This window comes from Triticum dicoccoides, chromosome 3A (genome assembly GCF_002162155.2).
Source record: "Triticum dicoccoides isolate Atlit2015 ecotype Zavitan chromosome 3A, WEW_v2.0, whole genome shotgun sequence".
Classification (NCBI taxonomy): Eukaryota; Viridiplantae; Streptophyta; class Magnoliopsida; order Poales; family Poaceae; genus Triticum; species Triticum dicoccoides.
In genome coordinates, this window is record NC_041384.1 from 387,871,701 (window position 1) to 387,943,789 (window position 72,089).

The 72,089-nt window shown below is 46.6% G+C and overlaps 2 protein-coding genes across 2 annotated transcripts; one reads left to right on the plus strand and one right to left on the minus strand.

Annotated features, from left to right (window-relative positions):
- Nucleotides 1-28,982: 28,982 nt before the first annotated feature.
- Nucleotides 28,983-32,819, plus strand: LOC119268275 (protein arginine methyltransferase NDUFAF7, mitochondrial-like). Its single transcript, XM_037549868.1, has 10 exons — nucleotides 28,983-29,538; nucleotides 29,645-29,706; nucleotides 29,795-29,938; nucleotides 30,346-30,456; nucleotides 30,536-30,731; nucleotides 31,307-31,365; nucleotides 31,454-31,506; nucleotides 31,576-31,798; nucleotides 32,123-32,231; nucleotides 32,327-32,819. Exons 1-10 carry the CDS (start codon nucleotides 29,040-29,042, stop codon nucleotides 32,587-32,589), a joined length of 1,719 nt encoding a protein of 572 aa, XP_037405765.1. The 5' UTR covers nucleotides 28,983-29,039; the 3' UTR covers nucleotides 32,590-32,819.
- A 1,649-nt stretch (nucleotides 32,820-34,468) lies between these two features.
- Nucleotides 34,469-38,480, minus strand: LOC119268276 (cytokinin riboside 5'-monophosphate phosphoribohydrolase LOG-like). The gene is made up of 7 exons (XM_037549869.1): nucleotides 38,171-38,480; nucleotides 37,500-37,597; nucleotides 36,859-36,889; nucleotides 36,081-36,180; nucleotides 35,892-35,962; nucleotides 34,964-35,107; nucleotides 34,469-34,871 (listed from the first exon to the last, which is right to left on the minus strand). The coding sequence occupies exons 1-7, from the start codon at nucleotides 38,327-38,329 to the stop codon at nucleotides 34,770-34,772; spliced, it is 705 nt and encodes a 234-aa protein (XP_037405766.1). The 5' UTR covers nucleotides 38,330-38,480; the 3' UTR covers nucleotides 34,469-34,769.
- Nucleotides 38,481-72,089: the final 33,609 nt, after the last annotated feature.

The following is a 72,089-nucleotide window of genomic DNA, read 5'->3' on the forward strand; positions in this document are numbered from 1 at the left end:
ATCAGCATGTATTTTGTTAATCGGCGTGAATCCAACCTTTATCTGATCTAAATTTAGTTGTAGCAAAATGTATGATTAAAGGCCACAATGTTGATTTTTGTAAGGAAACCTGCCTGGTTGTTTTGCGTCCTGAGCGGCATGAGTGTACTATCTCATATCAGTGGGTTTGATTACTTTGGTTCTGCAGTGGGTTTTCAGTGTTTTTTACTGTGTTGTCCTGTCGTATCCCTGGCTCTTACGTCATACTCCCTCTGCCCGGATTACATGTCGCAGAAATGGATAAAACTGGATGTATCTAGAACTGAAATACGCCTAGACCCATCCATTTATTTTCGGATGGAGGGAATACATGTCAATATGTCATGCCTTTCTATTCTTCAGTACCTATTCCATCTCTGCTATAGCATGTTTTATAATTGAAGCACCATTCTTCTATATAAGGCATGCAAGGGGAAGACGGCTATGTTAGAATCTGAAGGGTTACAAACCAGGTCTTTGCAAAAGATCCAAACGCCAGGAGATAATAAACCAACTCCATTTTTCATAGATACTGCTCCAGCACAGACAAACCCAACTCCCACTGATAATAAGCAGATTCCAGTGGCCAAAGAACTAGTCCGCTCCAGTCCAGCAAAAGAATGTCAACTCCATTCTAAGAAGCGTGTGCGTATCCTCGCATCATGAAATTTTATAGCATTCTGATCATATTTTCTACATGTTTCTTACCCGTCTCTCTTTTAGAAAATAAGGTTAAACGATACAAGACTTCCTCCATTGGGATCGTATTCGAGGAAAATATCTTGCGGGAATTCTCTGTGCTCCAGTGCTGATGTAAGTACCTGTTGTATATCACTATATTTTTACATCAGCATGTATTTTGTTAATCGGCCTGAATCTAACCTTTATCTGATCTAAAATTAGTTGTAGCAAAATGTTAAAGGCGCCAATGTTGATTTTTGTAAGGAAAACTGCCTAGTAGTTTTGCGTACTGAGCTGCATGAATGTGCTATCTCATATCACGCACATTACTGAATTGTAGTGCTTCTTTGGTTGCCCATTCATTCATTGTGTCAATGTTGCTTTCATATTACCTTACCTGGCTGATGATAGTTGTGCCATATTGTGTTAATTTGGTGTAGGCTAGTTGCCCAAACGTTCGTTGTGTCAATGTTGCTTTCCTATTATCTGACTTGGTCAATGATAGCAATGCTAGTGTGTTAATTTTGTGCAGGCTACTGAAGATAAGAAGACAAACTCTGAAAACAGCAAGGCAACCCCATTGTTTCTCCAGTAAATCTAGGCCAGGTAATATGACAACAACTCATGATTAATCTGTTTGGTTCCCGTCCTAATTTATGTTATGATGCAGTGCTCAAGACACTCTCCACTATCAATAATACAAGCCTGCCAAAATCGCCATCTGAATCTGTTCAGTATCCTCTGTCTCGAATGCGATGGAATAAATGTATGTTTGTGAACCAATTAATGGCTGAAGCAATGATGGAAATGGTGGATGAATCAGAGGTGCAGAGTCGTGCGACACAACAACTGATCAATGTTTTCAGAGACAGTGTGGCAAAGCAGCAAGAACTTGCCCACATGCTTATGGGCGTCATCTGTGCTGAGGTTGCAGATTGTGACGTTGTAGATGGTTAGGTTCTGCTCATTTATTTGCACTGGCATCAATCTTTGATTGCCCAGTGGATGTAATTTCCTGTAATATATTCTGGATGTGCAACCGTTATTCCCTATATGTCGTACCTTTGCTCGTCGTAATGGGCTCAAATTATCTAATTTGGCCTAAAGACATGAACAAACTTTAGTGGGCCCATTAAGTTAATGGGCCATTAATAGGCTGAAAGTTAATGGTCAGCCCTCTTACCTCCCGGGTCGTTAACAGGCCGACATCAAAGCGGGCAACAGGTGGCCCCAATTTATTTCACGGGCCGTTAACAGGCCGTTACTAAGTTTGGGCTACATATGGCCCAACTATACTGTAGGCCTTTAGCAGGCCGAAAGAGACAGCGGGCTTGTATTGGACCATGAAGAGCATGGGCCGCTAAGAGGCCGAAAGTCAGGTCGTATTGTAAATGGCCCAACTGTGTTGTGGGCCTTTAGCAGGCTCGTCAAGTTTAACCTGAGTATTCTGCGTGTGCAAAACTGTCTTACAGCCGTTGTAGATGAACGTTGAGCTTATCACTCCCGATCATCACATGGTGTCTCGGCACGATGAACTTTGGCAACGGGGCATACTCAGGGAGAACACTTTTACCTTGAAATTTAGTGAGAGATCATCTTATAATGCTACCATCAAACAAAGCAGAATAAGATGCATAAAGGATAAACATCACATGCAATCAATATAAGTGATATGATATGGCCATCATCATCTTATGCCTTTGATCTCCATCTCCAAAGCACCGTCATGATCACCATCATTACCGGCGCGACACCTTGATCTCCATAATAGCATCGTTGTCGTTTCGCCATCTATTGCTTCTACGACTATCTCTACCGCTTAGTGATAAAGTAAAGCAATTACAGGGCGATTGCATTGCATACAATAAAGCGACAACCATATGGCTCCTGCCAGTTGCCGATAACTTTGTTACAAAACATGATCATCTCATACAATAAATATAGCATCATGTCTTGACCATATCACATCACAACATGCCCTACAAAAACAAGTTAGACGTTCTCTACTTTGTTGTTGCAAGTTTTACGTGGCTGCTACGGGCTGAGCAAGAACCGTTCTTGCTTACGCATCAAAAACCACAACGATAGTTCGTCAAGTTAGTGTTGTTTTAACCTTCGCATGGACCGGGCATAGCCACACTCGGTTCAACTAAAGTTGGAGAAACTGACACCCGCCAGCCACCTGTGTGCAAAGCACGTCGGTAGAACCAGTCTCGCATAAGCGTACGCGTAATGTCGGTCCGGGCCGCTTCATCCAACAATACCGCCGAACCAAAGTATGACATGCTGGTAAGCAGTATGACTTGTATCGCCCACAACTCACTTGTGTCCTACTCGTGGATATAACATCTCGCAATAACCTGGCTCTGATGCCACTGTTGGGGAACGTAGTAATTTCAAAAAAAATCCTACGCACACGCAAGATCATGGTGATGCATAGCAACGAGAGGGGAGAGTGTTGTCTACGTACCCTCATAGACCGTAAGCGGAAGCGTTATAACAACGCGGTTGATGTAGTCGTACGTCTTCACGATCGACCGATCCTCAACACCGAACATACGATACCTCCGCGTTCAACACACGTTCAGCTCGGTGACGTCCCATGAACTCACGATCCAGTAGAGCTTCCGGGAAGAGCTTCGTCAGCACGACGGCGTGGTGACGGTGATGACGATGCTACCGACGCAGGGCTTCGCTTAAGCGCCACTACGATATGACCGAGGTGGATTATGATGGAGGGGGGCACCACACACGGCTAAGAGATCAAAAGATCAATTATTATGTCTCCAATGGGTGCCCCTCTTCCCATATATAAATGAGTGGAGGAGGGGGAGGGCCGGCCCTCTCTATGGCGCGCCCTAGGGGAGTCCTACTCCCACTGGGAGTAGGATTCCCCCTTTCCTAGTAGAACTAGGAGCCCTTCCAAGTAGTAGGGGTAAGAGAGAAGGAAAGTGAAAAGAAAAGAGAAGGAAGGAGGGGGCGTTGCCCCTCCCCCTAGTACAATTCAGACTAGGCCTTGGGGGGGCGCAGCCTCTCCTCTCTCTTTCCCCTAAAGCCCAATAAGGCCCATATACTCCCCGACGAATTCCCGTAACTCTTCGGTACTCCGAAAAATACCCGAATCACTCGGAACCTTTCCGATGTCCAAATATACTCGTCCAATGTATCGATCTTTACATCTAGACCATTTCGAGACTCCTCGTCATGTCCCCGATCTCATCCGGGACTCCAAACTACCTTCGGGACATCAAAACACATAAACTCATAATATCGATCGTCACAGAACTTTAAGCGTGCGGACACTACGGGTTCGAGAACTATGTAGACATGACCGAGACACGTCTCCGGTCAATAACCAATAGCGGAACCTGGCTGCTCATATTGGTTCCTACATATTCTACGAAGATCTTTATCGGTCAAACCGCATAACAACATATGTTATTCCCTTTGTCATCGGTATGTTACTTTCCCAAGATTCGATCGTCGGTATCTCAATACCTAGCTCAATCTCGTTACCGGCAAGTCTCTTTACTCATTCTGTAATGCATCATCCTGCAACTAACTCATTACTTGCATTGCTTGCAAGGCTTATAGTGATGTGCATTACCGAGAGGGCCCAGAGATACCTCTCCGACAATCGGAGTGACAAATCCTAATCTTGATCTATGTCAACTCAACAAGCACCATCAGAGACACCTGTAGAGCACCTTTATAATCACCCAATTACATTGTGACGTTTGGTAGCACACAAAGTGTTCCTCCGGTACTCGGGAGTTGCATAATCTCATAGTCATAGGAACATGTATAAGTCATGAAGAAAGCAATAGCAACAAACTAAACGATCATCGTGCTAAGCTAATGGATGGGTCAAGTCAATCACATCATTCTCTAATGATGTGATCCCATTAATCAAATGACAACTCATGTCTATGGTTAGGAAACATAACCATCATTGATTCCACAAGCTAGTCAAGCAGAGGCATACTAGTGACACTTTGTTTGTCTATGTATTCACACATGTACTAAGTTTCCGGTTAATACAATTCTAGCATGAATAATAAACATTTATCATGATATAAGGAAATATAAATAACAACTTTATTATTGCCTCTAGGGCATATTTCCTTCACCTTTGAGGGCGGTCACCGAACCCGTACAAATGACAACCCTTGGGGCGATCACCGAACCCGTACACTTTGGAAACACTTGGGGGCGGTCACCGGAACCCGTCAAATTTCTCGGGGCGATCTCCACAACCTAATTGGAGACCCCGATGCTTGCCCGGAGCTTTACACCACAATGATTGAGCTCCGAACACCACCAACCGTCTAGGGCGCCCAAGCACCCAAGAGGAACAAGCTCAAGGGTACCAAGCACCCAAGAGTAATAAGCTTCTCAACTTGTTACTTCCACGTATCAGCGTGGAGAAATCAAACCGATGCACCAAATGCAATGGCAAGGGCACATGGAGTGACCAAGTCCTTCTTTCTCAAATCCCACCGAAGCAACTAATGCTAGGGAGGAAAATGGGAGGAAGAACAAGAAGGAGAACTCCAAGAACTAGATCCAAGGGGTTCCCCTCACATAGAGGAGAAAGTGATTGGTGGAAACGTGGATCTAGATCTCCTCTCTCTTTTCCCTCAAAAACTAGCAAGAATCCATGGAGGGATTGAGAGTTAGCAAGCTCGAAGAAGGTCAACAATGGGGGAAGAACACGAGCTCCAGAGATAAAGTTCATTGGGGAAGAAGACCCCTTTTATAGGTGGGAGAAAATCCAACCGTTATGCTCACAGCCCGCACAGAGCGGTACTACCGCTCGACATCACGGTACTACCGCAAGGGGTAGCGGTACTACTGCTTGCGAGCGGTACTAAACTAATACATCCCTGCCTACCACCGCTGGACTTGGGACGAGTTTTTGGTCCAGAGTGGAAGTAGCCAGGGAAGTAGCCGCGGTAGTACCGCTTCCATGGGCGGTAGTACCGCTGCAGCCTTTTTAAGGACACCAAAACTAACACAACTTCTGCAAACGGACTCCGAATTCAACGAAACCAAGTTTGTTGGAAAGCTAGCGACAAGGGCTAACACAAACTTGATAGAAATAACAATAAAAAGCAAATTAGAAAAGTCCCATAATAAAATGGTGAGAACCCTTCCTCGAATAAGACCGATAAAACCTCCAACACCAAAAACATCATAGAAGATGCATGTGAACTCCGTTTTCGATGAACTTGAGCTTTTCATCAAGATGACCAAAAGCTCCACACTCACAAAGAGAACCAAACAAGAACCAAGAAAGATGATGCAAGGATGCAATGGTTTGAGCTCTCTACGAACGATACGATCAAGCTACTCATCGAGAGCCCCCCTTGATAGTACGACAATCGATCCTATAACCCGGTCTCCCAACTACCACCATGAGACTGAAAAAATATAAAACCTATCAAGGGCAAACCTTTGCCTTGCACATGGTCCACTTGAGCTAGATGATGACGATCTTGACTCCCTCAAGTTGGACCACCTTTCTTGATTGCGTTGGCTTGGTGAAGACTAGTAGATTGCTCCCCCATACTCCACTATGGGTGAGCCACTCTTCCACACACCTTCACAAGTCCATTGTCACCACAATGGACGGCAAGCTTCAAGCACTTGATCTCTTCGTGATGCATCACTTGAACTTGCACACGACAACCTAACCCCACAAAGAACTCTCACGAAGACCATGGGTTAGTACACAAAGCGTAATTGACAATGCTTACCATACCATGGGATCACTTGATCTCTCTCAGTACATCTTATACGCTTTGTGAGTTGATCAACTTGATTCACTCTTGACTTAGTCTTGATCAACCTTGAACCTTTCCAACTCTCTTCATTTGGAAGATGCATGACCCAACTTTGGATAATTCCTTAATATCACCTTGGTCAACTCATAAACTCCTTGAAACCGACACATGGACATCAAGAAATGCCTATGGACAAATCCTTCAAATATAACTCAATGCAACCATTAGTCCATAGAGATTGTCATCAATTACCAAAACCAAACATGGGGGCACCACATGTTCTTTCAGCTATTTAGTTAATTATTTTTGCAGATGATTAATAGATAAATTCCTCACGTCTAGCAATTTATTTTAGAATTTTTGGTGTTCCAAAAGTTTGCGTTAGTTACAGATTACTACAGAGTGTTCTGTTTTTGACAGATTCTGTTTTTCGTGTGTTGTTTGCTTATTTTGATGAATCTATGGCTAGTAATGGAGTTTATAAACCATAGAGAAGTTGGAATATAGTATGTTTAACACCAATATAAATAAATAATGAGTCCATTATAGTACCTTGAAGTGGTGTTTTGTTTTCTTTCGCTAATGAAGCTCACGAGATTTTCTGTTAAGTTTTGTGTTGTGAAGTTTTCAAGTTTTGGGTAAGGATTTGATGGATTATGGAACAAGGAGTGGCAAGAGCCTAAGCTTGGGGATGCCCAAGGCACCCCAAGGTAAAATCCAAGGACACCAAAAACCCTAAGCTTGGGGATGCCCCGGAAGGCATCCCCTGTTTTGTCTTCGTCTATCGGTAAGTTTACTTGGAGCTATATTTTTATTCACCACATGATATGTGTTTTGCTTGGAGCGTCTTGTATGATTTGAGTATTTGCTTTTTAGTTTACCACAATCATCTTTGATGTACACACCTTTTGAGAGAGACACACATGAATCGGAATTTATTAGAATACTCTATGTGCTTCACTTATATCTTTTGACATATATAGTTTTTACTCTAGTGCTTCACTTATATCTTTTAGAGCACGGTGGTGGTTTCATTTTATAGAAATAATTGATCTCTCATGCTTCACTTATATTATTTTGAGAGTCCTTTAGAACAGCATGGTAATTTGCTTTTGATATTATAAAAAAACTTTCATATAAGTGCATTGAATACTAAGAGAAGTTTGATACTTGATGATTGTTTTGAGATATGGAGATAGTGATATTAAAGTTATGCTAGTTGAGTAGTTGTGAATTTGAGAAATACTTGTGTTGAAGTTTGCAAGTCCCGTAGCATGCACGTATGGTAAACATTGTGTAACAAATTTGCAACATGAGGTGTTATTTGATTGTCTTCCTTATGAGTGGCGGTCGGGGACGAGCGATGGTCTTTTCCTACCAATCTATCCCCCTAGGAGCATGCGCGTAATACTTGGTTTTTGATGACTTGTAGATTTTTGCAATAAGTATGTGAGTTCTTTATGACTAATGTTGAGTCCATGGATTATGCGCACTCTCACCCTTCCATCATTGCTAGCCTCTTCGGTACCGTGCATTGCCCTTTCTCACTTTGACAATTGGTGCAAACTTCGCCGGTGCATCGAAACCCCATGATACGATACGCTCTATCACACATAAACCTCCTTATATCTTCCTCAAAACAGCCACCATATGGCATTTCCATAGCCATTCCGAGATATATTGCCATGCAACTTTCCACCGTCCCGTTTATTATGACACGCATCATCATTGTCATATTGCCTTGCATGATCATGTAGTTGACATCGTATTTGTGGCAAAGCCACCATTCATAATTCTTTCATACATGTCACTCATGAGTCATTGCACATCCCGGTACACCGCCGGAGGCATTCATATAGAGTCATATCTTGTTCTAGTATCGAGTTGTAATCATTGAGTTGTAAATAAATAGAAGTGTGATTATCATCATTAATAGAGCATTGTCCCAAAAAAGAGAGAGAAAGGCCAAAAAAGAAGGCCCAAGAAATAATAAAAATAAAAAGGGGCAATGCTACTATCCTTTTTTCCACACTTGTGCTTCAAAGTAGCACCATGATCTTTATGATAGAGAGTCTCTTGTTTTGTCATTTTCATATACTAGTGGGAATTTTTCATTATAGAACTTGGCTTGTATATTCCAACAATGGGCCTCCTCAAGTGCCCTAGGTCTTCGTGAGCAAGCAAGTTGGATGCACACCCACTTAGTTTCTTTTGTTGAGCTTTCATACATTTATAGCTCTAGTGCATATGTTGCATGGCAATCCCTACTCCTTGCATTGACATCAATTGATGGGCATCTCCCTAGCCCATTGATTAGTCGCGTCAATGTGAGACTTTCTCCTTTTTGTCTTCTCCATATAACCCCCTTCATTATATTTTATTCCACCCATAGTGCTATATCCATGGCTCACGCTCATGTATTGCGTGAAAGTTGAAAAAAGTTTGAGATTACTAAAGTATGTAACAATTGCTTGGCTTGTCATCGGGGTTGTGCATGATGAGAGCATTCTTGTGTGACGAAAATGGAGCATGACCAAACTATATGATTTTGTAGGGATGAACTTTCTTTGGCCATGTTATTTTGAGAAGACATGATTGCTTAGTTAGTAAGCTTGAAGTATTATTATTTTTATGTCAATATTAAACTTTTATATTGAATCTTCCGGATCTGAACATTCATGCCACAATAAAGAAAATTACATTGAGAAATATGTTAGGAAGCATTCCACATCAAAAAATTCTGTTTTTATCATTTACCTACTCGAGTACGAGCATGAATTAAGCTTGGGGATGCTTGATACGTCTCCAACGTATCTATAACTTTTGATTGCTCCATGCTATTATATATTCTGTTTTGGATGTTTATTGGGCTTATCTATACACTTTTATATTATTTTTGGGACTAACCTATTAACCGGAGGCCCAACCCAAATTGCTGTTTTTTGCCTATTTCAGTGTTTCGCAGAAAAAGAATATCAAACGGAGTCCAAATGGAATGAAACCTTCGGGAGCATGATTTTTGAAACAAACGTGATCCAGAGGACTTGGAGTGGACGTCAAGCAATCAACGAGGAGGCCACGAGGCAGGGGAGCGCGCCTACCCCCTGGGCGTGCCCTCCACCCTCGTGGGCCCCTCGTGGCTCCACCGACCTACTTCTTCCTCCTATATATACCTATGTACCCTGAAAACATCGGAGAGCACCACGAAAACCTAATTCCACCGCCGCAACCTTCTGTACCCAAGAGATCCCATCTTGGGGCCTTTTCCGGAGCTCCGCCGGAGGGGGCATTGATCACGGAGGGCCTCTACATCAACTCCATGGCCCCTCCGATGATGTGTGAGTAGTTTACTTCAGACCTTCGGGTCCATAGTTATTAGCTAGATGGCTTCTTCTCTCTCTTTGGATCTCAATACAAAGTTCTCCTCGATTCTCTTGGAGATCTATTTGATGTAATCTTCTTTTGCGGTGTGTTTGTCGAGATCCGATGAATTGTGGGTTTATGATCAAGATTATCTATGAACAATATTTGAATCTTCTCTGAATTCTTTTATGTATGATTGGTTATCTTTGCAAGTCTCTTCGAATTTTCAGTTTGGTTTGGCCTACTAGATTGATCTTTCTTGCAATGGGAGAAGTGCTTAGCTTTGGGTTCAATCTTGTGGTGCTCGATCCCAGTGACAGTAGGGGAAATGACACGTATTGTATTGTTGCCATCGAGGATAAAAAGATTGGGCTTATATCATATTGCATGAGTTTATCCCTCTACATCATATCATCTTGCTTAAAGCGTTACTCCATTCTTATGAACTTAATACTCTAGATGCATGCTGGCTAGCGGTCGATGTGTGGAGTAATAGTAGTACATGCAGGCAGGAGTTGGTCTACTTGTCACAGACGTGATGCCTATATACATGATCATACCTAGATATTCTCATAACTATGCTCAATTCTATCAATTGCTCGACAGTAATTTGTTCACCCACTGTAATACTTATGCTATCTTGAGAGAAGCCACTAGTGAAACCTATGGCTCCCGGGTCTATCTTCCATCATATTAATCTCCCGTCAACTAGCTATTTCTTGCACCGTTCATTTTGCAATCTTTACTTTCAATCTACATCATAAAAATACCAAAAATAATTATCTTACTATTATTCTCTCTATCAGATCTCACTCTTGCAAGTGGCCGTGAAGGGATTGACAACCCCTTTATCGCGTTGGTTGCGAGGTTCTTATTTGTTTGTGTAGGTACGAGGTGACTCGCGCGTGGTCTCCTACTGGATTGATATCTTGGTTCTCAAAAACTGAGGGAAATACTTACGCTGCTTTGTTGCATCACCCTTTCCTCTTCAAGTGAAAACCAACACATGCTCAAGAGGTAGCACGATGCTTATGTGAAAAAGCTTCAGCCCGATAAGCTCGAACCCAAATCAGAAAAGTGTGTCTTTATAGGATACCCAAAAGAAACTGTTGGGTACACCTTCTATCACAGATTCGAAGGCAAGATATTTGTTGCTAAAAATGGATCCTTTCTAGAGAAGGAGTTTCTCTCGAAAGAAGTGAGTGGGAGGAAAGTAGACCTTGATGAGGTAATTGTACCTCCTCTCGAATTGGAAAGTAGCTCATCACATAAAACCGTTCCTGTGATGCCTACACCAACTAGTGATGAAGTTAATGACGATGATCATGAAATTTCGGATCAACTTACTACCGAACCTCGTAGGTCAACCAGAGTGCGTTCCGCACCAGAGTGGTACGGTGATCCTGTTCTGGAAGTCATGTTACTAGACCATGATGAATCTACGAACTGTGAGGAAGCGATGATGAGCCCAGATTCCACGAGATGGCTTGAGGCCATGAAATCTGAGATGGGATCTGTCGGTGTCAAAACCGGCGGATCTCGGGTAGGGGGTCCCGAACTGTGCGTCTAAGGCAGATGGTAACAGGAGGCAGGGGACACGATATTTTACCCAGGTTCGGGCCCTCTTGATGGAGGTAAAACCCTACGTCCTGCTTTATTTATTCTTGATGATATGAGTATTACAAGAGTTGATCTACCACGAGATCGGAGAGGCTAAACCCTAGAAGCTAGCCTATGGTATGATTGTATGTTGTCCTATGGACTAAAACCCTCCGGTTTATATATCCGTACTGCCTAGCTTGCCTTCCACGCCAAGTAGAGTCCCATCCGGACACGAGACGAAGTCTTCAATCTTGTATCTTCATAGTCCAATAGTCCGGCCAAAGGATAGAGTCCGGCTGTCCGGAGACCCCCTAATCCCGGACTCCCTCAGTAGCCCCTAAACCAGGCTTCAATGACGATGAGTCCGGCGCGCAGTGTTGTCTTCGACATTGCAAGGCGGGTTCCTCCTCTGGATATACCACAGAAGAGTTCAAATAAAGGATAGTGTCCGACCCTGCAAAATAAGTTCCACATACCACCGTAGAGAGAATAATATTTCCACAAATCTAATCTGCTGACATGTTTAGGCAACATGACATCATGCCATGGCTCGACGATTATTCGAACCGTTTTTCTTTAACTAGCCCCGCACATAATGCGAGGCAGTTTCTTGACACGTCTTGTCAAAGTACAGATCGTGTTCCCCTTATTACAGGATTCTCATCAATACGGGCGTGGGTAACCCAACCGCGCCATCGATTACGGCGCTTGGGGGATAAGCGAGTTTTACCAGGCTAGTGGGGGCGCATAGTTTCGGTCGCCCTTATAAAGGGACAAGGTCTAACCTTTTTCTACCCACGCCTTCTTCCTCCTTGCTCACACCTTCTCGCGCACTCGAGCCCCAACGCCCAAGTCCGCATCTTTCTCCTCAACCTCCTCCAAACATGTCCGGAGCAGGAGGGAAGTGGATGGCTTCCTCTGTTACGGAGGAACACATCAAAAAGCTGCGCGGAGCCGGATACTTAGCCGCGAACATCGCGCATCGGCTGCCTGCTGCGGGGCAGATCATCCCTACCCCGGAACCTCATGAGAGGGTGGTTTTCCTCCACCACTTCCTTCGCGGACTGGGGTTTCCCCTTCATCCATTCGTCTGCGGTCTCATGTTCTACTATGGGGTGGACTTTCATGATCTGACCCCGTACTTCATCCTCAACATTTCGGCATTCATCGTCATTTGTGAGGCCTTTCTCCGCATTCGCCCCACTTTGGTCTATGGCTGAAGACCTTCAATATCAAGTCGAAGGTGGTGGGTGGCCAACAAGCAGAATGCGGCGGAGCCATGGTGGGCAAGATGCCCAATGTTATGTGGCTCGAAGGCTCCTTCGCGGAGACCATAAAGGGGTGGCAATCGGCATGGTTCTACATCATCGAGCCGTGCGACACCAACTGGGCGGCGACCCCCGAGTTTCGATCTGGATTCCCTACACGGATCACTTCCTGGAAAGAGAAGGCTTGTCGTGGGGTTCATCGGTGGAGCTGGACGGACTCCAGAAATGTATCCGGAACATGGCAAGCAAGAAACTCAAGCTTGTCAACATAGTCCAGGTCATGCTCATCCGCCGGATCCTCCCGTGTCAACAACGGGATTTTAACTTGTGGGAGTTCGACCCGGCCCGGCACCAAACTCTGAGCGAGATCTTCGACACGACGCACAAGGACATCTGGAGGGTGCTGCTCAAGGGCACCGAGGTCCCTCCCTCTCTCACCGAGGACCGCGGGCTAAGCGTGAAGCACCGAGCGCATTCGGTGAGTTCTATACATCCGGTAGGATATTTATTTCCCCTTGCTTAACCATGTGGGGGGTCTGAGCTCCATGCCTTTGACAGGACTGGGTGGAGACATCGGGGTAGATTAACTGTCCGGCCCCTCTGCCCGAAGACACTGAGGACGCTCTCCTGACGGAGATGCTGACTCCGGCTCCTTACCAGGTGCCGGAGAAGACCAAGAAGGCCAAGGGAACCCGAAAGAGTTCCCGGTGCCAGGTGTTATCGGACTCATTGTCCGATAACTCCGCTACGCACTCCTCCCCTGAAGACGAGGAGGAAGATGAAGATGCTCCCCCTTCAGTCGGGGGAGACAAGAAAAGGAAAGCCGCCCCCACTGGGGGGCCGGAGGGTCCAAGAAGGGAAGGACTCTCCTTCCGGACTACTCCACCACCGCCGCCGAAGGCGAAGATGAGTGGCTGCTCAGGGCCAAGCCCCTGGCGAAGTCAGTATTCGGATACCAGAGTAACTCATAGCATACTTTTGTCGCACTGCTTCTCCTAACGCCGGATTATGATTATGCAGACCGCCCCGAGCCCGTATCGACGTATCTTCGTCGGACGGCTCCCTGGGCTCGTCGGATATGGATAGCGATCCACTTCCGACCGCCACCTCCCCTTGCCCTACGGACAATGCAGAGGTGTTGTCTCAAGAGACACCAGGTCGAGGGGAGACAGTCCCGGAGGCACCTCAAGGCGACCTTCTGGACTCCGGGAGCAGAAGGAGCAAGGCTCCCGAGGGCTCCGAGTTCGGCCCTCAGCCGAACACCGCGCCGGAACCTCCAGTGGTTCCGGACTCGAGCAGGCGGCCTTCTTCTAAGAGGGGCAAGACGCCTGTGCCGGTGACCTTTGTCCATCCAGAGGCACCAGACAATCTTCTGGGAGTGCTTCGCAGCGCTTCCATCGACGAAGAGCACCGCACTATTATGAGTGCGGTGGTCCAGAAGGTTCAGTCCGCCAAGAGCGGACTGACTGAAGCCTGTGCGAGCCTTCTAACAGGCTTTGAGGTAAATTTTTGAAATATAGGAAAATATTACCGCATATACAGTAGCCCCTGATGCTCTGTTTGGTGTTCACAAAGAAAAGCCGGATAGAGGATCAAACAATATCGCAGGAGTCTAATATAAGTATGTCTATATGTGTATGCAGGCTTCGCTGTTGGCCTCTGCCGCACTGACTGTGGAGGTCGCCGCACTGAAGCAGGACCTCCAAGGGTCCAAGGAAGAGCTCGGCCTTGCCAAGAGGCAGCTCGAGGAGAACAAAGGTAAGTAGTACCTAGTCTATGGATATATATAAAAAGAATGCAATTGCAAAATAATAGGATCATCGTAAATTTGCCAGGGGCCACGACCGAGGTGGCGACCCTGAAGCAAGCGCTATCCGAGGCCGAAAACAAAGCGGCCAAGGAGCGCGCCAAGCGGGAAAGGCAGGAGGCTCGGGTGGGCGAGGTGCAGCAAGAGCTCCACGCTCTCGTGATGAAGCACGAGGCGTTGGAGCTTGACTTGAAGACGCGAGAGTCCGAGCTTGCCGCGGCCCTTGAGAGCGCAAAGAATGCCAAGGCCGAAGCCCAAAAGGCCCTCCAGGAGATTGATGCGATGAACAAGATAGCGGCGGGTAAGGCATTCTATATGCAAAGCAAGCATGTAAAAGTAAATTACTTGTTACTTACCCGAATCCGGAGCTCTCCAGGAGCATTCGCAGATTTGCCCCGCAGCGTGTCGGATGCCGTGAAATTTTACTGGGCCGAGGAGGGATGCTCCACGGAGAAGCTGTTCTGGTCTCACTATACTAGGACCGAACACCCGGTGCCTATGAGCGACCAGCTAAAGCAGCTGGTCGAGCTACACAAGGCGGTCGAACAGGCCATGAAGGGCTTTATAGTCTGGATGTGGCCTGGCGACGCCCTTCCCAAAAGCTACTTTGGCCTGGTGAGGCGGCTTGTGGATGCCTGCCCACGGCTGGAAGTCATCAAGTGGTCCATCCGCATCGAAGGTGCATGCCGGGCTTTCGCCCGTGTGAAGGTGCAATGGGCCAAGCTGGACGCCGTGAAGCTGATCAAGGAAGGGCCGCCGGAGGGCAAGGAGCATCGCCACCCCGAGATGTACTATGAGGATGTCCTGAAGGGTGCCCGTCTCGTAGCGGACGAGTGTACGAAAGATATAATATTTGAGTAAACTTGCTCGTGTAATCCTGTATTCATGAAAACTTGTTCATATGCGCTATGCAATGCTTGTTTGAATTTAAAATATTACCTTCTGTTCGGCTGTTTATCAAATCTGAGAGATGGCTAGTCGTCGGCTTCTGCCCCCATGCCACGAGTGTTGGGGTGTTTGGGATAAACCTGAGCACTCTTGTTCCCATTTTTGGGTCCTTCGAGGGAGGTGCTCAGCACAACGAACAAGGCAATCGGACTATAATGCGTTATCACTCTCACTTAGCCATAGAATTCTATAATTTTAAATTTCGGCGAAGCCCCTAGTGTTCGGAAGGCCGAATTCGGGGCGCGATACACGCCTCAAGCCGACAGGGCCGACTCCTCGCTCTAAGCGGCATAAGTCTTTAGGGACTCGAAAGCTCTCGAACAGCGACCAGTCTCTCGCCTTATCATGACAGTCAGTTTTTAGCTTTCTCTACTGAGGTGCTTAGCCCAGCAGAACCGGGGCACAATCGCAGTAGTTCTCCTAGTGCTACCTTAGCCGATATAGCGGAACGTAAGGTACCAAAACATGGGAGCCGGGCAAACCCAACTATTGACCCAAGACATGATTCAGAGCTGATGCATATAATGCTATAAGTTTGGGGTGCCGCACTGTCGAAAGTGTTCGGACTTCTCACGTCGTATTATGGGGTATGCTTAAGCCCCTAGCGTATTGGCCGTACCAGAGTGTACGGGTGTTGGATGTCAAGAATGAACATATATATATATATAATATATAAGAAGAATGCAATAATAGTCTTAATGATGTGCATTGTTTATTCAGAAAGGTGCGTTAAAGCAGAATGATACAGGTAGTGCGATAAGCAAAAAGTAGGATTATGTCCCCTCCAAGGGCAAGATGAGGAATAGTATTAAAGTAAATATGTCACTTGTTATCGTAATCCACCTGGGAATTCCGTGGTGTGACGTAGCTTTCTGCCTCCTTGGTTGCTGCATCATGTGTTCGGCAGTCATGCTGCCGGACAGGGTTTCCAGAGATTAAAGTCCTGAAAGAGAAAAATAACAAAGCAGGAAGCCCCTAGTGCGGTTTAAGCCACGTCTTGGAGCGTACCGTAATCGTGCCCCCTCCCTACTTGTGCCCATGGTATTTTTAATGCGTAATTATGTACGCGTGGCACGAGTTTCACCGTTTGGCTTGGGCCAGGGTGGGGGCCGCATTGCTATGCGAGCTCGGAACGTGCCAGGCGGTCCTGTTGCCGATTACTCCGGGCGCGCTTGAAGGTGTTCGGGTCCTTAAATGTCGAACTAGTGGATTGCCTTAAGAGGCTGCTTTGCGCTTCCGCTGCGAGGGCCGCAATGTGCTCCTCCGTTCGGAGAGAGTGCTCTATGTTTCCATTAACTGTAATGACCCCCTGAGGTCCTGGCATCTTAAGCTTGAGGTATGCATAATGCGGTACCGCATTGAATCTCGCAAATGCGGTTCGCCCGAGCAGTGCATGATAACCACTGCGGAACGGGACTATATCGAAGATTAACTCTTCACTTCGGAAGTTATCCGAGGATCCGAAGACCACTTCCAGTGTGACTGAGCCTGTGCAATGGGCCTCTACACCTGGTATGACGCCTTTAAAGGTTGTTTTTGTGGGTTTGATCCTTGAGAGGTCTATACCCATTTTGCGCATTGTGTCCTGGTAAAGCAGGTTCAGGCTGCTGCCGCCATCCATAAGGACTCGAGTGAGGTGAAACCTGTCAATGATTGGGTCTAGGACCAGTGCGGAGAATCCGCCATGACGGATACTAGTGGGGTGGTCCCTGCGATTGAAGGTGATCGGATAGGAGGACCATGGGTTGAACTTTGGGGTGACTAGCTCCAACGCATATACGTCCCTGAGCGCACGCTTCCGCTCCCTCTTGGGGATGTGGGTTGCATATATCATGTTCACCGTCCGCACTTGTGGGGGGGGGGGGAACCTCTTCTGTCCTCCAGTGTTCGGCTGCCGGGGCTCTTCCTCGTCATCGCTATGTGGCCCCTTATCTTTGTTTTCGGCATTTAACTTGTCGGACTGCTTGAACACCCAACAATCCCTGTTGGTGTGGTTGGCTGGCTTATCGAGGGTGCCGTGTATTTGATATGAGCGATCGAGTATACGGTCCAAACTGGACGGGCCCGGAGTGCTTCTTTTGAATGGCTTTTTCCGCTGACCGGGTTTAGAGCCTTTGAATCCGGCATTGATTGCCGTATCCTCGGTATTGTTGCTGTTAATGCAGCGCTTATGTTTGTTGCGATGTGACTTGCTATTGCCATCCTTGGTATCCGAAGTATCATGGTTCTTTGATATGTTATTACTGCGAGCCAGCCAGCTGTCTTCTCCCTCACAAAAGCGGGTCATGAGTGTCGTGAGGGCTGCCATAGATTTCGGCTTTTCCTGACCAAGGTGCCGGGCTAGCCACTCGTCGCGGATGTTGTGCTTGAAAGCTGCTAGGGCCTCTGCATCCGGACAGTCGACAATTTGATTTTTCTTTGTTAGGAACCGTGTCCAGAATTGCCTGGCCGATTCCTCTGGCTGCTGAATTATGTGGCTCAAGTCATCGGTATCTGGTGGTCGCACATAAGTGCCCTGAAAATTGTCGAGGAATGCGGCTTCCAGATCTTCCCAATAGCCAATGGACTCTGCTGGCAAGCTATTGAGCCAATGCCGAGCTGATCCTTTGAGTTTGAGTGGGAGGTATTTAATGGCGTGTAGATCATCACCGCGTGCCATGTGGATATGCAGGAGGAAATCCTCGATCCATACCACAGGATCTGTTGTGCCGTCGTATGATTCTATATTTACGGGTTTGAAACCCTCTGGGATTTGATGATCCATTACTTCGTCTGTGAAGCATAAGGGGTGTGCGGTGCCTCTGTACTGGGCTATATCGCGACGCAGCTCCAACGAGTCTTGCCCGCTGTGCTCGGCCCGACCGGATTTACTTTTACTGTATCCGGCGTGACGATTATCGTCTTGCATAGTGGCGCGCCCTCGTGATCCGTAGATTGATCTTGCATGTTTTTCTTTGTCCTCCAATACGTCCCGCAGGTCTGGCGTATTTCCCCATGCCTTTTTATTTGAATGGCGTCGGGGTGCAGGCTGAGCTTTTGGCTGGAATGCCTCTCTGTCGCGGCGACGAGGTGGCCGATCTGCCGCGTCATACGCTTCTTCCTCCAGTCGGGGTAGCAACCTGCATTTTGGGTAACTCTTGGAGGGGCATTAGAGTTTATATTCCTCAGCCGCAAGGACTTCAGTCCATCTGTCAGCTAGCAGATCTTGATTGGCTTGAAGCTGCTGCTGCTTTTTCTTAAGGCTATTTGTCGTGGCTATAAGCCGACGCTTGAAGCGCTCTTGTTCGACGGGATCCTCTGGCACGACGAATTCGTCATCGTCGAGGCTTGCCTCGTCTTCGGAGGGAGGCATGTAATTATCATCCTCCTCCTATTCATCTGCCGCTCTCTCAGGAGGGTTGGCCTCTCCATCCTCCTGCCCTAAATCTTGCTGGAGGGGACTGTTGCCGTCTTCGGCACTATCCGGAGTGCTATTATCTCCTGTGTCGGTATCGCCACTTTTGCTTTGGCGGGACTTAGAGCGGCGCCGCTGACGTCGGTGCTTGAGTTGCTTCTTGGAGGGATCATCCTCCGCTGTCTCGTCACCATTGCCTTCTTTGGGTGTGTCCACCATGTATATATCGTATGATGAGGTGGTTGTCCAGTGCCCTGTGGGCAGTGGTTCCTCTTCGTCTCCCACATCGTCGTCCATACCGTCGATGTCTTCAGAGTCGAAGTCGGGCATGTTGGTTAAGTCGTCGACAGTGGCTACTAAGTGGGTGGTGGGTGGGCAGCAAATTTCTTCGTCATCCACATCCCAATCCTGCCGGACATAGTTCGGCCAGGATCCTCCTGACAAGGAGAGAGACCTTAATGAGTTCAGTATGTCGCCAAAGGGCGAGTGCTGAAAAATATCCGCGGAGGTAAACTCCATGATCGGTGCCCAATCGGATTCGCTAGGAACGGGCACAGGCGGTTCGGAGTCCGTGGCCGGAGAAGGATCCGACAGTTTGACAACACGGCTCTCGTGCAGGGTAAGATCGATGTTTGGTTCGATCGCCACTGAGGATAAGGCCTCTATGGCAGGGTCCATCCACCTGTCCATGGACGGCGCAAATGGCTCCGAATTGAGGATCGGAGCAGCTGCCGGTGCGATCTCCTGGACACTGTCTGATGGTAGAGCTAAATCGTACTCATCGTGACCGTGTGGCGCACAAGGCAGGGGCTCGAATCCGTCGAAGGTCAAGTCTCCACGGATATCGCCCGTGTAGTTTAAGCTTCCAAACCTGACATGGTGGCCGGGGGCGTAACTTTCGATCTGCTCCAGATGGCCAAGCGAGTTGGCCCGCAGTGCGAAGCCGCCGAACACAAAGATTTGTCCGAGGAGAAAAGTCTCACCCTGGACTGCATCACTATTGATGATCGTAGGAGCCATCAAGCCTAACGGTGATGACACAGAGGACCTCTCAATGAAAGCACCAATGTCGGTGTCAAAACCGGCGGATCTCGGGTAGGGGGTCCCGAACTGTGCGTCTAAGGCGGATGGTAACAGGAGGCAGGGGACACGATATTTTACCCAGGTTCGGGCTCTCTTGATGGAGGTAAAACCCTATGTCCTTCTTGATTTATTCTTGATGATATGAGTATTACAAGAGTTGATCTACCACGAGATCGGAGAGGCTAAACCCTAGAAGCTAGCCTATGGTATGATTGTATGTTGTCCTACGGACTAAAACCCTCCGGTTTATATAGACATCGAAGGGGGCTAGGGTTACACAAGGTCGGTTACAAAGGAGGAGATATCCATATCCGTACTGCCTAGCTTGCCTTCCACGCCAAGTAGAGTCCCATCCGGACACGAGACGAAGTCTTCAATCTTGTATCTTCATAGTCCAACAGTCCTGCCAAAGGATAGAGTTCGGTTGTCCGGAGACCCCCTAATCCTGGACTCCCTCAGGATCCACATACGAGAACAAAGTATGAACTTTGGTTGACTTACCCGATGATCGGCAAGCCATAGAGAATAAATGGATCTTCAAGAAGAAGACTTACACTGATGGTAATGTTACTGTCTACAAAGCTTGACTTGTTGCGAAAGCTTTTCGACAACTTCAAGGAGTTGACTACGATGAGACCTTCTCACCCGTAGCGATGCTTAAGTCTGTCTAAATCATGTTAGCAATTGCCGCATTTTATGATTATGAAATCTGGCAAATGGGCGTCAAAACTGCATTCCTTAATGGATTTCTCAAAGAAGAGTTGTATATGATGCAAACAGAAGGTTTTGTCAATCCTAAAGGTGCTAACAAAGTGTGCAAGCTCCAGTGATCCATTTATGGACTGGTGCAAGCATCTCGGAGTTGGAATATACGCTTTGATAGTGTGATCAAAGCATATGGTTTTATATAGACTTTTGAAGAAGCCTGTATTTACAAGGAAGTGAGTGGGAGCTGTGTAGCATTTCTAATATTATATGTGGATAACATATTATTGATTGGAAATGATATAGAATTTCTGGATAGCATAAAAGGATACTTGAATGCAAATTTTTCAGTGAAAGACCTCGCTGAAGCTGCTTATATATTGGGCATCAAGATCTATAGAGATAGATCAAGGCGCTTAATTGGACTTTCACAAAGCACATACCTTGATAAAGTTTTGAAGAAGTTCAAAATGGATCAGTCAAAAAAGGGTTCTTGCCCGTGTTACAAGGTGTGAAGTTCAGTTAGACTCAATGCCCGACCACTGCAGAAGATAGAGAGAAAATGAAAGTCATTCCCTATGCCTCAGCCATAGGTTCTATCATGTATGCAATGTTGTGTACCAGACCTGATGTGTGCCTTGCTATAAGTTTAGCAGGGAGGTACCAAAGTAATTCAGGAGTGGATCACTGGACAACGATCAAGAACATCCTGAAATACCTGAAAAGGACTAAGGATATGTTTCTCGTTTATGGAGGTGACAAAGAGCTCATCGTAAATGGTTACGTCGATGCTAGTTTTGACACTAATCTGGATGACTCTAAGTCACAAACCGGATACATACTTATATTGAATGGTGGAATTGTCAGTTGGTGCAGTTCCAAGCAAAGCGTCGTGGCGGGATCTACGTGTGAAGCGGAGTACATAGCTGCTTCGGAAGTAGCGAATGAAGGAGCCTGGATGAAGGAGTTCATATCCGATCTAGGTGTAATACCTAGTGCATCGGGACCAATGAAAATCTTTTGTGACAATACTGGAGCAATTGCCTTAGCAAAGGAATCCAGATTTCACAAGAGAACCAAACACATCAAGAGATGCTTCAACTCCATCCGTGATCAAGTCAAGAAGGGAGACATAGAGATTTGAAAAATACATACTGATCTGAATGTGGCAGACCCGTTGACTAAGCCTCTTCCACGAGCAAAACATGACCAGCACCAAGAATCCATGGGTGTTAGAACCATTACAATGTAATCTAGATTATTGACTCTAGTGCAAGTGGGAGACTGAAGTAAATATGCCCTAGAGGCAATAATATCATGATAAATGTTTATTATTCATGCTAGAATTGTATTAACCGAAAACTTGATACATGTGTGAATACATAGACAAAACACAGTGTCCCTAGTATGCCTCTACTAGACTAGCTCGTTAATCAAAGATGGTTAAGTTTCCTAACCATGGACATGTGTTATCATTTGATGAACGGGATCACATCATTAGGAGAATGATGTGATGGACAAGACCCATCTGTTAGCTTAACATAATGATCGTTAAGTTTTATTGCTATTGCTTTCTTCATGACTTATACATATTCCTTTGACTATGAGATTATGCAACTCCCAGATACCGGAGGAATACCTTGTGTGCTATCAAACGTCACAATGTAACTGGGTGATTATAAAGATGCTCTACAGGTATCTCTGAAGGCGTTTTTTGGGTTGGCATAGATTGAGATTAGGATTTGTCACTCCGAGTATCAGAGAGGTATCTCTGGGCCCTCTCGGTAATGCACATCATGATAAGCCTTGCAAGCAATATGACTAGTGAGTTAGTTATGGGATGATGCATTACGGAACGAATAAAGAGACTTGCCGGTAATGAGATTGAACTAGGTATGAAGATACCGACGATCGAATCTCAGGAAAGTAACATACCGATGACAAAGGGAATGACGTATGTTGTCATTATGGTTTGATCGATAAAGATCTTCATAGAATATGCAGGAACCAATATGAGCATCCAGGTTCCGTTATTGGTTATTCACCGGAGAGGTGTCTCGGTCATGTCTACATAGTTCTCGAACCCGTAGGGTCCGCACGCTTAACGTTTGATGATGATTTGTATTATGAGTTACGTGTTCTGGTGACCGAAGATTGTTCGGAGTTCCTGATGAGATCACAGACATGACGAGGAGTCTTGAAATGGTTGAGAGGTAAATATTGATATATTGGACGATAGTATTCGGACACCGGAAGTGTTTCGAAATGTATGGGGTACGTATCGGAGTACCGGGGAGTTACCAGAACCCCCTGGGGGAAGATATGGGCCACATGGGCCATAGGAGGGAGGCAAGCCAGCCCACAAGTGTGGCGCACCCCCAAGGGAGGTGTCCGAATTGGACTAGCGAACGGGGCGCGCCCCCCTTTCCTTCTCCTTCTCCCTCTCCTTCCCCCTCCCCCCTCCGATAAAAGGAAGGGGGGTGAATTGGACTAGGAGCCCAAGTGGGACTCCTCCCACTTGGAGCGCCCCTAGGCCGGCCTCTTCCCCTCTCCCTCCTTTATATAAGGCGCCCCCTCCACCGTTTACTCCTCCGGTCATATTGTCGTAGTGCTTAGGCGAAGCCCTGCGCGAAACACTTCATCATCACCGTCACCACGCCGTCGTGCTGACGAAACTCTCCCTCGACACCTTGCTGGATCAAGAGTTCGAGGAACATCATCGAACTGAACGTGTTCAGAACTCGGAGGTGTCGTACGTTCGGTACTTGATCGATTGAATCGAGAAGACGTTCGACTACATCAACCGCGTTAAACTAACACTTCCGCTTTCGGTCTACGAGGGTACGTGGACACACTCTCCCCTCTCGTTGCTATGCTTCTTCTAGATAGATCTTGCCTGATCGTAGATTTTTTTTTGAAATTGCATTCTACATTCCCCAACAAATCCCACAAAATGCTATTCTATTTGGGAACTCCTGCCCTAGTGATACTATGGAAGCTGTAAAAAATCTGCTGCAAGTCATTGCAAGTGGGTTTGAGGAGAAGTATTTGGGCCTACCCACTCCTGATGGCAGAATGTCAAAAGGGAAATTCCAGAATCTACAGGTAAAAATGATAGAGCGGTTGTTTGCGTATGATGGCCATCCCACGCAAGCTGGCAAGGAAGTTCTCATCAGGGCGGTTGCGCAGTCCATCCCGACGTACATCATGAGTGTGTTTAAACTCCCTATGGAACTTTGCGATTATTTAAATCGCATGATCCACCATTACTATTGGGGTGTGGAGAAGGGCAAGAGAAAGACCCACTGGTATGCTTGGAATAAAATTACTTAGCCTAAGAAACAAGGGGGGTTAGGCTTCAAAGATTTTCGCATGTTTAATCAAGCATTGTTGGCTCGCCAAGCTTGGAGAATTCTTGAGTATCCGAGCTCTTTATGTGCTAGACTATTAAAAGCGAAATATTTTCCCGATGGGCAGTTCTTGGATATAGTCTTTTCTGGAAATCCATCACCTACTTGGCAAGCGATCACCCATGGCCCAGAACTCTTGAAAAAAAGGCATGGTATGGAGGATTGGCACTAGCCAACAAGTTCGGATATGGTGGGATCGTTGGGTCACGCACGAACCTAGAGGTGGACTAATCTCTGCGCGGGGTAGATGCCGCCTTAAGTGGGTCTCAGAGCTTATGGATTTCCGTGGCAACGGGGACTCGGAGAAGTTACAGCAGTACTTCCTCCTGGTGGACATTGTCGATATATTTAAAATTCGTCCGTCCCCTCGATTTGTGGAGGATTTTCTAGCTTGGGCGCCTAAAAGAAATGGTATTTTTTCTGTCCGTAGTGCGTATAACCTTGCTAGTGATGAAGTCTCATACCATCAGGAGCATTCTTCAACCTCTTCTCCGGATGGTATGAGAGTAGGTTGGAATCACATATGAAAAAGTTTGGTACCCCCAAAAGTCTAGAGCTTCGCATGGAGACTAGCTACTGATTCTTTAGCGAACTAGACCAACAAAGTTAAACGCAAGCTGGAAGTGTCGCTTTTATGCCCAGTGTGTGGCAGAGAAGAGAAGGATTCGTTCCATGTCTTCTGCTCCTGCAATCATGCAGTGATCCTATGGAAAATGATGGCAAAGGTGTGGGACCTCCCTTCCAAGACCATGCTAAAACTTGTGGGGCCTGACTGGTTCATCCATCTTTTAGCTGAAATAAATGAGGAAGGCATAGCTTTTGTGATGATGTTGTTTTGGAGGATTTGGTTTGTTTGAAACGAGTTGGTGCACTCTAAAAAGCCACCCCAATGGAAGTATCTGTCTGTTTCCTGGCCAGTTACCTGTCTTCACTATATGCAATTAATACCAACCCTAGTGATGATCCGATCAAGGGCAATGCGATATTGGTTCCAGGTCTCAAGAAGATTCATACAAGACTCCAGTCAGATGTGGTTGCAGATGCACTACGGGTGAAGCCGGGCTTTGGCCGGGTGAAACTAAATACTGATGCTTCAGTGTTGGGAGAGGAGGCAGGAAGTGGAATGATATTGAGGGATCATGAGGGGTCCATAATCTTTAGCTCCTATATATATATATATATATATATATATATATGGGTGTAATGATGTTCTTGAAGCTGAGCTGTTAGCTCTAAGGGAGGGGATATCTCTGGCAATTCAGTGGAGCATGCTGCCTATTGATATAGAATCAGATTGTCTACAAGCAGTTCAAATGATAGTTGGAGGCTCTAGCAACAAGTCCAAGTATGCGTTCATCGTGAAGGAGATCATTAGTACTATGGAGGAAAGAAGCTCTTGCATTACTCATTCTGGTCGTTGCTGTAATTTGGCTAGTCATTTGCTGGCTAATTTTGAAAGAACACAACGCCGAACGGTGGTTTGGCCTGGCTCTAGTCCGAAAGTAGTCCGAGATACTGTAGAACGAGAATGTAATCATGCAAATTGTGCTGAGTAATGCAAAGATCTTTGTTTCGCAAAAAAGCTATATGGATGACCTCATTTTGAGGGATACTAGATCACTGATGGCGCGCGTTGCCGCGCCCGTCCATTTTTCCAATGGAATGATAGGATTTTTATGAATATATAGTCATAAAACATGCTATCAAAAATATAGTGGCCAAAAAACACCAAAGTTCAATTTGTACAAAGTGCCTATATTTTGGACGACAATAGGGAAGAGCCAAGTAGTGCCATGGTAGGAGAGGGCAGGTTTTTTTTAACTCTTAACTTGAGTTTGTTTCAAGTTTGGTCTCACACATGAGGTGTTTGAATTCAAAATTTGAGATGTTGCTGGAACTTTTTTTTGTAATTGTTCATTATCAAGGCAGCATCATAGATGATTTCCCGTAATATTGTCAGATGTTGGATCATTGAAAGCCCAAAAGCATATAGATGATAACAGTGGGTGATGTAAACATGCATTGCCATAACTTCGGATGATTCTGCCCTGGAGAACTGGCAGTCTATATAGACAATAGTAATAGAGCATAAAATGATTTCGTGGTGATTTGGTAGTTATACAACAACACAAAGTAGGCGTACATTGGAATAGGACACTGTTATAATGTAATACATGAGTATAAGCGCTGGCAATTCAGCTTTTCCTGTAGGAGAAGAGGCTAATATGCAGTCAAAAAAGCTGTAATTCAACTACGTTGAATTTCTCGCTTGAGATCACTAGTTCAAATTTTCATGGCCCAGGTGATGGTTCACAATCATTTGTGCCAAACAACATCGAGAGCCAATGGACCCTAAATTTGGTTGCAATTGGAGAATGCCTTCCAAGATGGAACAACCAGCACAAACTGTAGCGATTATACTATGTATATCATATTAAATGACAAGAATTTTGGGCAAAGTGCAAGATTTCCTTTTTTCTCTCAACGAAGATCGCTGCATATGGAGATTTATCTTCCATATGTACCACTTCAATATATTATCAGTTTGCATTTGAACAACATCATAATAAAAGAGTATTCTCTCCTCAACTTGTATTGTGCTCCGTTATTAGCAACCGAGAAGACAATATCATGACCCAACTACTAAACAGTGCATCTTGCAACTCCTAGGGACAATTATTTTGTAGATATTGGCTTGGCGGCCTCAAAGTTGGCATAAAGAGTCACATGCATGAATAAATATAATAACGAAAATGTATGGCGTATGTAAATCATAATAATTGATAGCCTATCACTACTTAAGAGAACATACCTGTTTTTAGCATGGGTATACACAATGAAAAGCTCACGTAACTCTATGTAGCACCGCATCACAATATAAGAATGATTAAACAAAGAGCCAAACGGAGAATGTCAACATTTTTTGTCCAAAGTATATTCTAAACTGTAGAGTGAACAAAATCAGGGTAGGAAGATTTATAAACAAAAAGTTGGGTTCTGTTGAACAAAGTGATAGGAAGATTTATAGTACAGTACGCCAATTGATGGATGACAGAAGACAAATACGGGCAAGATAACAATTTAAAATGACAATATCACATTCAGGTTTGTGATCTGTAAAACCCACCCCCACGCGTACCAGTTGAAGTCAGTGTGCTAACCTTTTCTACAAATAGAGCAAGGCTTGTAGTAAAATTCTGTATAAAACAAATGCTCAGATTGGTCAAACAATGGCTCGAAGTGCATCATGTAAATGGCAAGCTTTTTTAGTATGCATCTGCAATGAAAACAAAACCCAAGCAGGATGCAATTTGTAAGCATATTTAGGTAGCCTTCAATCACAAAGAACATTAACCTGTGTAGTATGCATATAAACTAATACTAAATATCTTGTGGAAAAAAGAAAGAAAAAACGTACAAATGATTTGCAGATTCCGTGCTGAAGGATCTAGGTAAAACTGAGGCTCACTTCCTTCTGAAACAATGAATTTGTATTTTGTCAGGAGCTGCCAAGAAAGGAATTGATGAGACATTGGATGGATTAAAGAAGCAGATAACCATCGTCCTTGTTCATATCGGCTTCAAATATTAGTTTCTGCACAACAGTTTGGAAAGATGTTTGGTTTTTGTACTAATTTCAAAAGATGAAGAGAGAAATAAAAAATGAGCAATGAATACATAAAATAAATAAGAGAAATGCATAGACATTTATTAAACCTTGTTAGACAACGAATTCTTGATTTTTTCTTGATGCGGTTTCCCCTCAAAGTGAAACACAAGATACTTGGACATCCATTCCTCTGACAGAACTGAAGCGTCTTTGATGTTTCAACTTTTCTCTGTTAAACTAAAAAAAGATCTGTTCTTCTCTTTTCTGCCCGATTTTGTAAAAGAGAAAGAACCAATTAAAAACTTATCAGCAACATACAGTGCACACTTCAAAGATACAACTCCATCATATAAAAAAGAAAGAGAGAAATTTGAGTTTATTTGGGATTCCTAGGATAAATAGAAAAAATATATTGTGTAGATACTGTGGAATTCACATGATTCAATCTGAGTGTATCTACGATCAGTGTCGGGGGCCTTGTATTATGTCAAAATTCTCACGTAATTAAGATATTCTTGTTCCTACTATGCTGCGTGAGGTCGTCTGCAGCCATGACTTGCTTGTGGGATATACGATCGAGCATATTGCGTAAGAGGGGAATACGAGTTGTACCTATAGCCAGCATGGAGCAGTGCAGCAGCACGAGGGCCATGTTGGGCGACAGCGCATAAGGGGATGCTGAGTTTGGTGGTGCCGCTGTTCGAGGTTGAGGTCGAGGAAGGTGCGCTGCCGCTCGAAGTCGACACCGGTGTAGCGCGATGGCCTGCTAGACAAGGAGGAAGAGAAAGAGGTCGGGGGAATGGGGTCTGATCGCAAATCAGCCATGTCTTGCATCCGCTCGCCTCGCACCGCTCCCCATCAGAGGATCGAACATCACTAACCCTGGCCGCCACGCGCATGAGTGGTTGCGGGGAGGAGAAATGACAACACCTCGCACGTCTGCTCTTTTTCCCGATGGGTCGTGCTTGCCCCAGCCGCTGCGCGTGAGAGAGTCTTTCGGCCTCCCCGCAAGGGACGATTACAGGCCTGGTAGGCTCAATTTAATCTCAGAAGCCGAAAAAAGCCACCAGAGCAGCGGCCCAAGAAGGGTTAGCACTCGTTAGGATCGAACGAAGCGACGGGGGGTGCAATTAAAAGACAATCGGATGGTAGAAAACGCTCAAAAACGACGATCCAACGGCCACGAATGCTAATGGCGGGCAGGAAAGATGCCCAAAAGTGACGATCCAACGGCCTGAGAGGGGTAATCAAAGTGATAGCCCGGCCAGGCTCATTGGGCTTTCGAGCGAAACCCGTCGTCGTCCTACCCCCTCTCCGGCCCAACCCACCAGCACTTCAGCTACTCCTTCTGTCTCGCCGTCGAGATGCTTCGGAGCCCAGCCGCCGCTCTGCTCCGCTGCCTGGCCCCTCGCATCACCGGCTCATCCACGCGTCGGACCCTCCCTCCTTACATATCCTCCTCCTCCTTCCTCGCGCGCTTCTCGTCCACGCCGACGTCCTCGCCGCCACCGTCCTCCGTCGGTGCCCGCTCCGGCCCAACCCACCAGCACTTCAGCTACTCCTTCTGTCTCGCCGTCGAGATGCTTCGGAGCCCAGCCGCCGCTCTGCTCCGCTGCCTGGCCCCTCGCATCACCGGCTGCAGTGGGGAAGCCGGCTCATCCACGCGTCGGACCCTCCCTCCTTACATATCCTCCTCCTCCTTCCTCGCGCGCTTCTCGTCCACGCCGACGTCCTCGCCGCCACCGTCCTCCGTCGGTGCCCGCGACGATGAGGCGGAGGATGACAAGCTCCCGGGATCATCAGGCGATTCCGGCGCCAGGCTCAGCATTTCTGTGGACCGCGCCGGTCTATACAGCCCCCCAGGTCTCACCCCTCTCACTCCCATACACATTCACATTTTTCAGACTGTTACGCGCATGCACATTGGGGTCCAGTGTTTCTGATTATGCACATTTGATCTATGCGACAGAGCACTCTCACGAGCCGTCGTCGGACTCTGACCTTGTCAAGCACCTTAAGAGCATCATAAAGGTATCGATGGTTCCCCCCTCCATTATTAGTCTTTAATCTCCATTGCTTGCATTGTGGAAATGTGATTCGGTTGTCATTGGAAGGTTAGTTCCGGAGTGGGCCGATCAGCATAGCTGAGTACATGGAGGAGGTGCTTACAAACCCACAGTCTGGGTACTACATGAATCGCGATGTGTTTGGGGAGTCTGGGGATTTCATCACCTCACCAGAGGTCAGCCAGATGTTTGGAGAGGTAAGTGGTGCTCCCTAGCTGTTTGTCTTCCAGCATTCAGGTATTAGAATCTTCTTCTTTTTTGCGAGTACAGGTATTAGAATCATGTAATGTGCCACACTTGGAAATTCAGTGATGGCAGAGAGATGGACCATTTGTTTCATGTATAACAATGCAACGATACACCACGTGATATTTATGAATGGTTGTGAGGCATTGTAATCTTTTATGTTTGTGCACTTCCATTGCACATCATTTTTGCTGCAGGACTATAGTATTATTGGAAATTATGATATTCAGAATCGTATTAAGTGTTTTATATTCGTATGGTGAATTTAATTTGTCCAGTGGTTGATTTACTCGATTGGTTGATCTTATGCTATGGCTTATGAGATAAGAGTAAATAATGTTTTGCTGCTTTGCCTCAGCTGATTGGTGTGTGGGCGATGTGTCTGTGGGAGCAAATGGGGCAACCAGAGAAGGTGAATTTGATTGAGCTTGGCCCAGGACGAGGAACTCTCTTGGCAGATTTACTTCGTGTATGGTTTTCTTGCTTGTGCCTCTCCTTTGTCGAACTTGTACTGTCCTGTTTCTTAATGCATATGTCCATTTCAATAGGGCTCAGCAAAGTTCGTTAATTTCACTAAGGCGCTCAACATTAACTTGGTAGAATGTAGCCCTACATTGCAAAAGGTGCAGTACAATACTCTGAAATGTGAAGATGAATCTGTTGGTGATGAAAAAAGGACAGTTAGCAAGCTTTGTGGAGCCCCTGTTTATTGGCATGCCTCCCTCGAACAGGTTCCTTCAGGATGTAAGGGGCTCTTTCAGCTACAAATTTCATGTTTCTAAGTAGTTAATCTCTATGGTATAACTGTGGATATCATCTAGGCACTTGTATGATAAACTCTTATACTGTCATTCATCTTTTAACCATACCATGAGATTTGTGGAATTAGTATGGTCTGATTCATTTGTTGTGGTAAAGAATGTGCTAAAGTACATAATGACATGGACCAAAAATAGACGGATCTATCGTCGATTTCCTTTTGAAAGTGACACAATCGCACAATATATATTATCCTCAACTTGCTAATGATGTTGCCAATTAGTTGGATGATCTTCAAGCACCTATGCTGCCATTGCTTATTTGCTTCTGATGCTTAAACTTGCTAATGAGCTAGCTTAGATACTTGGTGTATGTCGATCCTTAAACATTTCAGCTTCTGATGCTTGTAATCTCTCTGTTGGACTGCCTTTAGCGTTCTTCTACAAGTTGTATGGTTTATTCTGAAACTGGGTTGCCTTTATGTATCTTCAAGTTTTTGTCTTTCAAACATATTTTTGGGGTTTCTCTTGTTTGCCTTATTTTAAGTGTCTTATCTGCAGTCCCCACCATAATTGTTGCTCATGAATTCTTTGATGCTTTACCAATCCATCAATTTCAGGTTGGTGAGCAGTCTGTTTCAGATTTTATCACGCTTAAAGATTAATTACTGTGCAATCGTTCCACTGAACAACCATTTTTTCCTGCAGAAAGGGTCACGCGGCTGGTGTGAAAAGATGGTGGATCTCGCAGGAGACTCATTGTAGGTTTTACAAATCTTAGTTAAGTATTATTAACCTTAAGTAAATGTGTAATTCTTACTTCGTAGCAGGTTTCGCTTTGTTCTGTCTCCGCAGCCTACAGCCTCTTTAATTTTCCTCTCCAAACGTTGTCAATGGGCTAGTCCTGAGGAGCTCGAGAAGGTTGAGCAGATTGAAGTCTGCCCGAAAGCAATGGAGATTAGCGAACAGATCGCAGACCGAATTAGCTCAGATGGTGGAGGTGCTCTGATCATTGACTATGGCAAAAATGGAATAGTGTCTGATAGTCTTCAGGTTTGCATTTTAGAATTGTTTCGCTACACCTGAGTTGAACTGAAGAAGTTGTTGACCGTAGTGTGTACAAAGCTCCAGCTAGTCCTGCCCCTGTGGATCTCTTGACATAAATAAATTGCTAAAAGTAGACTGGATAGTCTTTGGTGCTCACATGATACCCAAATTCTATTCCTTGTTTTGTACAGTATTTGGTTTTATATATAATGTGCTTGCACAAGGAATTATCTCATGGACTGTTCTTTTACGAATATCAATTCTGTAAGCAATAGACTAGTCTCTTGAATAAATGACATGTACATTAAGAAAATAACGATATATATGCAGGCAATCCGCAAACACAAATTCGTTCACATATTAGACGACCCTGGGTCTGCTGATCTCAGTGCCTATGTTGATTTTGCTGCAATCAAGCACTCTGCCAAGGATGCTTCAGGTTTGCAACGTTTATGAACTCTTATTGCTTGTTTGTACTTTTCATGGCAAGGCAAGCATTTCTTACTAGGCTTGTGTCTGTTGTTATATCTGCAGATGATATTTCCGTCCATGGACCAATGACTCAATCCCAGTTGTTGGGTTCTCTTGGTATCAACTTCCGGGTGGAAGCCCTTATGCAGAACTGTGACGAGAAGCAGGCGGAGTCTCTGAGGACAGGCTACTGGCGTCTAGTCGGAGACGGAGAAGCCCCATTCTGGGAAGGGCCTGATGACCAAACGCCCATCGGCATGGGCAGCAGGTACCTGGCCATGGCCATTGTCAACAAGAAGCATGGCTCGCCCGTTCCATTCGAGTGAAAAGCGGTGATCCCTTTCCTTTGTGTAATCTGTTAACCAGTAATGAAAAAACTAAAAATAACGAGACCCTCTGCAATTCCTGTTGTACTTGATGATATAGACAGTTGAGTTCAGAGCAGGCTTTATTTTTGTGGGCTATTTTCTTGTATGCTACTTGGGGTGTCGTGTCGAGTAACAACTCCTGAAAACATGTGCTAAGGATGGATACAAATGTTATCGGGTTGCTCTCAGCTCTCCTAGTCTTAGTAGAAGTATATAATTACAGCGTTGTCATCAGCGGGTCGTCGTCTGATTTTTCTGGGTCTCTTGCTGCATTGTTGGTGAAGTTTTGTTGAGTGCCTGGTCCATGTATTAACCGTGAAGCAGTCCAGGTAGGTGCATCCAGTTTGAAAGTCTGCATTTTTGGCAGTCAAGTAAGTATTTATTCGATAGAAACAAGGAATTCTTGGTGTTTGACATAGTGAGTAAAGCAGTCGCAGAAGATACAAGGACCTACCGACCCTGGTTGCATGTATTGTTCCAACTTGCCATCCTGTTAAAAAAGCAGTACTAACATACGTGGTCTCAGAGAACACACTGGTAACCACAGGGAGGGAGTTGATCTGGTCACCAACAAGCGTGGAATCCATCCACGGCAGGTGAAGAAGTGGAAAGTGCGATATGAAGAGCTGAGATGGAGGAAGGTTAGCTTCATTTACTTGATTTAGGGCCTGTTCGGAGACCCGCCGCTCCACGAGGCCACTCCCGGAGCGGGCGGAGTTCCAGTTAAAAATCGTGGAGCGCGCATGTAGGTACTTTCCAGATTCCGAAATTTCAGGGAGCAGGTGGTTATCCGAACAGGCCCTTAGTCGTTTGAATTTCTGATGGTGAGTAGCACAAGTAGTAATACTTGTTGATGTGTTGAACCAACAACCTTGCTGTCAAAAAAAAAAACATGGGAAGGAATCCATGGAGAAAGGGTGGGTGACTGACAGGGTGAGGTCGATCGGTAAAGATGGTGCTGCTTCTTTTTTAGGGGCGTTGGTGTGGTGATGCCGATGCGTAATGAAAGATGGTAGAAAGCAACATGGGCAATTATTGACAGAAGACAGGCAACGAAGACGGCAAAGTGTGTGCTGAAAATGGCCCTGAAGCGTGGAAACGGAAGAGAAAAAGAGCATCGACCAAACCGCACGAATATGCACATATCCTATGCTGAACGAAGACAACTCCTTGAATAAACTATATCACGTAGGAGTAGTACGTGCGCGCCTAAACAAGACGTACACGGCCATTCCTTTCACATCCATGGCCATTCCCGCCGCACCGGCCGCATAGACTAAGGGCAGCCTGTTGAAGTTGAAACCTTAGCCAGTCCAGCCAAAGTCAGTCTCCTTTTATGGGCCGCAGCAAGCAGCAGATTCTTCCTGCCTTTGGAGGAAGCAGGAGGAGAAAACGGCGTCTCAACCGAAAGAAAGAAAGAAAGAAGGAGAGAAAGAAGGAAGGAAGCGCGTGCGGCAGGCAATCCATCCACGGGCGGGAGCCGCATTGTCGCCGCCGCGAGGCCCACCGGTGTCTGCCTGTCCCTTGCCGACACACACACCATCTCGACACGGACCTCTCTCTCTCAGTGCCTTCGGGAGGGACAGGTCCCATCGCCGACGTGCGTGCGTGCGTGCGCGCGACGGCGACAGCCCCGGCTTTCCAAAAGCGCACAAACGATGTGCCCCTTCCACCAACGACGCGGATCCTCCTCCTTCATCTTCATCTAGTCTAGCTGTCTAGGGCACACTGGCCTACAAACACTTCGTTTCTTCCGTTATCACGGCTTGAATCATCATTTGTTTGCACATCATCCATGAGCGACACACACGTGCAAGCAAACAGATCCACACGGAGCGAGACGAATTTTCCCATTCTTGATTGATAGTTAAGGAACACACATCTGCTGCTGCTCCTACATGACACATTTGTACATGCAATCCCTTCCTTCTACTTCTAGTACCTAAGCTACGACCAAAAGAACTCCCATCATCAACCGCACCACTACTTGCTACTCAATGCTAACACTGTCATGCCACTGGCAGTGACAGGCAAAAGCTACGACTGACAAGGACTAGCACACTCCCATCTTTTTTTCTTCTTTTTTTTTGCACGGTCAGATGTTACTTAGTTCAGAAACGCTTCCACGATGAATCGTATCATGACGACGCAATGCCGGGCTCCAGCTCCGGCACGAAGCCGTGCGTGATCTGGCCCTGATCCTCCCACACCAGCCCGATCTCGTAGTCCGGAACATACTCCTGCAAATTCATGCATGCTAGTACATGTCAACACACTGACTGACGGTGGCCACGTAACAGTAACGATATTGATTGGGTCTGTATATAATTACCTCGAGCTTGAGAACTAGCTCCTTGGCGGTTGGAGCTGAGATGACGAGGTGCCTCGCGTCCTCCTGTATGAATCCTTCGCTCACAGCCATGTCGATGAAGGACAGGAAGAAATTGTAGAACCCATCCACGTTCAGCAACCCGATCTGCTCGGTCAATATCCACCAAAAGAGATCAGTCGTTAACCCCTACTAGTTACTGGCTGCTAATGTGTACTGCTACTGTACTGTAATACTGTATTGATTGAGAATAGTAAAAGAGGGATCTAAGCATTAAGATTCAGCATAACAGATTTCTTCCGAAAAATACTAACATGGATCCGTTCCACCTAGATATCATGAATACAACATTTGGTAGGGCCCCTCAAGCACAAATAATAGTGATAGATATGATAAATCGAAGTGGAGAACATTCGTTACTAGTTAATAAAGAGATTATTCAAACCGTCCACTCCTCTACAACTTGTGGTTCGTGGATCGGTCTTCTACCTTAGATGCCAACAATACATTCCTTTTTCAACGTAAATCCGACCGGCACAAGATCCTCCAAACATCATTCTAAATTCTAATAATACCTACAGTATAAATAATGGAGATTGCGGATCGCATGCTCCCCAAACTTATATGTTGGTCTCTGAGATGCTAGGCTGCTTAAACTACTGATCAATAATTTGCCATCCTCTAGATGGCGAAAGCTTCCGGCCAATCACATGGGATGGGACTGGGAGCACCACCAAGCCACAATCAAGGCCTAAACACGACTTTGGGCTAAACTAATTGCCTGGATAGCCGCAGATCAGACAAGCAAGGGATTCGGAAACATGCAGGCAGCACGCATGATGGTTAAACTATCGCGCAATCATGAGCATATAATTAAGCTTTTGAGACGATCGAATTGTTGATGCTACAAGGAATCAGAATTGGTCGTTACCGGCTTCTTGTGGATCCCAAGTTGGGCCCACGTGAGGACCTCGAGCAGCTCATCCAGAGTCCCGTAGCCACCTGTGGTGCAAGAGATGGAGATTTTTCAGATCTTGCATTGAAGAATCCAGTGATTCAAATCACACTTGACAGGAGATCCATCCATGTTGGGAGCAACTAAGATAAGATTCTCTCATACCGGGTAAGGCAATGAAGGCATCAGCAGAGCGAACCATCTCGGCCTTCCTCTCGTGCATGCCGGAGACGGCTCTGACTTCCCCAACAGGCTCTCCAGTGACCTGAAGATTGAAGCAGTGACAGGAATGTTAAGCAGGCAGTACCATTAATGGTTGCGCATTTCAGCTTCGAATTAGATCATGTGTTCAAAACCCTCTACTAAAACTAGCAAATGCAACGAAAGAAAAAGGTCCTGAGAAAGTAAGTTTTTAATTTGCATGTAAAGAACCGCACACACATTTCTGTACGGTACGTACTGCACCTGCATGAGCTCATCATATAGTACTAGTAGTACAGTAATAAATAAACAAGAAAAGGACGTGTTCAGCTAGACACATTTCTACTTCTCCATAGTAGTACTAGTACCTTGGTCAATAACAATAACAAGGACAGTTACTAGTAAAAGTGCTATCCATGTTCAGCTATAGGTGGTAGTAGTAGTAAAAAACTCAAGTTATTACTATGTTCAGCCAAGGAGTAGGTTGCATATCCGGTGAGGTGAAGTCCAAAGGCAAGGCAAGCGAAGCAGTAGCTTTGAATTGATAGTCGTAGTGGTACATTTAAAAGGGAGCACGCATTGGCGTTGGAGCGGCGCACCATATTCATGTGAGCAACGTAAATGCAGAGAGAATTGAAGTGGATATGGCACGCACGCACGCACGCATGCCTAGCAAAACGGAGTAAAAGTAGAAACATGCATGAAGCAAATGGGGGAGTAGAGTAGTAGATGGATCGCTCACCTCTCTGGGCATCAAGGACTTGGGGATGACCCTGCCGGACAAAAGAGAAGAGCAAACAGATAGACACGTCAGTTGTTGGCATAAAGCAGTCAAACAGTAAGTAAGGCCACAGCTTTTTGCCATGGCAAGAAACTGGCAAAACCAGTGCCCACTACTCCTCCTAGCGTAGGCACAACACCTCTACTACTGGCTAGCTGGACCGTGCTGTGCATGTATAGGGAGAGATGGAGATGGACTGAATGAGCACTGGTGGTACTGGAGTCCTGGTAGGGAATAATTAGAGGGAGGGACGAGAGAAGGGGCACTCCAAGAGGAGGAGGGAAGTCCATTTGGAGCATGCAGGCTAGGAGCCTTTCGGAAGCGAGTCCAAAAGGTGGTTCCACTCCTGTGAATGGAACTCAGACGCATTCAAAATGCCTCCCACTGCTGCCCCCTCTGGCCCTGGCCCTGGCCCCAGATCAAAGCAAACCAAACCAAAGGCTGCCTGCCATCTTGATGCGTACAAAGAAGGAGCAGGAAGCATGCACGCACAGGAACACCACTCATCAAACAAGATAGATAGATAGAGAGAGAGAGAGAGAGAGAGAGAGAGAGGGAGCTATGCTATGATATACGGTGGGGAGGCAATGAAATGAAGTTACCCAATCACATGGCGTCCTCCATCATGGACTGCGTGGGAGACGAGGCCCATGAGCCCAATGGAGCCTCCTCCGTAGACCAGGTCGATGCCCCTCTCCACCTGCAACGCAAACAAGAAACCAAATTAAAGGTGGGATTTCTTGTGTTGAAACTGAAATAGTAGTAGTATATGCAAGAAGCAAAACATGAAAGATCGTTCCTTGGGGGAAGCAAGCAAGCCATCATTGTCTTCCGTGACCATGACCATGACCCAGCCATGACGGACCATTTCGGAGAGAGCAGAAATGGCAAATGGATGCAGCAACTTCTAGCAAGTAGTACCATTTGTGATTTGTCCAGCGCGCGCGGTGCGTGAGGCGTGATCGAGCCACTATGCAACCAGCGTGGCGCGTGAGGTATGATCATACAGGCGTGATCCATGCAGATGCAGTGCGCCGTGCACCCCACGACGTTCTACAGCTCAGCAGCCAGCAGGCAGGCAGAAGCTGGTGACGTGCCATCCCCAAACAAACACGAACAACAAGGCCAACATGTGGGGGCGAGCGAAATAAAAGAGGAGAAGAAGATTTCCGTTGCCGCAAAATTTATAAACCCAACAGAAAAGATTTCTACGCGTAAGCGTGAGCGTGAGCGTGACAGGGGGAGGGGGAGGGGGAGAAGAAAGACCAAGTACCAGCTCCTTGCCGAGCTCGACGGCGGCGTCCTGGTAGCTGGCCTTCCGGCCCTTGGCGCTGCCGCAGTAGACGCAGATCCGCCTGAAGCGGGAGCGCCTGTCCCCGCTCTCCGGGGCAGCGGCGCCGGTGTTCTTCTCTGCCGTGGCCTCAACTGCCATCGCCTGATCCGTCGGTCGGTGTTGGGGTCGGGAAGGGAAGGCTGGTGGTTCTCGCCGGCCAGGTGGTGGAGGGGCGGAAGGTGGTTCTTGGCTTCGGGTAGGTGCTGATGGTGGTAGGGGAGGCGAGGCTGTGACTTGGGGCCGGGGCGGAGGGAGACCTGAGTTGAGCCGGATGTTGTGGGGGGAAGCGTCCATTTATAGGGGAGGAATGGATGGATGGGTGTTGGTTGGTGGGTCCAACATTGTTGGGGCCGGGCCTGTCTTCCCCACAACTGCTGAGAGTACTGTACTAGTACTACTTTTCTCTCTCTTTCTCTGGTTTCTTCTTTTTATGAAAAGAAAACAAGAGGTTTCGTAGCTTTGAGTTTCATTTGTTTGTGGTCTTTCTAACCCTTTGGTATTTAGCGGCTTTGCTGAGTTTTCACATTTAGTGCTAATTTCTGTTCAGTTAGAGTAAATTATAGGTGGTTTTGTGTGTACTCCCCCGATCCTTTTTAGTTTACATATAAGATCTGTCTGAAGTCAAGACTCGTAAACTTTGACCAATTTTATAGAAAACAATACCAACATTCATAATGTGAAATCAACAACGTTAGATGCGTCATGACCTTAGTTTTCATATTGTATAAATTTAGCATTGTAGATATTAACATTTTTCATATAAATATGGTCAAACTTACAGACTTCAGACAATTCTTATATGCAAAGTAAAAAAACCAAAGAGAGTACTAAAAGAGACCGAGATAAGAAACGTGGCATTCTCCTCCTCTATCTAGGGGGTAGTAGTAGCGGTAGATGATCACCAACGAGATAACAACTACAACGCGAGCTGTAGTACGAAAATTCACCTCCGAGAAGATCGGACTTGTTGCGCTTCCAAACCAAATCCTCATGATGGTGGTCAAGATCCGAATTTATGGTGTCGTGCGTAAGTGTGCTCGGCATCGGAATTTGCCGGTGCGATGAGTGAGTTTATTATGGGAGCCGTGCTATACACACGACAAATTCAGACGACGCATGCACGATAAACTAAATCCAGCCGGACATGCGTGCATGCATCGGGACATCTGCCGCTCGATTTCCTTGTCGTGCATACATCGGCCACAAGGATCGTGCATGAATCAGTTTCGTTATTATGGCCAGCTTACGGTTGAGATTTGCACATGTTCCAGATGTGCATTCAGTGCGTTCCTCATGAGTCGTGTCCCAGCTGGACGTACGGTCACATCGTCCTAGTCCTAGCATCCTTTGCTTTTTCTTCTTGTTCTTGAACCAAGTGTGGCATGGCATGGCCAAATCGTATCGCCACGGCAAACATTAATCGGTCCCTTTTTTACTTTTTCAATATCACAAGTACTCCAAGTGTCTGTGTCTCCACGCCATATAGAATTAACTAAAGCTGGCCGGTGCTATACGGGCGACGCCGAGAGCTGTCCCGGTCCAGCCCTGTCCCTGCTGCACTGTCTCCTTGGAGGATCACGCACCATTTTTCTCGACCATTGCCGCCAAACTTCCAGCCTTTATTGCCGCACAACGACCCAATTTCGTGACCCCGTACATTGAAGACCAAAATATAAAACAGTATTTTTCACCCCAGGGCGTGAAGCGGTGTTTTCATCACCGTCTTATAAAACGGGTCTTATGGTAGTCGCGTCCCAAGTGATGCTATCAAAAGGGTGAGGCATCTTTGTTATTTCAAATGATAAGTGTCATACTGTGACACGAAGCATTCCGACGTTTTTTACAACTAAAGTTATCATCGAAGAAAACCCAAGAAATAAACTCAAACTTGCCACCCGAAAAGAAAAATATAGAGTTTGTCTTGTTTAAATTTGCCATGTACTCTTGTCTAGCTACTTGTATCCCTTTTGTAAATCTCTTGTGAACAGACATATCATTGGAGATTGGTTACCATCTTCGCGTACGCAATGACATGGCTTCTGCCTACCTCAACATATACCACGTGTAGAATAGAAAAGGACTGCGTTGCTTGGCAGCCAGACAAGCATGGACTGTTCTCTGTCAAATCAGCATATAGCATGGCTCAGGATCATCTCATGACAACGCATGAGATTGACGAGTTGAGTGGCCGCCAGGATGGGTCAAGACCAGCTTGGAAGTTGTTGTGGAGCTGCGGCGCCCCACCTAAAGTTTGGGTGTTCGCGTGGAAGGCTGTGAGAGGGGTCTTGGCCATCAGGGAAAATAAGTCGTGCCATCACCTTGATCATGATGCGATCTCTACCATCTATGGGCAAGAGACGGAGACGGCATTTCATGTACTCGTTCGATGCCCTCATGCACGTAATCTTTGGACTACGATGAGATCGGTTTGAGACCTTCCTACTGATGACTCACTCAAAGGTATGGAACTGGAATGGCTCTTTCTTTGCCTCCAGCAACTAGATGAGACCCGACGTATGCTCCTACTCATGCTACTATGGCGTGTATGGCATGTTCGGAACGAACTTAACTATGACAAGCCACTGATCCCAGTCGAGGCATCGAAGAAATTTCTCTGTAGCTATATCGATTCCTTGCTACTCATCAAACAAGGGTCGGAGGTGGACGTCCTCAAGGGGAAGCAACCGGCTCTTTTATCCAACAATGGTGCTCAACATAAGTTGGAGTCTAGAGTACAACCCAGTTGGATGCCTCTCGCGGGCGGTGTTGCAAAGCTCAATTTTGACGGTTCGTTTGTACATGCAGATGGAACAGTCGGCGCCGGTATGATCCTGCGTGATCACACGGGTGTGGTTATCTACCTGGCATGCAAATGGATCCAGAACTGCCCGGGCGCACTGGAGGCCGAGCTATCAGCGTGTGAGGAGGGCCTGAAGCTGGCATTGCACTGGACTCCCTTGCCTATCCAGGCGGAGACAGATTGTGCAGAAATATTGAAGCTCCTGGAATTAGGTTCAAATGGAATATCAAGGAATATGTTTTAGGTGGCGGCCGTCTCGAAGATGTTGCAAGAAAGATCAATGCAAATCACAAAAATAGGTAGATCCCAAAATAAGAGGCCCTCTTCCAAGAAGGGTGGGCAAACTCAGGCGTGACTTCACTCACGTAGCACTTCACACAGCCTGACTTCAATGGCACATTGTCCAATAAGAGGCCCTCTTCCAAGAAGGGTGGGCAAACCCAGGCTGTTGCACATTTTAACGTATCTTCAAAATGTGTAAGCACGCCCCTCAGTATGTCTTTCATTCCAGATAGATCAGATATAGCATCATCATGAGCAGCTGCAGTGTCAGTGTCTGGGGTCAGCTGATGCACAGCTACTCTTGTGTAGTGTTGTCGCGCAATGACCAGCATCCTTCATGCCCACCTCCCCTTCAATATGCTGGCTATCTATTAGTGTTAGAGTCTTCTGCATCATCATTGACTCCTCAATTTCCTTTTGAACTGTCGGATACATGTCCTTTGCCAACCTTTCATACAATTCATTCTGCTTCATTTCACTCCTCACTTTTTTCATGCTGAGCATCTCTTCTTTGCTGAGTGTGAAAGCCCTCTTGTGCGGGACATTGACACCTATACCCCTTGCACGGCCAGGGGGCTCTCTTGTTTTCAGAGCATCGAATAGAATGTCACATGGCCCTGAGTTCCTGTAGAACCTTCCAGGGATCTTGGAAGCCTTTAACACCACCCGATATAGTTCTTCCGTCTTCGTCACGTGAGTTTTCAAAGTAATAAGTTCCTTCATCATGCCTCCTTGCACATGCCTACAAGTAGTCTATAGCGCGTTCGCCCTTGATTTCACTAAAGGCCGGTTTCCCACCCACAACTAATGCTTCTTTGTCCTCCTGGTCCCATATCGGTTTCATGCCGTAGTATCCTGCGACACCCATATAGTGGGTGTGCGTGTTCCTCTTCTGAAGTTCCGATTGCTTGGCACTCTTCTCAGTAAACTCTGTAGTTGCCCTGACCCTTTTGAATTCTACCCAGTCTGCCTTTGTAATTTGGGGGTATGCATGGATTGGGTCCTTGCCTTCACTCAAGTACTTCTTGTACAACACATGCTTTCAGTTTCTCCAAGCATCCCTAGCCTTCTTCGGTGCAGTGTGTTCCACCTGCATTCTCCACTGCTTTGGAACATTGAGGTGATCCATGATCTCCTGGACTATCCTTTGCCGTGTTTCTATGCCAGCCTTCCGAAACCCCAGCAGATTAATGTTGAGCCTTGCCCTGCCAACAAATCCACACATACTCCTGAACCTCGTGTGTGCTTTATCTGGTCTAGTTGGAGCCCAAGACTTTAAATCGATGTTGGTTACTTCATATACACCTTTAGGCTGGTGTGTGGGCTTCTTTGGAGCGTTCCTCCGTGTACTGACCGGAAGGGTAATTGCTACGACTCTATCCCGTTTCAGATTACTTGATTCCTCACCATCTGCTGGAGACCTAGGGTTGTCAGACTCTGATGAAGATACATCGCTTGAAGCATGGGTGTTGTCGATGCTACTCGACATCTACAGAGAACACATGGGAAACTCAGGAAAGGACGATAAGAATAAGGCTAACAACTTTGTATCAAGTTGTCTAAACATGTCATGCAATAATTTAGAAAATGTACGCCTAATTTGTTAAGTTTGTGTGACTCGGGCGCCCATGATCTATAAATCAACAATAACCAATTGGAATAAATAGAACTTATATGTACTAGTTAGGAAGGTAGATAATGAATATATATATGCGCTCTCTAAAATTTTATAGCCAATTTGGGAACATACCGAATGAAACAGGAAGAGGGATTGCTAGGAAATATGCCTCACTGCGATGGAGAGCACTAACTAACATGTTTCTTGTGCAAACCCGGTAGGACCACAAGAGAGGCGAGGGTTACAGGATCGATATGCTCGAGGGTGGCTGGCGAGCAAACGAAGACGATGAGGCATGGGCAACGTCGTGTTGGGAATGACAGTGGAGGTAGGCTTGACGCAGAAGAGCGGGCACATGGTCGGGTTGAGCACGCCGGCGTCAGAGAGGGTTCCACTGTGGATCTGGGGGAGGGGGAGCTGACGTTGGAGATTGGGTGGACTATTGAGTGAAACCGGGGGTGGGGGTGGGGGGTGTTGGCGGCCTAGGTGAAAAGGGTAAAAAAGATCCCCGATCACCGCGTGGAAATGCCTATGCAAATGGTTGCCTCTAAGCGCTCGTCTGCACAAACAACATAATTTTGTTTGAAATGAAGACGTGCTAATGGTGAGTTCATCGTTTCGCTTGGAACTTTTTTCCACGTTAAGACATCACCATTATACGACATGTTTGATTTTCTGACGCATTTCAGGTCTCGTGTGCTATATTTAAGCCATTTTTGGCATTGACCATGCATTTTGTCATATAAATCAAATCCTAGACATAACTACATGTGATGATAAAAGGGATGAGGATTGCCATTCGATCTGGTAGCATCCAATGGTGTAGAAGTACGATCCGTGGGGTTTGGGTTCTGGCCAATCAGAACAGACGACTCACATCACGCATAGCAGGGGGGCATCGGCCACAGTTTGGTAGGCACATGACTTTCGTGAATGAACCGTGTGCTATTTGAAAACATTTACATCAACTAACAACATATTTTCATTTGAATGAAAACATGAGTTCGCCATTTCGCCTCGAATTGTTTTCCACGGTAAGCAACCACCATTATGCCCTAAGGTTCGATTTTTTGGTGCACTTGAGATCTCGCTTGCTATAGTTGAGCCATTTTTTTTCATTTTCTGGTGCTATATATATAAAACCGTGTTGCAACTACACATGGGTGTTAGCTAGATCATTTATTTGTCGCTTTGCGAGTTTTCGTTCATTGTCCGAGAAACTAGAATTTTTTTCAAACATTTCGGCCGCAGGGTGTGGCCACAGGCGTAGGCCTTGTTGGTATTTGAATTACAAGAGATACATATAGAGTCCGGAAATCACGAAAATTGGTGTGTCACCGTGGCGTGCTCTCACGACCCCATGGAAATTTTTTGGTAAAGTTTGGCACAAGTTTTGATGCTCACACCTTCAAAACCGGAGCATCTCATAAGAAGAATCATAGTTTCCAAAAGGAGGCGCAACACTTCGGAATCCAATCGTCAGTGACTTCATCGTTTAGCCTAAAAAAATTAACGGTAAACAATCATTCATATACCCTAGGTTTGATTTTCTGGCCCACTTCAGGTCTCCTCTGCTATATTTAAGCCATTTTTTGCATTTAGTGCACATAAAATCAAAACCCTACTACAACTACATGTGGGTGTTAGGAAAGAAGGTGTACAAATCATTTGTGTGTCGCTTTGTGAGTTTTCATCCATTGTCTGAGAAGTGGGAAGAAGTTCCAAACATTTTCTGCTGCGAGGTGCGGCCACTGGCGTAGGCCTAGTTGGTATTTTAATTACAGGAAAGTTAAATGGAGTCCAGACATTATAAAAATCAATGTGTGACCGTGGCATGCTCTCACGACCCCATGTAATTATTTTGGTAAAGTTTGGCACAAGTTTTGATGATCGCTCCTTGAAAACCGGAGCATCTCACAAGAAGGATCATGGTTTCCAAAAGAAGACATGTCAATTCAAACTCCAATGGCCGGTGACTTCATCATTTGGCCTTATAAAAATTTCCATGGTACACAATCATCATTATACCACGAGTTTGATTTTCTGGCGCATTTCAATTATCGTTTGCTATATTTAAGACATTTTTTGAATTTAATGTGCATTTTGTGCATATAAATCAAATCCCAATCGCAACTGCATGTGCGGGTGAAAGGGATGTGGGTTGTCATTCGATCTGGGAGCATCCAACAATGCAGTCGTACGATCCGTGGGGTTTGGGTTCTGGCCAATCAAAACACATGACTCACATCGCGTGTGCGGTTTGGTTGGCACACGGCTTTCATGAATGAACCATGTGCTATTTGCAAACTAGATTGCATATCTTTTGTTCATACATACTGGAGTGAGATCAGTTGAGTGTGCTACCTCTAGGGTATAATAATAAACAGTTCAAATTCATTGCCTGAGTTGACAGCATGTCAAGTCAACATATTAATGGTTCTTACATCAATAGAAGACCGGGCATAACTCATAAATTCAGTACACACGACAGTTTTAAATTTAACGAATTAAGTAGCAGGTTAGGCATAAAAATTAGTATTACTGCTTAACAAGAAGAAGGATTAAATTAAGTAGACTGTATATATCTGTGTTTCCGTTCGCTCATATTAATTCATTATCTCTGTTTCCCCTGTCAATCTCATCGCAGATGGTTAGCAATACATATTCGACAGAGATCTTTTACATTATCGCCATTGGATTGGTTTCTTGAATTGTGTGCCCTGTCGAGCACACAATTCACAAAAAAATCATATGCACTATCTATAATGATCGCACACAATTTTTATTGCCGACCTATTTGCCTGGTATCACACACATCTTGTTACGCCGAATTGTTTGTGTTCAACTCAATCATCGCAAATGGATCATCAAAGCGAACTGTATGTCGTATATCGCACACACCTTGATCTGGCTACCCATTTCTGTTGTTCTGGATCATCACAAATAGTTCGTATGGATCAACCGTATGCGATGCATTGCACACACTACTATAATCTAGATCGTGTTTGATGCCTCTGCCATCACAAACGTTTCATATCACATCACCGTTTGCGATTAATGCATCGCACACGGTTTTGTCGAAGGGTCTCTGCTTGTAGTGTCGCGTTAGAAGCATCTTGCAGTAGTGATGAGAAGTTTTATGATGATATATTGCTGCTATGATAATGATCATGATGCTTTCATGTCCGTATTTTGTTTTTATCGACACCTCTCTCTAAACATGTGGTCATGATTATTGATTTCGGCTTCCGCTTGAGGACAAGCAAGGTATAAGCATGGGTGAGTTGATGCGTCCATTTTGCATCATGTTGTCCTACTGTTTTGGATTGTTATTACACTTTATGGAGCAATTCTTATGCCTTTTCTCTCTTATTTTGTAAGTTTCACATGAAGAGGAAGATTGCCGGCAGCTGGAATTCTGGACCAGAAAGGGCTATAACAGATATATCTATTCTGCACAACTCCAAATGACCTAAAAATTACGGAGAATTGTTTTGGAATATATAAAAATATTGGCAGAAGAAATAATAGGAGGGGGGTGAGGGAGTCCTGGATTATGGGGTCCTCGGGGATCCGGCCTATCTGCCATGGGCCGGACTGATGGGCCGTGAAGATACAAGATAGAAGGCCTTCCTCCGTGTCCGGATGGGACTCTCCTTTGCATGGATGGCAAGCTTGGTGTCTGGATGTAAAGTTTCCTTTTTGTGTAAACCGGCTCTATACAAACCCTAGGCCCCTCCGGTGTCTATATAAACCAGAGGGTTTAGTCTGTAGAGGCTAAGACAAATCATACAGGCTAGACATCTAGGGTTTAGCTATTACGATCTCGAGGTAGATCAACTCTTGTAACCCCTATACTCATCAAAGTCAATCAAGCAAGAAGTAGGGTATTACCTCCATTAAGAGGGCCCGAACCTGGGTAAAACATTGTGTCCCCTGCCACCTGTTACCTTCGATCCTCAGACGCACAGTTCAGGACCCCCTACCCGAGATCGGACGATTTTGACACCGACATTGGTGCTTTCATTGAGAGTTCCACTGTGTTGTCGATAGAAGGTTCGATGGATCGATCGATCATCTACAATGATGTTGTTTCGAGGAAGACCTTCCTCCCCGACCAACTTTTCACATTCAGCGGCTTCGCACTGTGTGCCAACTCGATTGGCCACCTTGAGCAGACCGACAGCTACGCCCCTGGTTATCAGATCAACTTTGGAAACCTAAAGTACGTTGCCGATATTCGAGGAGACTTGATCTCCGAAGGGTTCGGGGCCCCGATCACCACTCTGGCCTTAGATCGGAGCAAACCATCAGGTCCAAAGATGGGAGTTTGGAGCCCACCGGACTCTTCGCTGCAAATCGCATTATCGAGGATCCGGAGGCGATTGTGTCCATGGCGAACTTGGAATCAGACCGGGTTCCCCTTATCATTGAAAGGCCAGACTCGCCCCCGGACTCCAGACCCGAACTCTCGAGGTCCACGTCAAGTGAGCATGGCCAAGAGGCTCCTGCCCCGCCTAGCTCCATGGACTCTCGCTTCCCCGTCCAAACCTCGCTTCTGAACGAGGCCCTGGACCTAATGTGATCTCTCACCATTGCAGAGAAATTACTTCCAAACTACGCTTTGTCCAGACTAGGGGCTGAGAGCGGGGAATTTTACGTCCCACCCACCATCCACTTCATAGCCGCTGTCAAACATTTAACCGACATGTTGGACTACGCCTCCGAAGACATCGACGACATGGACGACGATGCCGAAGATGATCAAGGCTAAGACCAGCCGTTTACCGGGCGTTGGACGGCCACCTCCACATATGACGTGTATATGGTGGACACACCCAAAGAGGATGATGACGACAGCATGAAGGATCCGGTTGAGGATAAGCTTGCTGAAGCACCTCCAAAGCGTCGATGCCAGCGGTGCCGCTCAAAATCGCGTTGTGGCAAAGATAGCAACACAGACACCAGAGACGATAACACTCCAGAGGAGGCCGAAGACCCCGTCGAGCCCACATCCGAGCAGGATGATGTGGAGGAGGGGCAGGTTAACACCGACGATCCGGTCGGGAATGAGGTCTCGGAGGATAGTAACTATCTACCACTCTCCGAGGACGATGTCCGCCTTGGCAACGAAGACTTCATCATGCCAAAGGAACCCCTCGAGCAGGAGCGCTTTAAGCGCCAACTAATCGCCACTGCAGGAAGCCTAAAAAAGCAGCATCAGCTGCTCCAAGCCGAACATGATACACTCAACGACAGATGGACTCAGGTCCTAGCCGCCGAAGAATATGGCCTTCAACGCCCAACAAAGAGTTATCCGAAGCGTCAACTATTACCACAATTTGACGACGAGGCCATTGAGCCCATATCGTCAAGACACGACCGTGCTGATGAACCAGATCGGCCACCATGCGGGCGAGATAAAGCGGAAACCTAAGCCGAACACCAGCCCGCACTGCCTCGCTGCAGAGGCAGAGAGACATCGGCTCTAGGATACACCTACGACCTATGGCAGGACCTGGAAAATAGAGCAGGCCAAGCTAGATCAATCTATGGATCAAGGGGGCGTGCCCCAACATGAGAAGACGACCATCAGGCCTGGCGTGGTAGGCACAACTTCACATGGGCTGAAAACCGCATATGGACATCATCCGAACTCCGTCGAGACGTCGCCAGATATAGAGGCACCGCACACCCCCTATGCTTTACCGATGAGGTAATGGAGCATCAGTTCCCAGAAGGGTTCAAACCCATAAACATCGAATCATACGACGGCACGACAGATCCCGCGGTATGGATCGAAGATTTCCTTCTCCATATCCACATGGCCTGCGGTGACGATCTCCATGACATCAAATACCTTCCCTTAAAACTGAAGGGGCCAGCAAGACACTGGCTAAATAGCCTCCCGGAGAACTCCATTGGTAGCTGGGAGGACCTGGAAGATGCCTTTAGAGACAACTTCCAAGGTACCTATGTTCGGCCTCCGGACGCCGATGACCTCAATCATATAGTCCAGCAACTCAGAGAGTCAGCCCGGAAACTCCGGACCAGGTTCTTAATTAAAAAGAACCAAATTGTCGACTGTCCGGACGCCGAAGCCCACGGCCTTTAAACACAACATTCGCGACGAGTGGCTCGCCCGACACCTCGGCCAAGAAAAATCGAAGTCCATGGCATCCCTCACCGCCCTTATGACCCGCTTTTGCGTAGGAGAAGATAGCTGGCTCGCTCGTAGAAGCAACATCGCCAGCAACCCTAGCACCTCCGAAGCCAGAGACGGTAACAACAGGCCATGACGCAACAAACACAAGCGTCAAATCAACAACGCAGATACCAAAGACACGGCAATCAACGCTTGATTCAGTGGTTCTAAACCCGGTCTGCAGAAGAAACCATTCAAAGGAAACAAAGATGGTCCATCTAGTCTGGACCGAATACTAGCGGCCCTGCCAGATTCATGGCACCCCTGACAAGCCTGCCAATCATACCAACAGAGATTTTTGGGTCTTCAAACAGGTTGATAAGCTAAACACCGGGCATAAGGGGAAAGGGCCGCCTAGCAAGGACGAAGATGAAGAGCCTCGCCCACCAAACACAAGGGGACAGAGGAAATTCCCCACAGAGGTCAAAACGGTGAATATGATATACGTCACTCACATCCCCAAGAGGGAGCGCAAGTGCGCATTAAGGGACGTCTATGCCATAGAGCCAGTCGCCCCAAAATTCAACCCCTGGTCAGCCTGTCCGATCACTTTTGATCGCAGAGACCATCCGACCAGTATCCGTCATGGAGGTTCAGCAACATTGGTCCTCGACCCAATTATCGATGGATTCCTTCTCACACGAGTCCTTATGGATGGCGGTAACAGTCTTAACCTGCTTTATCAGGACACTATCCGCAAAATGGGTATTGATCTGTCAAGAATCAAGCCCACCAAAACCACCTTCAAAGGAGTGATACCCGGCGTAGAGGCCTGCTGCACAGGGTCCATAACGCTGGAGGTAGTCTTCGGCTCACCGGATAATTTCCGAAGCGAAGACTTGATCTTCGACATCATCCCTTTCTGCAGTGGCTATCATGCACTGCTTGGACGAACCACGTTCACCCGCTTCAATGCGGTCCTGCACTATGCTTATCTAAAGTTCAAGATGCCTGGACCACACGACGTTATAACAGTCAATGGAAACATGGAGCGCTCCCTCCGTACCAAGGAGCACACCGCGACCCTCGCAGCGGAAGTACAGGGTGGCCTTATCAAGCCAAATACTACATCGGCAGTCAAGCCACCAGACACTGTTAAACGAGTCCGGTCTACCCTACAGAATGACAGTCTGGTTCGTCAAGAGCTAGATTAGCAATTCGTCCTCCGTCACCGCCCCAACTGGATTGCGGCATATGTACCGCGCGTACATAACTACGCACTAAAGATACCATGGGCAAGGATGGAGGCATACTAAAGTCCACAATACGGCTCGGTCCTATTTGGACATCCATATTCTTCCTTTATTTTTCCTATTTTTATTTTTTCAGGTTCTTCACAAACACACATCACTTTTTGATGGTACCAAGGGCCCTTTTCCAGGCCCCTTAAGTGTACTCGATTGTCCATCCTCTCGAAGGATCACACATCAAGGAGAAAAGCAGCACAGACGTGCGGCAGAGTATCCAAAGGATCTTCAAGATCACCTTTTTTAGGACCTGTATATAGATTTCCCTTGTTCTTGGCATGTAAAATAGCCTCGATGCCTATGACATCTTCTGTAAAAATACATTTTGACATAAGAATCAGATTATAATGGAAACAATTTTGCCTAACCCTACTCGGTACTGGCCTATTTCCTAATCTATATTCCCTCTCCATGTCAGATTGTCACATATACCTTGGCGCAATTTTCATCGCTAGGGGCTCTATCTGGCCACATATATTTTTCGAAAAACAAGAAGTCCGAACACTTCTATAGTACATTTCGACTGTTGGGGAACGTAGCAGAATTTTAAAATTTTCTACGCATCACCAAGATCAATCTATGGAGTCATCTAGAAACGAGGGAGAGGGGAGTGCATCTACATACCCTTGTAGATCGCGAGCGGAAGCGTTCAAGAGAACGGGGTTGATGGAGTCGTACACATCGTGATCCAAATCACCGATGACCGAGCGCCGAACGAACGGCACCTCCGCGTTCAACACATGTACGGTTGGGAGAGACGTCTCCTCCTTCTTGATCCAGCAAGGGAAGGAGAGGTTGATGGAGATCCAGCGGCACGATGGCGTGGTGGTGGAAGTAGCGGGATCCCGGCAGGGCTTCGCCAAGCGCAAGCGGGGAGGAGGAGGTGTCACGGGAGGGAGGGAGGCGCTAGGGACTTGGGTGCGGGTGCCCTCCCTCCCCTCCACTCTATATAGGGGGCCTGGGGGGGGGGGGCGCCGGCCCCTACAGATCCCATCTAATGGGAGGGGGCGGCGGCCTAGGGGTGGCTTGGCCCCCAAGGCAGGTGGAGGCGCCCCCACCCCCTTAGGGTTTCCAACCCTAGGCGCAAGGGAGACCCAAGGGGGGCGTACTAGCCCACCAGGGGCTGGTTCCCTTCCCACTTCAGCCCATGAGGCCCTCCGGGATAGGTGACCCCCGGGACCCTTCCGGTTGTCCCGGTACAATAGCGAGTGGGCCCAGAGATACCTCTCCGTCATGCGGAGTGACAAATCCCAGTCTTGATTCGTGCCAACCCAACAGACACTTTCGGAGATACCCATAGTGCACCTTTACAGTCACCCAGTTACGTTGTGATGTTTGGCACACCCAAAGCATTCCTACAGTATCCGGGAGTTACACAATCTCATGGTCTAAGGAAAGGATACTTGACATTAGAAAAGCTCTAGCAGACGAACTACACGATCTTGTGCTATGCTTAAGATTGGGTCTTGTCCATCACATCATTCTCCTAATGATGTGATCCCGTTATCAATGACATCCAATGTCCATAGTCAGGAAACCATGACTATCTGTTGATCAATGAGCTAGTCAACTAGAGGCTCGCTAGGGACATGTTGTGGTCTATGTATTCACACATGTATTGCGATTTCCGGATAGCACAATTATAGCATGAACAATAGACAATTATCATGAACAAGGAAATATAATAGTAACCATTTTATTATTGCCTCTAGGGCATATTTCCAACAGTCTCCCACTTGCACTAGAGTCAATAATCTAGTTACATTGTGATGAATCGTACACCCATAGAGTTCTGGTGTTGATCATGTTTTGCTCGAGGAAGAGGTTTAGTCAACGGATCTGCGACATTCAGGTCCGTGTGCACTTTACAAATATCTATGTCTCCATTCTGAACATTTTCACGAATGGAGTTGAAGCGACGCTTGATATGCCTGGTCTTCCTGTGAAACCTGGGCTCCTTGGCAAGGGCAATAGCTCCAGCGTTGTCAGAGAAGAGAGTCATCGGGCCCGACGCTTTGGGAGTAACTCCTAGGTCGGTAATGAACTCCTTCACCCAGATTGCTTCTTGTGCTGCCTCCGAGGCTGCCATGTACTCCGCTTCACATGTAGATCCCGCCACGACGCTTTGCTTGCAACTGCACCAGCTGACTGCCCCACCATTCAAAATATACACGTATCCGGTTTGTGACTTAGAGTCATCCAGATCTGTGTCGAAGCTAGTATCGACGTAACCCTTTACGACGAGCTCTTCCTCACCTCCATAGACGAGAAACATATCCTTAGTGCTTTTCAGGTACTTCAGGATATTCTTGACCGCTGTCCAGTGTTCCATGCCGGGATTACTTTGGTACCTTCCTTCCAAACTGACGGCAAGGTTTACATCAGGTCTGGTACACAACATGGCATAGATGATAGACCCTATGGCCGAGGCATAGGGGACGACAATCATCTTTTCTCTATCTTCTGTCGTGGTCGGGCATTGAGCCGTGCTCAATCTCATACCTTGCAATACAGGCAAAAACCCCTTCTTGGACTGATCCATATTGAACTTCTTCAATATCTTGTCAAGGTACGTACTTTGTGAAAGACCAATGAGGCGTCTTGATCTATCTCTATAGATCTTGATGCCTAATATATAAGCAGCTTCTCCAAGGTCCTTCATTGAAAAACACTTGTTCAAGTAGGCCTTTATGCTTTCCAAGAATTCTATATCATTTCCCATCAACAGTATGTCATCCACATACAATATGAGAAATGCTACAGAGCTCCCACTCACTTTCTTGTAAACACGGGCTTCTCCATAAGTCTCCGTAAACCCAAACGCTTTGATCATCTCATCAAAACGAATGTTCCAACTCCGAGATGCTTGCACCAGCCCATAGATTGAGCATTGGAGCTTGCACACCTTGTCAGCATTCTTAGGACCGACAAAACCTTCCGGCTGCATCATGTACAATTCTTCCTTAAGGAAACCATTAAGGAATGCCGTTTTGACGTCCATTTGCCATATCTCATAATCATATAATGCGGCAAATTCTAACATGATTCAGACGGACTTCAGCTTCGCTACGGGTGAGAAAGTCTCATCATAGTCAACCCCTTGAACTTGTCGATAACCCTTAGCGACAAGCCGAGCCTTATAGATGGTCACATTACCATCCGCGTCTGTCTTCTTCTTAAAGATCCATTTATTTTCTATGGCTCGCCGATCGTCGGGCAAGTCAGTCAAAGTCCATACTTCGTTTTCATACATGGATCCTATCTCGGATTTCATGGCTTCCAGCCATTTGTCGGAATCTGGGCCCGCCATCGCTTCTTCATAGTTTGAAGGTTCACCATTGTCTAACAACATGATTTCCAGGACAGGGTTGCCGTACCACTCTGGTGCGGAACGTGTCCTTGTGGACCTTCGAAGTTCAGTAGCAACTTGATCTGAAGTTTCATGATCATCATCATTAACTTCCTCCCTAGTCGGTGCAGGCACCTCAGGAACAATTTCTTGAGCTGCGTCACTCTCCGGTTCAAGAGGCAATACTTTATCAAGTTCTACTTTCCTCCCACTTACTTCTTTCGAGAGAAACTCTTTCTCTAGAAAGGATCCATTCTTGGCAACAAAGGTCTTGCCTTCGGATCTAAGATAGAAGGTATACCCAATAGTTTCTTTAGGGTATCCTATGAAGACACATTTTTCCAATTTGGGTTCGAGCTTTTCAGCTTGAAGTTTCTTGACATAAGCATTGCATCCCCAAACTTTCAGAAACGACAGCTTAGGTTTCTTGCCAAACCACAATTCATACGGTGTCGTCTCAACAGATTTCGATGGAGCTCTATTTAAAGTGAATGCGGCAGTCTCTGTAGCATAACCCCAAAATGATAGCGGTAGATCGGTAAGAGACATCATAGATCGTACCATATCCAATAGGGTGCGATTACGACGTTTAGACACACCATTTCACTATGGTGTTCCAGGCGGCGTGAGTTGTGAAACTATTCCACATTTCCTTAAGTGCGTGCCAAATTCGTGACTCAGATATTCTCCCCCACGATCTGATTGTAAGAACTTGATTTTTCTGTCACGTTGATTCTCAACCTCACTCTGAAATTCCTTGAACTTTTCAAAGGTCTCAGACTCGTGTTTCATTAAGTAGACATACCCATATCTACTTAAGTCATCAGTGAGGGTGAGGACATAACGATAGCCACCGCGAGCCTCAACGCTCATTGGACCGCACACATCAGTATGTATGATTTCCAATAAGTTGGTTGCTCGCTCCATTGTTCCGGAGAACGGAGTCTTGGTCATTTTACTCATGAGGCATGGTTCGCACGTGTCAAATAATTCATAATCAAGAGACTCCAAAAGTCCATCTGCATGGAGTTTCTTCATGCATTTGATACCAATGTGACCAAGGCGGCAGTGCCACAAGTATGTGGGACTATCATTATCAACCTTACATCTTTTGGCATTCACACTATGAATGTGTGTAACATCACGTTCGAGATTAAATAAGAATAAACCATTGACCAGTGGGGCATGACAATAAAACATGTCTCTCATATAAACAAAACAACCATTATTCTCAGATTTAAATGAGTAGCCATCTCGCATTAAACGAGATCCAGATACAATGTTCATGCTCAAAGATGGTACTAAATAACAATTATTGAGGTTTAAAACTAATCACATAGGTAAATGCATAGGCAGCATGCCGACGGTGATCACATCGACCTTGGAACCATTCCCGACGCGCATCGTCACCTCGTCCTTCGCCAGTCTCCGTTTATTCCGCAGTTCCTGTTTTGAGTTACAAATATGAGCAACTGCACCGGTATCAGATACCCAGGAGGTACTACGAGCGCTGGTAAGGTACACATCAATAAAATGTATGTCACATACACCTTTGGTATTGCCGGCCTTCTTTTCCGCTAAGTACTTGGGGCAGTTCCGCTTCCAATGACCGTTTCCCTTGCAATAAAAGCACTCAGTCTCAGGCTTGGGTCCATTCTTTGACTTCTTCCCGACAGCTTGCTTACCGGGCACGGCAACTCCCTTGCCGTCCTTCTTGAAGTTCTTTTTACCCTTGCCTTTCTTGAACTTAGTGGTTTTATTCACCATCAACACTTGATGTTCCTTTTTTATTTCCACCTCCGCTGATTTCAGCATTGAATATACCTCGAGAATGGTCTTTTCCATCCCCTGCATATTGAAGTTCATCACAAAGCTCTTGTAGCTAGGTGGGAGCAACTGAAGGATTCTGTCAACGACCGCATCATCCGGGAGATTAACTCCCAGCTGAGACAAGCGGTTATGCAGCCTAGACATTTTGAGTATGTGCTCGCTGACAGAACTGTTCTCCTCCATCTTACAACTGTAGAACTTGTCGGAGACTTCATATCTCTCGACCCAGGCGTGAGCTTGGAAAACCATTTTCAGCTCTTGGAACATCTCATATGCTCCGTGTTGCTCAAAACGCTTTTGGAGCCCCGGTTCTAAGCTGTAAAGCCTGCCGCACTGAACCAGGGAGTAATCATCACTACATGTCTGCCAAGCGTTCATAACGTCTTGTTCTGCAGGGAAAACAGGTGCTTCACCTAGCGGTGCATCAAGGACATATGCTTTCCTGGCAGCTATGAGGATAATCCTTAGGTTACGGACCCAGTCCGTGTAGTTGCTGCCATCGTCTTTCAGCTTGGTTTTCTCTAGGAACGCGTTGAAGTTGAGGGCAACATTAGCATGGGCCATTTGATCTACAAGTAATATTGCAAACATTTTAGACTATGTTCATGAAAATTAAGTTCATCTAATCAAATTATTAATGAACTCCACTCAGATAGACATCCCTCTAGTCATCTAAGTGATACATGATCCGAGTCAACTAGGCCATGTCCGATCATCACGTGAGACGGACTAGTCATCATCGGTGAACATTTTCATGTTGATCCTATCTTCTATACGACTCATGTTCGACCTTTCGGTCTTCCGTGTTCCGAGGCCATGTCTGTACATGCTAGGCTCGTCAAGTCAACCTAAGTGTATTGCGTGTGTAAATCTGGCTTACACCCGTTGTATGCGAATGTTATAACCTATCACACCCGATCATCACGTGGTGCTTCGGAACAACGGACCTTAGCAACGATGCATAGTTAGGGGGAGCGCTTTCTTGAAATTATTGCGAGGGATCATCTTATTTATGCTACCGTCGTTCTAAGCAAATAAGATGTAAAACATGATAAACATCACATGCAATCAAATAGTGACATGATATGGCCAATATCATTTTGCTCCTTTTGATCTCCATCTTCGGGGCACCATGATCATCGTCTTCACCGGCATGACACCATGATCTCCATCATCATGTTCTCCATCATCGTGTCTTCATGAAGTTGTCTCGTCAACTATTACTTCTACTACTACGCCTAACGATTAGCGATAAAGTAAAGTAATTACATGACGTTTATGTTGACACGCAGGTCATAAATAAATTAAGACAACTCCTATGGCTCCTACCGATTGTCATACTCATCGACATGCAAGTCGTGATTCCTATTACAAGAACATGATCAATCTCATACATCACATCCTTTTGGCCATATCACATCACACGACATATGCTGCAAAAACAAGTTAGACGTCCTCTAATTGTTGTTGCAAGTTTTACGTGGCTGCTATAGGTTTATAACAAGAACGCTTCTTACCTACGCCAAAACCACAACGTGATATGCCAATTTCTATTTACCCTTCATAAGGACCCTTTTCATCGAATCTGATCCGACTAAAGTGGGACAAACAGACACCCGCTAGCCACCTTATGCAACTAGTGCATGTCAGTCGATGGAACCAGTCTCACGTAAGCGTACGTGTAAGGTCGGTCCACGTTGCCGCCGAATCAAGATAAGACTAGTGACGGCAAGTAAATTGACAAAATCAACGCCCACAACAACTTGTGTTCTACTCGTGCATAGAAACTACACATAGACCTAGCTCATGATGCCACTGTTGGGGAACATAGCAGAATTTTAAAATTTTCTACGCATCACCAAGATCAATCTATGGAGTCATCTAGCAATGAGGGAGAGGGGAGTGCATCTACATACCCTTGTAGATCGCGAGCGGAAACGTTCAAGAGAACGGGGTTGATGGAGTCGTACTCGTCGTGATCCAAATCACCGATGACCGAGCGCCGAACGGACGGCACCCCCGCGTTCAACACACGTACGGTTGGGAGAGACGTCTCCTCCTTCTTGATCCAGCAAGGGAAGGAGAGGTTGATGGAGATCCAGTAGCGCGACAGCGTGGTGGTGGAAGTAGCGGGATCTCGGCAGGGCTTCGCCAAGCGCAAGCGGGGAGGAGGAGGTGTCACGGGAGGGAGGGAGGCGCTAGGGACTTGGGTGCGACTGCCTTCCCTCCCCTCCACTATATATAGGGGGCCTAGGGGGGGCACCGGCCCCTACAGATCCCATCTAATGGGAGGGGGCGGCGGCCTAGGGGTGGCTTGGCCCCCAAGGCAGGTGGAGGCAACCCCACCCCCTTAGGGTTTCCAACCCTAGGCGCAAGGGAGACCCAAGGGGGGCGTACTAGCCCACCAGGGGCTGGTTCCCTTCCCACTTCAGCCCATGAGGCCCTTCGGGATAGGTGGCCCCACCCGGTGGACCTCCGGGACCCTTCCGGTGGTCCCGGTACAATACCGGTGACCCCCGAAACTTTCCCGGTGGTCAAAACTGGACTTCCTATATATAAATCTTTACCTCCGGACCATTCCGGAACTCCTCGTGACGTCCGGGATCTCATACGGGACTCCGAACAATCTTCGGGTTACCGCATACTAATATCTCTACAACCCTAGCGTCACCGAACCTTAAGTGTGTAGACCCTACGGGTTCGGGAACCATGCAGACATGACCGAGACAACTCTCCGGCCAATAACCAACAGCGGGATCTGGATACCCATGTTGGCTCCCACATGTTCCACGATGATCTCATCGGATGAACCATGATGTCGAGGATTCAATCAATCCCATATTCAATTCCCTTTGTCAATCGGTACGTTACTTGCCCGAGATTCGGTCGTCGGTATCCCAATACCTTGTTCAATCTCGTTACCGGCAAGTCACTTTACTCATTCCGCAACACATCATCCCGTGACCAACCCTTAGTCACATTGAGCTCATTACGATGATGTCTTACCGAGTGGGCCCAGAGATACCTCTCCGTCATGCGGAGTGACAAATCCCAGTCTCGATTCGTGCCAACCCAACAAACACTTTCGGAGATACCCATAGTGCACCTTTACAATCACCCAGTTACGTTGTGACGTTTGGCACACCCAAAGCATTCCTACAGTATCCGGGAGTTACACAATCTCATGGTCTAAGGAAAGGATACTTGACATTAGAAAAGCTCTAGCAGACGAACTACACGATCTTGTGCTATGCTTAAGATTGGGTCTTGTCCATCACATCATTCTCCTAATGATGTGATCCCGTTATCAATGACATCCAATGTCCATAGTCAGGAAACCATGACTATTTGTTGATCAACGAGCTAGTCAACTAGAGGCTCACTAGGGACATGTTGTGGTCTATGTATTCACACATGTATTGCGATTTCCGGATAACACAATTATAGCATGAACAATAGACAATTATCATGAACAAGGAAATATAATAGTAACCATTTTATTGTTGCCTCTAGGGCATATTTCCAACAGTCTCCCACTTGCACTAGAGTCAATAATCTAGTTACATTTTGATGAATCGTACACCCATAGAGTTCTGGTGTTGATCATGTTTTGCTCGAGGAAGAGGTTTAGTCAACAGATCTGCGACATTCAGGTCCGTGTGCACTTTACAAATATATATGTCTCCATTTTGAACATTTTCACGAATGAAGTTGAAGCGACACTTGATATGCCTGGTCTTCCTGGGAAACCCGGGCTCCTTGGCAAGGGCAATAGCTCCAGCGTTGTCACAGAAGAGAGTCATCGGGCCCGACGCATTGGGAGTAACTCCTAGGTCGGTAATGAACTCCTTCACCCAGATTGCTTCTTGTGCTGCCTCCGAGGCTGCCATATACTCCGCTTCACATGTAGATCCTGCCACGACGCTTTGCTTGCAACTGCACCAGCTGACTACCCCACCATTCAAAATATACACGTATCCGGTTTGTGACTTAGAGTCATCCAGATCTGTGTCGAAGCTAGCATCGACGTAACCCTTTACGACGAGCTCTTCGTCACCTCCATAGACGAGAAACATATCCTTAGTACTTTTCAGGTACTTCAGGATATTCTTGACTGCTGTCTAGTGTTCCATGCCGGGATTACTTTGGTACCTTCCTACCAAACTCACGGCAAGGTTTACATCAGGTCTGGTACACAACATGGCATAGATGATAGACCCTATGTTCGAGGCATAGGGGACGACACTCATCTTTTCTCTATCTTCTATCGTGGTCGGGCATTGAGCCGTGCTCAATCTCATACCTTGCAATACAGGCAAGAAACCCTTCTTGGACTGATCCATATTGAACTTCTTCAATATCTTGTCAAGGTACGTAATTTGTGAAAGACCAATGAGGCGTCTTGATCTATCTCTATAGATCTCGATGCCTAATATATAAGCACTTCTCCAAGGTCCTTCATTGAAAAACACTTGTTCAAGTAGGCCTTTATGCTTTCCAAGAATTCTATATCATTTCCCATCAATAGTATGTCATCCACATACAATATGAGAAATGCTACAGAGCTCCCACTCACTTTCTTGTAAACACAGGCTTCTCCATAAGTCTCCGTAAACCCAAACGCTTTGATCATCTCATCAAAACGAATGTTCCAACTCCGAGATGCTTGCACCAGCCCATAGATTGAGTGTTGGAGCTTGCACACCTTGTCAGCATTCTTAGGATCGACAAAACCTTCCGGCTGCATCATGTACAATTCTTCCTTAAGGAAACCATTAAGGAATGCCGTTTTGACGTCCATTTGCCATATCTCATAATCATAGAATGCGGCAATTGCTAACATGATTCGGACGGACTTCAGCTTCGCTACGGGTGAGAAAGTCTCATCGTAGTCAACCCCTTGAACTTGTCGATAACCCTTAGCGACAAGCCGAGCCTTATAGATGGTCACATTACCATCCGCGTCTGTCTTCTTCTTAAAGATCCATTTATTTTCTATGGCTCACCGATCATCGGGCAAGTCAGTTAAAGTCCATACTTCGTTTTCATACATGGATCCTATCTCGGATTTCATGACTTCCAGCCATTTGTCGGAATCTGGGCCCGCCATCACTTCTTCATAGTTCGAAGGTTCACCATTGTCTAACAACATGATTTCCAGGACAGGGTTGCCGTACCACTCTGGTGCGGAACGCGTCCTTGTGGACCTTCGAAGTTCAGTAGCAACTTGATCTGAAGTTTCATGATCATCATCATTAACTTCCTCCCTAGTCGGTGCAGGCACCTCAGGAACAATTTCTTGAGCTGCGCCACTCTCCGATTCAAGAAGCAATACTTTATCAAGTTCTACTTTCCTCCCACTTACTTCTTTCGAGAGAAACTCTTTCTCTAGAAAGGATCCATTCTTGGCAACAAAGGTCTTGCCTTCGGATCTAAGATAGAAGGTATACCCAATAGTTTCTTTAGGGTATCCTATGAAGACACATTTTTCCAATTTGGGTTCGAGCTTTTCAGCTTGAAGTTTCTTGACATAAGCATCGCATCCCCAAACTTTCAGAAACGACAGCTTAGGTTTCTTGCCAAACCACAATTCATACGGTGTCGTCTCAACGGATTTCGATGGAGCTCTATTTAAAGTGAATGCGGCAGTCTCTGTAGCATAACCCCAAAATGATAGCGGTAGATCGGTAAGAGACATCATAGATCGTACTTTATCCAATAGGGTGCGATTACGACGTTTAGACACACCATTTCACTATGGTGTTCCAAGCGGCATGAGTTGTGAAACTATTCCACATTTCCTTAAGTGCGTGCCAAATTCATGACTCAAATATTCTCCCCCACGATCTGATTGTAAGAACTTGATTTTTCTGTCATGTTGATTCGCAACCTCACTGTGAAATTCCTTGAACTTTTCAAAGGTCTCAGACTTGTGTTTCATTAAGTAGACATACCCATATCTACTTAAGTCATCAATGAGGGTGATGACATAATGATAGCCACCGCGAGCCTCAACGCTCATTGGACCGCACACATCAGTATGTATGATTTCCAATAAGTTGGTTGCTTGCTCCATTGTTCCGGAGAACGGAGTCTTGGTCATTTTACTCATGAGGCATGGTTCGCACGTGTCAAATGATTCATAATCAAGAGACTCCAAAAGTCCATCTGCATGGAGTTTCTTCATGCATTTGATACCAATGTGACCAAGGCGGCAGTGCCACAAGTATGTGGGACTATCATTATCAACCTTACATCTTTTGGCATTCACACTATGAATGTGTGTAACATCACGTTCGAGATTAAATAAGAATAAACCATTGACCAACGGGGCATGACCATAAAACATGTCTCTCATATAAACAAAACAACCATTATTCTCAGATTTAAATGAGTAGCCATCTCACATTAAACGAGATCCAGATACAATGTTCATGCTCAAAGCTGGTACTAAATAACAATTATTGAGGTTTAAAACTAATCCCATAGGTAAATGCATAGGTAGCGTGCCGACGGCGATCACATCGACCTTGGAACCATTCCCGACGCGCATTGTCACCTCATCCTTCGCCAGTCTCCGTTTATTCCGCAGTTCCTGTTTTGAGTTACAAATATGAGCAACAACACCGGTATCAAATACCCAGGAGGTACTACGAGCGCTGGTAAGGTACACATCAATAAAATGTATATCACATATACCTTTGGTATTGCCGGCCTTCTTTTCCGCTAAGTACTTGGGGCAGTTCCGCTTCCAATGACCGTTTCCCTTGCAATAAAAGCACTCAGTCTCAGGCTTGGGTCCATTCTTTGACTTCTTCCCGACAGCTTGCTTACCGGGCACGGCAACTCCCTTGCCGTCCTTCTTGAAGTTCTTTTTACCCTTGCGTTTCTTGAACTTAGTGGTTTTATTCACCATCAACACTTGATGTTCCTTTTTTATTTCCACCTCCGCTGATTTCAGCATTGAATATACCTCGAGAATGGTCTTTTCCATCCCCTGCATATTGAAGTTCATCACAAAGCTCTTGTAGCTAGGTGGGAGCGACTGAAGGATTCTGTCAACGACCGCATCATCCGGGAGATTAACTCCCAGCTGAGACAAGCGGTTATGCAGCCCAGACATTTTGAGTATGTGCTCGCTGACAGAACTGTTCTCCTCCATCTTACAACTGTAGAACTTGTCGGAGACTTCATATCTCTCGACCTGGGCGTGAGCTTGGCAAACCATTTTCAGCTCTTGGAACATCTCATATGCTCTGTGTTGCTCAAAACGCTTTTGGAGCCTCGGTTCTAAGCTGTAAAGCCTGCCGCACTGAACCAGGGAGTAATCATCACTACGTGTCTGCCAAGTGTTCATAACGTCTTGTTCTGCAGGAAAACAGGTGCTTCACCTAGCGGTGCATCAAGGACATATGCTTTCCTGACAGCTATGAGGATAATCCTTAGGTTACGGACCCAGTCTGTGTAGTTGCTGCCATCATCTTTCAGCTTGGTTTTCTCTAGGAATGCGTTGAAGTTGAGGGCAACATTAGCGTGGGCCATTTGATCTACAAGACATATTGCAAACATTTTAGACTATGTTCATGAAAATTAAGTTCATCTAATCAAATTATTAATGAACTCCCACTCAGATAGACATCCCTCTAGTCATCTAAGTGATACATGATCCGAGTCAACTAGGCCGTGTCCGATCATCACGTGAGACGGACTAGTCATCATCGGTGAACATTTTCATGTTGATCCTATCTTCTATACGACTCATGTTCGACCTTTCGGTCTTCCGTGTTCCGAGGCCATGTCTGTACATGCTAGGCTCGTCAAGTCAACCTAAGTGTATTGCGTGTGTAAATCTGGCTTACACCCATTGTATGCGAATGTTATAACCTATCACACCCGATCATCACGTGGTGCTTCGGAACAGCGGACCTTAGCAACGGTGCACAGTTAGGGGGAACACTTTCTTGAAATTATTGTGAGGGATCATCTTATTTATGCTACCGTCGTTCTAAGCAAATAAGATGTAAAACATGATAAACATCACATGCAATCAAATAGTGACATGATATGGCCAATATCATTTTGCTCCTTTTGATCTCCATCTTCGGGACGCCATGATCATCGTCGTCACCGGCATGACACCATGATCTCCATCATCATGTTCTCCATCATCGTGTCTTCATGAAGTTGTCTCGTCAACTATTACTTCTACTACTATGGCTAACGATTAGCGATAAAGTAAAGTAATTACATGACGTTTATGTTGACATGCAGGTCATAAATAAATTAAGACAACTGCTATGGCTCCTACCGGTTGTCATACTCATCGACATGCAAGTCGTGATTCCTATTACAAGAACATGATCAATCTCATACATCACATCCTTTTGGCCATATCACATCACACGGCATATGCTGCAAAAACAAGTTAGACGTCCTCTAATTGTTGTTGCAAGTTTTACGTGGCTGCTATAGGTTTCTAACAAGAACGTTTCTTACCTACGCCAAAACCACAACGTGATATGCAAATTTCTATTTACCCTTCATAAGGACCCTTTTCATCGAATCCGATCCGACTAAAGTGGGACAGACAGACACCCGCTAGCCACCTTATGCATTTAGTGCATGTCAGTCGGTGGAACCAGTCTCACGTAAGCGTACGTGTAAGGTCGGTCCAGGCCGCTTCATCCCACGATGCCGCCGAATCAAGATAAGACTAGTGACGGCAAGTAAATTGACAAAATGAATGCCCACAACAACTTGTGTTCTACTCGTGCATAGAAACTACGCATAGACCTAGCTCATGATGCCACTGTTGGGGAACGTAGCAGAATTTTAAAATTTTCTACGCATCACCAAGATCAATCTATGGAGTCATCTAGAAACGAGGGAGAGGGGAGTGCATCTACATATCCTTGTAGATCGCGAGCGGAAGCGTTCAAGAGAACGGGGTTGATGGAGTCGTACTCGTCGTGATCCAAATCACCGATGACCGAGCGCCGAACGGACGGCACCCCCGCGTTCAACACATGTACGGTTGGGAGAGACGTCTCCTCCTTCTTGATCCAGCAAGGGAAGGAGAGGTTGATGGAGATCCAGCGGCACGATGGCCTGGTGGTGGAAGTAGCGGGATCCCGACAGGGCTTCGCCAAGCGCAAGCGGGGAGGAGGAGGTGTCACGGGAGGGAGGGAGGCGCCAGGGACTTGGGTGCGACTGCCTTCCCTCCCCTCCACTATATATAGGGGGCCTAGAGGGGGGAGCCGGCCCCTACAGATCCCATCTAATGGGAGGGGGCGGCGGCCTAGGGGTGGCTTGGCCCCCAAGGCAGGTGGAGGCGCCCCACCCCCTTAGGGTTTCCAACCCTAGGCGCAAGGGAGGCCCAAGGGGGGTGTACCAGCCCACCAGGGGTTGGTTCCCTTCCCACTTAAGCCCATGAGGCCCTCCGGGATAGGTGGCCCCACCCGGTGGTCCCCCGGGACCCTTCTGGTGGTCCCGGTACAATACCGGTGACCCCCGAAACTTTCCCGGTGGCCAAGACTGGACTTCCTATATATAAATCTTTACCTCCGGACCATTCCGGAACTCCTCGTGATGTCCGGGATCTCATCCGGGACTCCAAACAACCTTCAGGTTACCGCATACTAATATCTCTACAACCCTAGCGTCACCGAACCTTAAGTGTGTAGACCCTACGGGTTCGGGAACCATGCAGACATGATCGAGACAACTCTTTGGCCAATAACCAACAACGGGATCTGGATACCCATGTTGGATCCCACATGTTCCATGATAATCTCATCGGATGAACCACGATGTCGAGGATTCAATCAATCCCGTATTCAATTCCCTTTGTCAATCGGTACGTTACTTGCCCGAGATTCGATCATCGGTATCCCAATACCTTGTTCAATCTCGTTACCGGCAAGTCACTTTAATCATTCCGCAACACATCATGCCGGGACCAACCCTTAGTCACATTGAGCTCATTACGATGATGTCTTACCGAGTGGGCCCAGAGATACCTCTCCGTCATGTGGAGTGACAAATCCTAGTCTCGATTCGTGCCAACCCAACAGACACTTTCGGAGATACCCGTTGTGCACCTTTATAGTCACCCAGTTATTGTGACGTTTGGCACACCCAAAGCATTCCTACAGTATCCGGGAGTTACACAATCTCATGGTCTAAGGAAAGGATACTTGACATTAGAAAAGCTCTAGCAGACGAACTACACGATCTTGTGCTATGCTTAAGATTGGGTCTTGTCCATCACATCATTCTCCTAATGATGTGATCCCGTTATCAATGACATCCAATGTCCATAGTCAGGAAACCATGACTATCTGTTGATCAATGAGCTAGTCAACTAGAGGCTCACTAGGGACATGTTGTGGTCTATGTATTCACACATGTATTACGATTTCTGGATAACACAATTATAGCATGAACAATAGACAATTATCATGAACAAGGAAATATAATAATAACCGTTTTATTATTGCCTCTAGGGCATATTTCCAACATCGGCGTCCTGAATATGGCGTTATATGCACCGGCTCTGAATCATGTCTTTTGTCAATAGTTGGGTTGCCCGGCTCCTGTGGTTACCACCTTACGTTTCACTTGTTCGGCTAAGGTAGTAAAGGGAGAACTACTGTGATTGTGTTTCTGGTACGCTCGGTTAAACACCTCAATAGAGAAAGCCCAAAACTGACTGTCATGGTACGGCGAGAGCTGGTCAGCTATTCGATGACTAAGTACAAATCTCTTGTGATTTCTTTTCGTATTATAGAAAGGGCGGGCTTCCACTCGGTCAGGTGTCTAAAGCACCTAAGTTCGGATAACTGAACAACACTAGGGGCTACGCCTATAATATCATTGTCAAACTCCTATGGCTAAGTGAGAGTGATAAAGCCGCATAGTCTGATTACCTGGTTCGCCGCACTGACACCTCATTCAAGGACCAAGACGTTGGGTTAAGTGTGCTCATGTGCTATTTCGAACACCCCCATAGTATCTACGTGGGGGTTGATGCCGACGACTGGCAAACTTTCAGATACAGCAAACAGCCGCATAGGAGGAAAATAATCTGAGATAAAAACAAGCAAACATATTATACAAAAGTCTTGTTTCATAATTCAAAGTTCGGGCAGCCCGGATACATTCATTCAAAAATAATATCCTTCGAACACTGGCCCTCTACAATGCGGGATCCTTCCAGGACTTCATCAAAATACCGCTCTGGCGTGTGGTGCTCCTTACCTGCGGGTGGTCCCTCGTTTTCAAGGTTGGTGGCATTCATCTTCGCCCACTTCACCTTGACACATGAAGGCCATCTAGGCACCTTCGATACAGACCGACCAATTTATGGCATCAAGCCGGGGGCAGGCATTGACTAGCCGCTTCACGAGTCCGAAGTAGCTGTTGGGTATGGGCTCGGCTAGCCAAAGACGGACTATAACATCCTTCATGGCCAATCCGGCCACCCTATGCAGTTCGGTCAACTGCTTTAGCTGATCGCTGAGGGGCACTGGATGCTCTAGCGCAAGGTACTGTGACCAGAATAGCTTCTCCGTTGAGCTCCCCTCTTTGGCTCGGAAGAACTCCGCAACATCAGCAACACTCCATGGCAGATCCGCAAACACTCCTGGAGAACTCCAAACCCGGGTCAGTAAGATGTATCTTCTCCTTACAAATTTGCTCTGCATATTAAAGGCCTTACCCGCTGCTATCTGCCTTACCTCTTGGATCTCTTGGCAGTCGCCTTGGGTTTCAACCCGGGCCTCCTTCGCGCTTTGGAGGGCCTTGGCAAGTTCGGAGTCTCGATCCAAAACCTTGCGCTCCAAGGAGTCACATTTGCTTATGGAATCCTTGAGCTCTTGTTGGACTTCATCCAACCTCGCTTCATGTTTTTGGCAGGCGGCTCGTTCCTCCTCCACCTCCTTTTTGGCTTCGGCTAGTGCGCTCTTGAGGGATTCAACCTCAGCTGCATTCACTACGAGTATAACCATAAAACTCAGCAGGATAACCAATCAGAGCTCATATCATTTCGAGTATGTATAGGTACCGCATACCTTGCTCTTCCTTAAACCGCCACTACAAAAAAAGACACATCCGTGACATTTTGGGCCGAACAATTTTTTTTCTTATCATACTTATGACACTTCTATGACGATAATTGTGACAAAACCCGATATCATCATAGATGTGGTGGGGTCCTACTTCTATGACAAAAAATCATGATAGAAATGGGCTTTTCGTCTTGGGCGGGCCGGAGACGCAGCTGCATGACATTCTTTGGGCCGTCCATGACGAAAAAAACCGTGGTAGAAGCGAGGGCGCAGAAAATATCGGAGAGTTCCCGGTTACGATGGGTGGTTGGGGGCCGAGCGATGCGCGTTTCTCTCATACATGTACACGTGTGGGTGCAAGGTGTTGGGCTCTAATTGAACCCGAGCAAGGCGTTGGGCTCTAACTGAACCCGAGCGATTGCACTGCAGGCTACGCGTTACTGAACCCGAGCGATCGATCGATCCCTTGCTGTTAAATGAACCCGAGTGATTCCTTCGCTACTGCGGCTAACTGAAGCCGATCGATGCTGCCTCTGGATGAACAGTGAGCGTTGTTGGGGGGTATTGATGAATAGTTCCTGATGGAGGTTGGATGAACAGGAACCCGTGGTAGTAGAGGCCGTTGCCGTTGGATGAACAGTACCTCGATCGATCGAGCCGGTGGATGAACAGGACCCTGTGGAGGGCTGGTTGAACAGTAGCCGGTGGAGGGCTAGTTGAACAGTAGCCGGTGGAGGGCTGGATGAATAGTAGCCCGTGGAGGGGTGGTTGAACAGTACCCCATGGAGAGGGCTGGTTGAACAGTAGCCGATGGAGAGGGCTGGTTGAACAGTAGCCGATGAAGGAGCGTGCGGTGGAGGCTGGATGAACAGGAGCCCGTGGATGAACAGTCATAGGTGGAGGCTGGAGGAGGTCGACGGTGGATGAACAGTAGCCCATGGAGGTCGGAGGAGGTCGATAGTGGAGATGAACAGGACCCCCGTTTCGACCGTAGCGCTCCAACACAAGTTCGTTTCCTCCGTTTTGCGGTACGCCACACCCCTCCCGATCAACAGGACCCCGTTTCCACCGTAGGAGGTCCGTTTCCTTCATTTTGCGGTACGCCAGACCCCTCCCGATGAACAGGATCCCGTTTCCACCGTGGCCGGTCGAACACAAGGCCGTTTCCTCCGTTCTGCGGTACGTCAGGCCTTGTTTCCATCGGCTGTTCCGTCCAAGCCGGTTGGCTCCCGATGAATAGCACGCGTTCCGTTGCCTCCCGATGAACACGACGCATTCCGTTGCCTCCCCATGAACACGACGACGATGCAGTTTCTCCGTTCGAACCCAGCCACAGTGATGTACACGAGCCCTGGCCATACGTATGCGCGAGTAGGCGTTCGAGACCCCGCCCGTATGTAAGTACGTGGCTATATTTTCTTTCTTGCACCCTGGCCGCTGTACGTACATGTACATGCTACGTGCGCGCCTCTACTACTACACATGTGCGCCTCTACTACCACACGTGCGCGCCTCTACATCGACTAGTATGTACGTACACGTCCGCGACCAGAATGACAACGCTACGTATGCTTCGACCAGGTGGGTCCTGACTGTCAGGCACTTCCTTGCGTGCGAAGATGTAGCTGGTGGGTCCCAGCAGTCAGGGGGGCGAATCATTCTTTTTGCCCATAATATGGACGCACTTCCTTGCGTGCGAAGATGTAGCTGGTGGGTCCTAGCAGTCAAGGGGAGAAAACATTATTTTTAGGGTAAAAAGGATGCAGTTGCATGCATGCGTCCATGGGCGTGGTGTGTCCCCACTGTCAGCCTCTCATGTACAGTCATCTTCCGATGACTCTCGGTTGTTGACCATGTTGACCACACCATGCCGAGCGCACCAAGGCCGGTGGACGATGGCGAGGCCCAAGACTGGAACGACCCGGAGATGGGGAAGATGCGACAGTGGAGTCACAGATGGAGAGGAGTGGGAAACTTGACTGGTTTGGGTGCGCGGGAGCACTGCCGCCCACGGGAGACAGGAGCAAGAATAGAGGTTGAAGAAGGAGCATGGTTGTTGGATTAACATCCAATGGTCCAGCTGCTAGAATCATTTGTTGATTAAGTTGACAAAGCCCCGCTTACATGTCTGCTTAATAGGCCCACAAGTTAGCCACCAAATCTGCCGGGTCCTAGCTGCCATCGGGAGGAATGGTTTTTTCGCATAACAAGGAGGCACTTCCTTCTGTGCGAAGATACAGCCGGTGGGTCCTAGCTATCAGGGGGAGGAAACAGCTTAACAAGGAGGAACTTTCCTTGCGTGCGACCATGGGCCTCATGGGTCCCAGCTGTCAGGCTCTCCAAGTACAGTCCTCTTCCGATGACTCTCATTTGTTGACCATGCCGCACCGTACGCAGCGAGGCGATGGACGACGGTGAGGCCCTAGACTGGAACGACCCGGAGATGGGGAAGACGCGGCAGTGGAGTCGCAGATGGAGAGGAGTGGGAAACTTGACTGGTTCGGGTGTGGGGTGGGCCTACACTTGGCAGAGAATAACAGTAGGTGCGGAGTGGAGGGATGGCCTGGCCGTCGCCGGGGTAGCGTTTCTCTGAGGCGCACAAAACAACACCGCTAGACGCCGGAGGCTGGAGCAGGCGGTCCCGGCAGTGCTGGGGGAAGAAGATGAGATATTGAAGAAGAATGCCGGCCATTGGATGTAAATCCAATGTCTTGTTAGGCTTCGACCTACTGGCCCACATGTCAGCTAGTCCATTTGTTTTTAGTCCATTTGGTGGGCCGGGTGAAACAATGATGTAGCATCTGTACAACCCGTTTATATATATGGTAGACTTTAAAGCCCATTTTTAGTTTTCTTGAAATCCGTGGACTTGCTGGGCTGGGTGAAGATATCATATTGGACTGGACGGAGAAATGTTATAAAAACATAAACACATGATTGCACGTCTATTACTGCATTGGTCAGTAAAATCTTTGCAAGCTTATGTAAGCAATCACTAGGAGTTAACTTGCCAAGTTATATATAGACAATTATTATTATAATTTTGTAAGAACTTTCAACTTACGAAATACAATATCATTTTAATTTGACGAGTTAATAGGACGTGGGGTATTATTATTATTTAGGCTAGACGTGGGACAGTTGAGTTGGTTCTAGGGAAAAGTACTGGGAGAAAACTCAGTTTACATCGAAAAATAAAGTGGGAGAAAATTGAGATATAGGATTAATGAAAAACAAAAAATAAAGGAAGTGGGAAGGTCTATAAAATGGTTGGACGAATGACAGGTTTAACGGAACCTTCTGTTGTTTCTATTATAATATATGTAATAAAATAAGATATAAATATAGGTTCAACTTTGCATTCTTGTAGAAAACATAGGTTCAGTTTTGCATTCTTATAGAAAAATAGAACTGAGCTGTGCGTTGTCTTGAAAAAACAAACATAACTTGGGCTGCTGATGTTATAGACAAGCTAGGTTGGGAGGCCCAGAGGCCGCTTGATACCTGCTGGATCCAAAAAATGTTGAAAGATGTCGTGGGCTGCCCATGTTAAGCAACAAAACCTAGGCCATGGACCTGGTGGGCCCGGGACTGTCAGCCTCTCGACGAACAGTTGTCTCCCAATTCCTCTTGTTTTGCTGACCATGTTGGGAACAACAGACGGCGGCGCCGTGGCGAGAGCACCAAGGCGGACAACGATGTCGAGACCTCGGACCGAACGAACCGGAGCAGGGGAAGACGCATGCGGAGGGGAGTACGAGGGTTGACTTGTTCGGGTGCAGGGTGGGCCGGTGGAGCCGCCGCCGCCGGACAATGTGTGGGAGTAGAGGGATGGCCAGCCGCTGTATAGGAAGATGACGAAAGATTGAACAAAATAAAGAACTACAAATGGATAGGTGGTTGGTCCCATATGTTGGTGTAGGAGACCTGCTGGGTCCACCTGAGAAGGGGAATATGTTGGCATGAAGGAGATTCAAAGCACGATAGCCGAGTGAACTAGTTTTTTAAACGGACAAGTGAACTAGTTACATACACAAGAAAATATTCACTAAAAAAGCACACATGTTAATGCGTTCTTAAAAGAAATATTTCAGACAAAACAGATAATTACGACACATAGGCTAATGCATGAAACACTCATATGATAAAGGTGCCTACAAACAGATAAAGTACAACACCTAGACCTTCCTGGCACGCTTGATCATGACGATGCGGCTGTCGTGTACTCATCGGTTATGGGAAGCAGACACGCCCTCATGTCCAAGATCCGCCTGTACATGTCGTAGCATGTGTATGCGTCCTTGGCCGCGTAGGTTATGTGGGCTAGATTCAGAGGTACCTCCCACATGTTCAGGTCCTTGGTATCATTGTCTTCTTTCATGTTGGCGTATCAGGGGTCGATGATGGTCCCGGCGAGGTCAACCATGGAGTCCTTCTTCTGCCCATTGCCGATGATCTTG

What these genes read in the sequence shown, in the direction of transcription:
- LOC119268275 (XM_037549868.1), top strand. Translation starts at nt 29,040, where the DNA reads ATGCTTCGGAGCCCAGCCGCCGCTCTGCTCCGCTGCCTGGCCCCTCGC. An exon ending in CGGTCTATACAGCCCCCCAG is followed by an intron (nt 29,539 to 29,644) that starts GTCTCACCCCTC and finishes TCTATGCGACAG; the next exon opens with AGCACTCTCACGAGCCGTCG. An exon ending in TACCAATCCATCAATTTCAG is followed by an intron (nt 31,366 to 31,453) that starts GTTGGTGAGCAG and finishes TTTTTCCTGCAG; the next exon opens with AAAGGGTCACGCGGCTGGTG.
- LOC119268276 (XM_037549869.1), bottom strand. Translation starts at nt 38,329, where the DNA reads ATGGCAGTTGAGGCCACGGCAGAGAAGAACACCGGCGCCGCTGCCCCG. An exon ending in TCGAGCTCGGCAAGGAGCTG is followed by an intron (nt 37,598 to 38,170) that starts GTACTTGGTCTT and finishes TTTGCGTTGCAG; the next exon opens with GTGGAGAGGGGCATCGACCT. An exon ending in GGAGGACGCCATGTGATTGG is followed by an intron (nt 36,890 to 37,499) that starts GTAACTTCATTT and finishes TTTGTCCGGCAG; the next exon opens with GGTCATCCCCAAGTCCTTGA.